The 69776-nt window shown below is 32.0% G+C and overlaps 10 protein-coding genes and 10 long non-coding RNA genes across 25 annotated transcripts; 10 read left to right on the top strand and 10 right to left on the bottom strand.

Annotated features, from left to right (window-relative positions):
* The first annotated feature begins 15457 nt into the window (after positions 1-15457).
* Positions 15458-16906, top strand: LOC115483063. Its single transcript, XM_030223873.1, has 3 exons — positions 15458-15559; positions 15638-15652; positions 16716-16906. The coding sequence occupies exons 1-3, from the start codon at positions 15458-15460 to the stop codon at positions 16899-16901; spliced, it is 303 nt and encodes a 100-aa protein (XP_030079733.1). The 3' UTR covers positions 16902-16906.
* A 134-nt stretch (positions 16907-17040) lies between these two features.
* Positions 17041-18422, bottom strand: LOC115483064. The gene is made up of 3 exons (XR_003944224.1): positions 18245-18422; positions 17621-17869; positions 17041-17257 (listed from the first exon to the last, which is right to left on the bottom strand). It is a non-coding gene; the product is annotated as an uncharacterized LOC115483064 (long non-coding RNA).
* Positions 18423-20259: 1837 nt separating this feature from the next.
* Positions 20260-21635, bottom strand: LOC115483053. Its single transcript, XR_003944222.1, has 3 exons — positions 21464-21635; positions 20840-21088; positions 20260-20476 (listed from the first exon to the last, which is right to left on the bottom strand). It is a non-coding gene; the product is annotated as an uncharacterized LOC115483053 (long non-coding RNA).
* Positions 21636-22495: 860 nt separating this feature from the next.
* LOC115483049 lies at positions 22496-23786 on the bottom strand. Its single transcript, XR_003944218.1, has 3 exons — positions 23437-23786; positions 22983-23375; positions 22496-22619 (listed from the first exon to the last, which is right to left on the bottom strand). It is a non-coding gene; the product is annotated as an uncharacterized LOC115483049 (long non-coding RNA).
* A 537-nt stretch (positions 23787-24323) lies between these two features.
* Positions 24324-24782, top strand: LOC115483059. The gene is made up of 3 exons (XM_030223868.1): positions 24324-24425; positions 24504-24518; positions 24592-24782. Exons 1-3 carry the CDS (start codon positions 24324-24326, stop codon positions 24775-24777), a joined length of 303 nt encoding a protein of 100 aa, XP_030079728.1. The 3' UTR covers positions 24778-24782.
* A 2055-nt stretch (positions 24783-26837) lies between these two features.
* On the top strand, positions 26838-27296 carry LOC115483058. Its single transcript, XM_030223867.1, has 3 exons — positions 26838-26939; positions 27018-27032; positions 27106-27296. Exons 1-3 carry the CDS (start codon positions 26838-26840, stop codon positions 27289-27291), a joined length of 303 nt encoding a protein of 100 aa, XP_030079727.1. The 3' UTR covers positions 27292-27296.
* Positions 27297-29351: 2055 nt separating this feature from the next.
* On the top strand, positions 29352-30813 carry LOC115483060. Its single transcript, XM_030223869.1, has 3 exons — positions 29352-29453; positions 29532-29546; positions 30627-30813. The coding sequence occupies exons 1-3, from the start codon at positions 29352-29354 to the stop codon at positions 30810-30812; spliced, it is 303 nt and encodes a 100-aa protein (XP_030079729.1). The 3' UTR covers position 30813.
* Positions 30814-31023: 210 nt separating this feature from the next.
* On the bottom strand, positions 31024-32314 carry LOC115483051. The gene is made up of 3 exons (XR_003944220.1): positions 32156-32314; positions 31532-31780; positions 31024-31168 (listed from the first exon to the last, which is right to left on the bottom strand). It is a non-coding gene; the product is annotated as an uncharacterized LOC115483051 (long non-coding RNA).
* Positions 32315-33464: 1150 nt separating this feature from the next.
* LOC115483061 lies at positions 33465-35358 on the top strand. Its single transcript, XM_030223870.1, has 3 exons — positions 33465-33588; positions 33667-33681; positions 35173-35358. Exons 1-3 carry the CDS (start codon positions 33487-33489, stop codon positions 35356-35358), a joined length of 303 nt encoding a protein of 100 aa, XP_030079730.1. The 5' UTR covers positions 33465-33486.
* A 139-nt stretch (positions 35359-35497) lies between these two features.
* LOC115483054 lies at positions 35498-36860 on the bottom strand. The gene is made up of 3 exons (XR_003944223.1): positions 36702-36860; positions 36078-36326; positions 35498-35714 (listed from the first exon to the last, which is right to left on the bottom strand). It is a non-coding gene; the product is annotated as an uncharacterized LOC115483054 (long non-coding RNA).
* A 1463-nt stretch (positions 36861-38323) lies between these two features.
* Positions 38324-40974, top strand: LOC115483056. Of its 2 annotated transcripts, none has more exons than XM_030223863.1 (3): positions 38324-38447; positions 38526-38540; positions 40788-40974. In XM_030223863.1, the coding sequence occupies exons 1-3, from the start codon at positions 38346-38348 to the stop codon at positions 40971-40973; spliced, it is 303 nt and encodes a 100-aa protein (XP_030079723.1). In that variant the 5' UTR covers positions 38324-38345; the 3' UTR covers position 40974. The 2 variants fall into 2 exon arrangements, with proteins under 2 accessions (XP_030079723.1, XP_030079724.1); XM_030223864.1 differs by having other exon boundaries at positions 38327-38464.
* Positions 40975-41112: 138 nt separating this feature from the next.
* On the bottom strand, positions 41113-42494 carry LOC115483052. The gene is made up of 3 exons (XR_003944221.1): positions 42147-42494; positions 41693-42085; positions 41113-41329 (listed from the first exon to the last, which is right to left on the bottom strand). It is a non-coding gene; the product is annotated as an uncharacterized LOC115483052 (long non-coding RNA).
* Positions 42495-43676: 1182 nt separating this feature from the next.
* On the top strand, positions 43677-45244 carry LOC115483062. 2 transcript variants are annotated; one of them, XM_030223871.1, is made up of 3 exons: positions 43677-43800; positions 43879-43893; positions 45054-45244. In XM_030223871.1, the coding sequence occupies exons 1-3, from the start codon at positions 43699-43701 to the stop codon at positions 45237-45239; spliced, it is 303 nt and encodes a 100-aa protein (XP_030079731.1). In that variant the 5' UTR covers positions 43677-43698; the 3' UTR covers positions 45240-45244. The 2 variants fall into 2 exon arrangements, with proteins under 2 accessions (XP_030079731.1, XP_030079732.1); XM_030223872.1 differs by having other exon boundaries at positions 43677-43817.
* A 134-nt stretch (positions 45245-45378) lies between these two features.
* LOC115483048 lies at positions 45379-46762 on the bottom strand. The gene is made up of 3 exons (XR_003944217.1): positions 46413-46762; positions 45959-46351; positions 45379-45595 (listed from the first exon to the last, which is right to left on the bottom strand). It is a non-coding gene; the product is annotated as an uncharacterized LOC115483048 (long non-coding RNA).
* Positions 46763-48131: 1369 nt separating this feature from the next.
* On the top strand, positions 48132-51116 carry LOC115483055. Of its 2 annotated transcripts, none has more exons than XM_030223861.1 (3): positions 48132-48255; positions 48336-48350; positions 50930-51116. In XM_030223861.1, exons 1-3 carry the CDS (start codon positions 48154-48156, stop codon positions 51113-51115), a joined length of 303 nt encoding a protein of 100 aa, XP_030079721.1. In that variant the 5' UTR covers positions 48132-48153; the 3' UTR covers position 51116. The 2 variants fall into 2 exon arrangements, with proteins under 2 accessions (XP_030079721.1, XP_030079722.1); XM_030223862.1 differs by having other exon boundaries at positions 48133-48272.
* A 138-nt stretch (positions 51117-51254) lies between these two features.
* Positions 51255-52607, bottom strand: LOC115483047. Its single transcript, XR_003944216.1, has 3 exons — positions 52289-52607; positions 51835-52227; positions 51255-51471 (listed from the first exon to the last, which is right to left on the bottom strand). It is a non-coding gene; the product is annotated as an uncharacterized LOC115483047 (long non-coding RNA).
* A 4165-nt stretch (positions 52608-56772) lies between these two features.
* On the bottom strand, positions 56773-58157 carry LOC115483050. Its single transcript, XR_003944219.1, has 3 exons — positions 57807-58157; positions 57353-57745; positions 56773-56989 (listed from the first exon to the last, which is right to left on the bottom strand). It is a non-coding gene; the product is annotated as an uncharacterized LOC115483050 (long non-coding RNA).
* Positions 58158-58765: 608 nt separating this feature from the next.
* LOC115483057 lies at positions 58766-59999 on the top strand. 2 transcript variants are annotated; one of them, XM_030223865.1, is made up of 3 exons: positions 58766-58889; positions 58968-58982; positions 59813-59999. In XM_030223865.1, exons 1-3 carry the CDS (start codon positions 58788-58790, stop codon positions 59996-59998), a joined length of 303 nt encoding a protein of 100 aa, XP_030079725.1. In that variant the 5' UTR covers positions 58766-58787; the 3' UTR covers position 59999. The 2 variants fall into 2 exon arrangements, with proteins under 2 accessions (XP_030079725.1, XP_030079726.1); XM_030223866.1 differs by having other exon boundaries at positions 58767-58906.
* A 138-nt stretch (positions 60000-60137) lies between these two features.
* On the bottom strand, positions 60138-61521 carry LOC115483046. The gene is made up of 3 exons (XR_003944215.1): positions 61172-61521; positions 60718-61110; positions 60138-60354 (listed from the first exon to the last, which is right to left on the bottom strand). It is a non-coding gene; the product is annotated as an uncharacterized LOC115483046 (long non-coding RNA).
* Positions 61522-62130: 609 nt separating this feature from the next.
* LOC115483045 lies at positions 62131-64124 on the top strand. Of its 2 annotated transcripts, none has more exons than XM_030223857.1 (3): positions 62131-62254; positions 62333-62347; positions 63934-64124. In XM_030223857.1, the coding sequence occupies exons 1-3, from the start codon at positions 62153-62155 to the stop codon at positions 64117-64119; spliced, it is 303 nt and encodes a 100-aa protein (XP_030079717.1). In that variant the 5' UTR covers positions 62131-62152; the 3' UTR covers positions 64120-64124. The 2 variants fall into 2 exon arrangements, with proteins under 2 accessions (XP_030079717.1, XP_030079718.1); XM_030223858.1 differs by having other exon boundaries at positions 62133-62271.
* Positions 64125-69776: the final 5652 nt, after the last annotated feature.

Here is a 69776-nt window from a genome sequence, read left to right as displayed (position 1 = left end):
ACATTTTCTTGGATTAGCTGGGATACCTCGTCGATACTCTGACTACCCAGATGCTTACACAACATGAAATGTAGTTTCAACAATTGGTTCATCTATTTCACTTTTAGGAATTTTATTTTTTTTCTATATTATTTGAGAAAGTCTTATATCACAACGACAAGTTATCTACCCTATTCAATTAAATTCTTCAATTGAATGATACCAAAATACCCCACCTGCTGAACACAGATATTCTGAGTTACCTTTATTAACTAATTAATCATTCTAATATGGCAGATTAGTGCAATGGATTTAAGCTCCATATATAAAGTATTTAACTTTTATTAGAAAATACTAATGTCAACATGAGCTAATTTAGGTCTTCAAGATAGTGCTTCTCCTTTAATAGAACAATTAATTTTTTTTCATGATCATGCCTTATTAATTTTAGTTATAATTACTGTATTAGTAGGATACCTTATATTTAAATTATTTTTTAATAAATATGTAAATCGATTTCTTTTACATGGTCAATTAATTGAAATAATTTGAACTATTCTTCCTGCAATTATTCTTTTATTTATTGCATTTCCTTCTTTACGACTTTTATACCTTTTAGATGAAATTAATGAGCCTTCTGTAACTTTAAAAAGAATTGGTCATCAATGGTACTGAAGTTATGAATATTCAGATTTCAATAATATTGAATTTGATTCTTACATAATTCCAACAAACGAATTAACAACAGATGGATTTCGTCTTTTAGATGTCGATAATCGAATCGTTTTACCTATAAATTCTCAAATTCGAATTTTAGTAACTGCCGCTGATGTAATTCATTCATGAACAATTCCTGCTTTAGGTGTAAAAGTTGATGGAACCCCAGGTCGCCTAAATCAAACAAATTTTTTTATTAACCGCCCAGGATTATTTTATGGACAATGTTCAGAAATTTGTGGGGCTAATCATAGTTTTATGCCAATTGTAATTGAAAGAGTTCCTGTAAACTATTTTATTAAATGAATTTCTAATAATTTAAATTCATCACAAGATGACTGAAAGTAAGTACTGGTCTCTTAAACCATTTCATAGTAAATTAACGATTACTTTTTGTGAAAAAATTAGTTAAACTTATAACATTAGTATGTCAAACTAAAATTATTAAATTTTTAATATTTTTTAATTCCTCAAATAGCTCCTATTAGATGACTTTTATTATTTTTTACTTTCTCAATTATTTTTATTTTATTTTGTTCATTAAATTATTATTCATACATACCTTCTTCTCCTAAATCAAATGAATTAAAAAGAATTAATTTAAATTCAATAAATTGAAAATGATAACAAATTTATTTTCTGTATTTGACCCATCAGCAATTTTCGGTTTATCATTAAATTGAATTAGAACATTTTTAGGACTTTTAATAATTCCTTCAGCTTATTGATTAATACCTTCTCGGTACAATATTTTTTGAAATTCAATTTTACTAACTTTACATAAAGAATTTAAAACACTATTAGGACCTTCAGGCCATAATGGTTCAACATTTATTTTTATTTCATTATTTTCTTTAATTTTATTTAATAATTTTATGGGCTTATTCCCATATATTTTCACAAGAACAAGTCATTTAACATTAACTCTATCTTTAGCTCTACCTTTATGATTATCTTTTATAATCTACGGATGAATTAATCATACCCAACATATATTTGCTCATTTAGTACCTCAAGGTACCCCAGCTATCCTTATACCTTTTATAGTATGTATTGAAACAATTAGAAATATTATCCGACCAGGAACTTTAGCTGTACGATTAACAGCTAATATAATTGCTGGACATTTATTATTAACTTTATTAGGTAACACAGGTCCTTCAATATCTTATATTTTAGTTATATTTTTACTAGTTGGACAAATTGCTTTATTAGTTTTAGAATCTGCTGTAGCTATAATTCAATCTTATGTGTTCGCTGTTTTAAGAACTTTATACTCTAGAGAAGTAAATTAATTTTATTTATTAAATGTCAACACATTCAAACCACCCATTTCATCTCGTTGATTACAGCCCATGACCTTTAACAGGTGCAATTGGAGCTATGACAACTGTTTCAGGAATAGTTAAATGATTCCACCAATATGATACTTCTTTATTTTTATTAGGAAATATTATTACAATTCTTACTGTTTACCAATGATGACGAGATGTATCTCGAGAAGGCACATACCAAGGACTACACACATACGCTGTAACTATTGGATTACGATGAGGAATAATTTTATTTATTTTATCTGAAGTCTTGTTTTTTGTAAGATTTTTCTGAGCTTTTTTCCATAGAAGTTTATCCCCAGCAATTGAACTAGGAGCTTCATGACCTCCAGCTGGTATTATTTCATTTAACCCATTTCAAATTCCTTTATTAAATACAGCAATCTTATTAACCTCAGGAGTCACAGTAACATGAGCTCACCATAGTTTAATAGAAAGAAACCACTCTCAAACAACTCAAGGTTTATTTTTTACAGTTCTATTAGGAATTTATTTTACTATATTACAAGCATACGAATATATTGAAGCCCCCTTCACAATTGCAGACTCAGTTTATGGCTCTACATTTTATATAGCTACAGGATTTCATGGTGTTCACGTTTTAATTGGAACAACCTTTTTATTAATTTGTTTATTACGACATTTAAACAATCATTTTTCAAAAAATCATCATTTTGGATTTGAAGCTGCAGCTTGATATTGACATTTTGTAGATGTAGTATGATTATTTTTATATATCACAATTTATTGATGAGGGGGTTAATCATCTCATAATTATCTATATAGTATAAAAGTATATTTGACTTCCAATCATAAGGTCTATTAATAATAGTATAGATAATTTTTTCAATTATTATAATTTCTTCAACTATTATAATAATCTCATTTATTGTAATAATTTTAGCTTCAATTTTATCAAAAAAAACTTTAGTTGATCGAGAAAAATGTTCACCTTTTGAATGTGGATTTGACCCAAAATCTTCTTCTCGCCTTCCATTTTCTCTTCGATTTTTTTTAATCACAATTATTTTTTTAATTTTTGATGTAGAAATTGCATTAATTTTACCTATAATTATTATTTTTAAATTTTCAAACTTACTTGTTTGAACAATAACATCAATTATTTTTATTCTAATTTTATTAATTGGACTTTATCATGAATGAAATCAAGGTATATTAAACTGATCAAATTAACATAAACTTAGGGTTGTAGTTAAGTATAACATTTGATTTGCATTCAAAAAGTATTGAATTTTCAATCTACCTTATATTTTAATGAATATGAAGCGATTAATTGCAATTAGTTTCGACCTAATCTTAGGTAAATTTACCCTTATTCTTTTTAATTGAAACCAAAATAGAGGTCTATCACTGTTAATGATAAAATTGAGAATTATCTCCAATTAAGGAAGTGTGGTGTTCAAGTAAAAGCTGCTAACTTTTTTCTTTTAATGGTTAAATTCCATTTACACTTCTATTTATATAGTTTAAATAAAACTTTACATTTTCATTGTAAAAATAAAATTCTTTTTTTTTTATAAATTACTATAATTAATTCACAATATTCAAAGGTTTAACAACCACCATAACATCTTCAATGTTATACTCTAAATATGAGCTATTTGAATTTACAAAATTATAAAAAATGCTGTTAAAATTAAAATTCAAAATACAAATAATATTAAATAAATTTTTAATCTATTATTATGTATTAAAAATAAAATTTGAGAAGAATCCACTAATTTTTTATATAAATGTTGCCCCCCAAAATATTCTGATCAGCCTTGATCAAAACTATTACAAACAATTTGCCCATAATTTAAAGGAAAATAAATTAACCCATAAGTTCTAATATAAGGCATAAATCATATGGAACCTATAAAATTTGTTAATGCATAAAATCTTAAAGATTTATTAATTCTATATAAATTTCTTAAAGAAATTAGATAACCTATTAATCCTCCTACAACACAAACAAATAAAATTAATAATTTTATATAAATAGGTAAACAAATTATATCCGGTGTAGGAAAAATTAATCAATTTAATATTCTTCCACCAATAATTCTTATAATTAATAAACCTAATATCCCTCGCAATATAACTCACACTTCATCATTTAATATATTTAAACTTCTACAATTTAAATCTCCTGTTATTGAATAATAAACTAAACGAAAAGAATAACAAACAGTTAATCCTGTAGAAAAAAAATAAAGAAAAAAAGAAAATATATTAATGTTTCTAATTATTACAACTTCTAAAATCAAATCCTTTGAATAAAATCCAGCTAAAAAAGGCATCCCACACAAAGCTAAATTAGAAACATTAAAACAAGCAGAAGTAAGAGGCATATGAATTCTCAATCCTCCTATTAATCGGATATCTTGTGAATTATTTATATTGTGAATAATTGCCCCAGCACATATAAATAATAAAGCTTTAAATAATGCGTGAGTTAATAAATGAAATATCGCTAATTTATAAAATCCTATAGATAAAATTCTTATTATTAATCCAAGCTGACTTAAAGTCGATAAAGCAATAATCTTTTTTAAATCAAATTCAAAATTAGCTCCTAATCCTGCTATAAATATTGTCAATCCAGATAATAATAATAAAAATTGACCTAACCATCTATTTGCTAATAAAATATTAAATCGAATTAATAAATATACACCCGCTGTTACTAAAGTTGAAGAATGAACTAAAGCAGAAACAGGAGTTGGAGCTGCTATAGCCGCCGGTAATCAAGAAGAAAATGGAATTTGAGCTCTTTTTGTTATAGCAGCTAATATAACCAAACTTCCAATTAATATTATTTCATATTCATTTTGCATAATTTCTAAATAAAATACATAATTTCACCCCCCATAATTTAATATTCAAGCAATTGCCAATAATAAAGCTACATCTCCGATACGATTTGATAAAGCAGTTAATATCCCAGCATTATATGATTTAATATTTTGAAAATAAATCACTAAACAATAGGAAACCAACCCCAAACCATCTCATCCAAGTAAAATTCTAATTAAATTTGGTCTAATAATTAATATTATTATTGATAAAACAAATATTAATACTAATATAATAAATCGATTAATATTCACATCTCTTCTTATATATTCTTTTCTATAATAAATTACTAAAGAAGCAATTATTAAAACAAAAGATATAAATAAAAGACTTATTCAATCAAATAAAAAAGTTATAACAATTGAAACTGAATTTAATGATACTAACTCTCACTCAATAAAATAAACTATATCATTTATTAAAAAATTTAATCTTAAAATAAAACATGATATTCTAATAAAAATTAAATTAATAAATCTAATTCTACAAATTGATATATATTTCACGATCTAAAATGAATACATCATATCACTAACACCACAAATTAGTATTTTTATTAAACTATTTAAATAAATTCATAATATACATGTCTCACTCTTTATAATTAATAAATTTAAAGGTAATCAGTGTAATAGTAATAATAAATATTCACGAATTTTACCTCCTCTAAAAGCATAAGCCCCAGAAAAAATCTTTCCATGTTGTCTAAAAGAATATAAATATAGGGTATAAGCAGCTCTAAAAAAAGATAACAAAGATAATATAATTATTGAAACCCATGATCAAGAAACAATTCTATTAATTAATGAAATTTCTCCTAATAAATTTAATGTAGGAGGAGCAGCTATATTAGCTGATCTTAACAAAAATCATCATAATGCTATAGCAGGTATAAAATGTAATATACCCTTATTAATTAATAAACTTCGTCTTCCTAACCGTTCATAAGAAATATTTGCCAAACAAAATAATCCAGATGAACAAAGCCCATGAGCAAGTATTAATCTATAAGAACCACATAAACCTCAATATCTTATCGTCAATAAACCCGCTAACACAATTCCTATATGAGCTACAGAAGAATATGCAATTAAAGCTTTTAAATCAGTTTGACGTAAACATACTAAACTAACTAAAACTCCACCTACTAAACTAATTCTAATTCAAACAAATCTATACTTTAAATTAATAAGTTGTATTATTCTAATAACCCGCAATATACCGTAACCCCCTAACTTTAGTATAATACCAGCTAAAATTATTGATCCTGATACAGGTGCTTCAGCATGAGCCTTTGGCAACCACAAATGAACTAAAAATATTGGTATTTTTACTAAAAACGCTCTTATTATACAAAAATATAATAAATCATAATTAAATATAAAATTATTTATTAAATAAAAATTTATTGTTCCTATTTTATTTATCATAAAAAAAATACCAATTAATATAGGTAAAGAAACTAATAATGTATAAAATAATAAATAAATTCCTGCTTGTAAACGTTCTGGTTGATACCCTCACCCTAAAATTAAAAATAAAGTAGGAATTAATCTTCTTTCAAAAAATAAATAAAATATAAATAATCTTATTCTTCTAAAAGTTAAAACTAAAAATAATACTAATACAACAATATTTAATAAAAATAAATTTTTATAGTTATTATATTTATTAACTCTTTCACTTGCCATAATTATTAATGAACAAATTCATAAACTTAATAAAATTAACCCATAAGATAATATATCCCCCCCTAAAAAATAGGAAATTCTTGTTCAATAATTTAAAAAATTATTTATTAACAATATAACAAATCTAATAAAAAATAGTATAACTTGCACCATTCAAAATATATTATTTATAAAACAAAGAGGGCTTAAAAAAATTAAAAAAAAAATTAATTTTAACATTATATAATTCTAAAAGATTGAAAATAATCATTTCCATGAGTTCGAATTATCGAAACTAAAATTGATAATCCCAAAGCTCCTTCACACACACTAAAAGTTAAAAATATTATTCTAAAATAATTTTCATAACTTAATATATTTAAGTATAAAAATAATAAAAAAAATAAAACAAGAACAATAAATTCTAAACTTAAAAGTATAGAAAGTAAATGCTTACGATTTGATACAAAACAAAATAACCCAAAAATAAATAAAATCACAGGTAAACTTCAATACAAAATTATAATCATTAGTTTTAATAGTTTAATAAAAACATTGGTCTTGTAAATCAAAAATAAGATTATTTCTTTTAAAACTTCAAGAGGAAAGAATTTCTTTTTCATTAATCCCCAAAATTAATATTTTATATAAACTACCTCTTGAAATTCTTCAATTAATTCTTTACGCAATAATTTTTTTCACTTCAATTATTTTTATTAATATAATTCACCCATTAGCTATAGGTTTAACCTTATTAATTCAAACAATTTTAATTTGTTTAATTACAGGTATAATAACAAAAACTTTTTGATTCTCATATATTTTATTTTTAATTTTTTTAGGGGGTATATTAGTTTTATTTATTTATGTTACTTCTTTAGCTTCTAATGAAATATTTAATTTATCTATCAAACTGACCCTAATTTGTTTTATTTTTATATTTTTAAGAATTTTTATATTTTTATTTATTGATAAAAATTATTTTAATTTTTTTTTTATGAATAATGAAATACAAAATATTTCTAACATCTACTCTTATTTTCCAGAAAATACACTCTCTCTTAACAAACTTTATAATTCCCCAACAAATTTTGTAACAATTTTATTAATAAATTATTTATTAATTACTTTAATTGTTGTTGTAAAAATTACAAAAATATTCAAGGGACCTTTACGTTTAATAAACTAATGAACAAACCTCTACGAACTTCACATCCCTTATTTAAAATTGCTAATAATGCATTAGTCGATTTACCCGCACCAATTAACATTTCTGCATGATGAAATTTTGGATCATTATTAGGATTATGTTTAATTATTCAAATTTTAACCGGTTTATTTTTAGCTATACATTACACAGCAGATGTTAATATAGCTTTTAATAGAGTAAATCATATCTGCCGAGATGTAAATTATGGTTGATTATTACGAACTATACACGCTAATGGAGCCTCTTTTTTTTTTATTTGTATTTACCTACATGTTGGACGAGGAATTTATTACGGCTCTTATTTATTCACCCCAACATGAATAATTGGAGTAATTATTTTATTCCTTGTTATAGGAACTGCTTTTATAGGATATGTTCTACCTTGAGGACAAATATCTTTTTGAGGAGCAACAGTCATTACAAATTTATTATCAGCAGTACCTTATTTAGGACTTGATTTAGTACAATGAATTTGAGGGGGATTCGCAGTTGATAACGCAACTTTAACACGATTCTTCACTTTTCATTTCATTTTACCTTTTATTGTTTTAGCGATAACAATAATTCATTTATTATTTCTACACCAAACTGGATCAAATAACCCTATTGGATTAAATTCAAATACAGATAAAATTCCTTTCCATCCTTACTTTACTTACAAGGATATTGTTGGTTTTATTGTTATAATTTTTTTATTAATTTCTTTAATTTTAATTAACCCGAATTTACTTGGAGACCCGGATAATTTTATCCCTGCTAACCCTCTTGTTACTCCTGCTCATATCCAACCTGAATGATATTTTTTATTTGCTTACGCCATTCTCCGTTCTATCCCCAATAAATTAGGGGGAGTTATTGCTCTAGTTCTTTCAATTGCTATTTTAATAATTCTCCCCTTTTACAATTTAAGAAAATTCCGAGGAATTCAATTTTACCCAATTAATCAAATTCTATTTTGAATTATAGTTGTTACTGTAATTTTATTAACTTGAATTGGAGCTCGCCCCGTTGAAGAACCTTATGTATTAATTGGACAAATTTTAACTGTAATCTATTTTTTATACTATTTAATTAACCCAATCGTTAATAAATGATGAGATAATTTATTAAATTAGTTAATGAGCTTGAATAAGCGTATGTTTTGAAAACATAAGATAGAAATTTTATTTTCTATTAACTTTACTAAATTTAATTCATAATAATAAAGAAAATAATAAAATTTTAAAACCAATAAAAAATAATAAATAATTTAAAGAAAATGACAAAAAACATTTTCAAGCTAAATATATTAACTTATCATAACGAAATCGAGGTAAAGTTCCTCGAACCCAAATAAAAACAAATGAAATTAATATTAGTTTAAAATAAAATAATAAATTAAATACATCACATCCTAAAAAAATTACACAAAACAATATTCTTATAAATAAAATTCTTGCATATTCTGCCAAAAAAATTAATGCAAATCCCCCTCTTCTGTATTCTACATTAAACCCAGAAACTAACTCAGATTCTCCTTCAGCAAAATCAAAAGGAGTCCGATTAGTTTCAGCTAAAGAAATAGTAATTCAAACTAATGCTATAGGAAAAAGAATAATTAAAAACCAAACATAAGACTGATAATAATAAAAATATATAAAATTATACCCACCAATTAAAAATACAAAAGAAAGTAAAATTAAAGCTAATCTAACTTCATAAGAAATTGTCTGAGCAACAGCTCGTAAACCCCCTAATAACGCATAATTTGAATTAGAAGATCAACCAGCTACTATAACAGTATAAACTCCTAATCTTGTACAACATAAAAAAAATAATCCTCTTAAATTAAAAGAATATAATTTAATAAAAAAAGGTATACATATCCACACAACTAAAGATAAAAATAAAGATAAAATTGGAGAAATATAATATGTTAAATAATTTGACAATAAAGGATAAGTTTGTTCTTTTGTAAATAACTTAATCGCATCACAAAAAGGTTGAGGAATTCCTATTAACCCAACTTTATTAGGACCTTTACGAATCTGGATATATCCTAAAACTTTCCGCTCTAACAAAGTTAAAAAAGCCACTCTTACAAGTACACAAATAATTAATAATAAACTCCCAATTAAAGACATAATTAATTCTATATAAAACAAGTACTATTTGTAAATAAAATTACATAAATAAATTCTAAATTTATTGCACTAATCTGCCAAAATAGCTTTTCAATTAATAATATTCATATTAAAAATATAATTATTTTAATATTTGGTCCTTTCGTACTAAAATATTATAATTTTTTAAAGATAGAAACCAACCTGGCTTACGCCGGTTTGAACTCAGATCATGTAAGAATTTAAAAGTCGAACAGACTTAAAATTTGAACGGCTACACCCAAAATTATATCTTAATCCAACATCGAGGTCGCAATCTTTTTTATCGATATGAACTCTCCAAAAAAATTACGCTGTTATCCCTAAAGTAACTTAAATTTTTAATCATTATTAATGGATCAATTATTCATAAATTAATGAATTATTATAATTAAAAGTTTTTTAAATTTTAATATCACCCCAATAAAATATTTTATTTTATTATAATAAAATTAATCTTTACAATTAAAATAAATAAAATATAAAGATTTATAGGGTCTTCTCGTCTTTTAAGTAAATTTTAGCTTTTTGACTAAAAAATAAAATTCTAAAAAAAAATTAAATGAAACAGTTAATATTTCGTCCAACCATTCATTCCAGCCTTCAATTAAAAGACTAATGATTATGCTACCTTTGCACAGTTAGAATACTGCGGCCATTTAAAATTTCAGTGGGCAGGTCAGACTTTAAATTTACTTCAAAAAGACATGTTTTTGTTAAACAGGCGAACATTATTTTTGCCGAATTCTTTATATAATCTTTTCATTTAAATTTATACTTACAATAAAATATACTAATTTTATCATTATTATTTAATTTTAAAAATTAAAATTAATATTTCAATAAATAATTAAAATATAATAAATAATTTATTTTATAAAATAAATTATAACATAATTTTAAACAATTGCTAATTCTAAGCATATATTTATTAAATTTATTTATTATTTATAAAACTTTATTTTATAGCTTATCCCATAAAATATTAAATTTATAAATCATTTAATTAAAAAAATTATTAAATAAATCTATAAATTCTGAATTAAATTCATTTCTTGAAAAACTAGATACCTTTAAAAACGAATAACATTTCATTTCTAATATAATATTATAAATAATTTTACTACATTAACTTACATACTATATTAACTCTTTTAAAATCGAGAAAAATATTTTCAATATTTTTTATTTAATAAACACTGATACACAAGGTACAATAAATTAAATTTTCTTTTAAAATAAAAATTTTTCAAATTATTTCAATTTTCTTTTACAATACTATTAAACTATTATTAAATTTATTTTTTCTTTAAACAATACTAAAACTTTTTATTATAAAATTATTTTTAATATTTTCAATTAAAATAAATAAAATTAATAAATAAAATCTAATCAATTTATATTGATTTGCACAAAAATCTTTTCAATGTAAATGAAATGCTTTACTAAATAAGCTTTAAATTGTCATTCTAGATACACTTTCCAGTACATCTACTATGTTACGACTTATCTTACCTTAATAATAAGAGCGACGGGCGATGTGTACATATTTTAGAGCTAAAATCAAATTATTAATCTTTATAATTTTACAACCAAATCCACCTTCAAAAATTTTTTCATAATTTTATCCGTTTAAATTAATTTATTGTAACCCATTATTACATAAATATAAGCTACACCTTGATCTGATATAAATTTTAATAAAAATTATTGAATATTATTATTCTTATAAAATATTCTGATAACGACGGTATATAAACTGATTACAAATTTAAGTAAGGTCCATCGTGGATTATCGATTACAAAACAGGTTCCTCTGGATAGACTAAAATACCGCCAAATTTTTTAAGTTTCAAGAACATAACTACTACTACTTAAGTATTTATATTTACATTTTAAATAATAGGGTATCTAATCCTAGTTTTTTATTAAAATTTTTAAGTTTCAATTATATATTTTATAAAAAATTTAAATTTAAAATTTCACTTAATAAATTTAATTATATTTAACAAAATTTAATTTAACTTTTACTGAAAAAATTCATTTGTACAATTAGTGTAACCGCGATTGCTGGCACCAATTTTATCTGTACTCTTTAATATTACTATATCTAAATTTCTTTAATCTATAAAATTAATTACTGCGGCTATAAATAATTTATTAATTTTTAAAATTAATAAAATTTCACACAAAAATTTACATATAAATCAAATTAATAACAAATTTTTAAGCCAAAATAAAACTTTAATATATTAATTTAATAAGTATTTATAAAAATTTTACAAATTTTAATTAATTTAATAACTTATAATAATAATTTATTCCTAAAAAATTTTATTTTATTTTAATAATTAATTTTAATCACTAAATCTGATAATATAAATGACCCCTTTATAAATTATTATAATTTTTTAAAAAAATTATTAATTTAATCATTATTAACTATTTTAATAAAAAAAAATCTCAAAAAAATTTTTAAAGCAATTTTATTATAAATATTACATTTTAGTAAATTTTAATTTAAATTAAAATTAATATACAATAATTTGTAAAAATCATAAATTTTTATAAATTAACAAATTTATTTTTATTTTGTTTATATGTTGCCGACTACGGTGGAGTGGACATTTCCTTAACTTCATGGGTGGATAACAAAATTGTTACTTTGGCATCCAATTACGCTGGAATAAGTCCCAAAGACACAGTCCGACGTTACAATAAAGTCCAAAAGGATTATATTCATATTGACCGTCCATTTGCAATAGCACAATATAATAGATATATGGGTGGCGTTGATCTCATAGATAGCATAATAGGAAGGTATAAAATTTGGATAAGAAGCAGACGTTGGCAAGTTCGGGTTTTTTATCACCTGCTGGACTTGACAGTCAGCAACGCTTGGTTGTTGTATAAACGAGTGCAAAAAGAAAATGCATCGACAAAAAAACTTTTAAGCCCATCAGAGTTTCGGCTAGACATCGCTGAAGTTTTGAGAAAAGTAGACATAAAATGTAAAACTGGAAAGCGAAGTTATTCTGTTGAAAATGAATTGCAGAAAAAAAGCAGAGAGGTCCAACTCAACATGTACCAAATCAAATGGTGCGTCAAGATCAGGTTGGGCATTGGCCAACGTGGACTGACAACAGAACCAGATGCAAATATCCAAACTGCACTGGCTTTTCACAGACAAAGTGCGAAAAATGTGGCGTAGCACTCTGCTTTAACAAAAGAAATAATTGTTTCAAAAATTTTCATTTACATTAAAATAACTCCACTTTTTTACTTAAATGTGTTATATAATTAATTAATAATATTATCTAACTAACTTTGAAAAATATTTTGTTTTACCTCTTACAATACACTATGAAATACTTCAATTATTTTCACCACAACCCTATCTGTTGCATATATGCAACAATCCTTTTATCCTTAAATAAATGACTAAAAAAGTAAAATTTCAAAAAAAAGAAAGAAGTTGAATTATTTATTTTTATTTTTCTTTCTAATGAAATAAGCTACATCAAAATCCGACAAGGTGCCATATAAAGGGTTAACTTGAAAATATTTTCGATAGTACTATCGATACTATTGAATAATTGTTCTAAAACCAATGTTGAATGTTGCAACCATCGATAGTTTGACAGCTCTACTTCATTGGCTAAAAGCCATACATTTAATTTTAATTATATTTAATATTTTTTTGTTTTGTTATAGTCCATGAAGGATCTCATTATTGTAAACATCTGAATTGTTTATTAAAATTTTTATTTTTGTTTTTAAATATGCATTTATTTAGTTTGTTTTTTAGTACTATCGATACTATTGAATAATATATGCAAAACCATCGAAACTAGTGAATATTGCAACCATCGATAGTTTTACAGCTCTACTTCATTGGCTAAAAGCCATACATTTAATTTTAATAATATTTAATATTTTTTTGTTTTGTTATAGTCCATGAAGGATCTCATTATTGTAAATATCTGAATTGTTTATTAAAATTTTTATTTTTATTTTTAAATATGCATTTATTTAGTTTGTTTTTTAACTTGAAAATATTTTCGATAGTACTATCGATACTATTGAATAATTGTTGCAAAACCATCGAAACTATTGAATGTTGCAACCATCGATAGTTTTACAGCTCTACTTCATTGGCTAAAAGCCATACATTAATAATTGTTTCAAAAATTTTCATTTACATTAAAATAACTCCACTTTTTTACTTAAATGTGTTACATAATTAATTAATAATATTATCTAACTAACTTTGAAAAATATTTTGTTTTACCTCTTACAATACACTATGAAATACTTCAATTATTTTCACCACAACCCTGTCTGTTGCATATATGCAACAATCCTTTTATCCTTAAATAAATGACTAAAAAAGTAAAATTTCAAAAAAAAGAAAGAAGTTGAATTATTTTTATTTTTCTTTCTAATGAAATAAGCTACATCAAAATCCGACAAGGTGCCATATAAAGGGTTAACTTGAAAATATTTTCGATAGTACTATCGATACTATTTAATAATTGTTGTAAAACCATCGAAACTATTGAATGTTGCAACCATCGATAGTTTGACAGCTCTACTTCATTGGCTAAAAGCCATACATTTAATTTTAATTATATTTAATATTTTTTTGTTTTGTTATAGTCCATGAAGGATCTCATTATTGTAAACATCTGAATTGTTTATTAAAATTTTTATTTTTGTTTTTAAATATGCATTTATTTAGTTTGTTTTTTAGTACTATCGATACTATTGAATAATTGTTGCAAAACCATCGAAACTATTGAATGTTGCAACCATCGATAGTTTTACAGCTCTACTTCATTGGCTAAAAGCCATACATTTATCTTTAATTATATTTAATATATTTTTGTTTTATTATAGTCCATGAAGGATCTCATTTGACAGCTCTACTTCATTGGCTAACAGCCATACATTTAATTTTAATTATATTTAATATTTTTTTGTTTTGTTATAGTCCATGAAGGATCTCATTATTGTAAACATCTGAATTGTTTATTAAAATTTTTATTTTTATTTTTAAATATGCATTTATTTAGTTTGTTTTTTAACTTGAAAATATTTTCGATAGTACTATCGATACTATTGAATAATTGTTGCAAAACCATCGAAACTATTGAATGTTGCAACCATCGATAGTTTTACAGCTCTACTTCATTGGCTAAAAGCCATACATTTATCTTTAATTATATTTAATATATTTTTGTTTTATTATAGTCCATGAAGGATCTCATTTGACAGCTCTACTTCATTGGCTAACAGCCATACATTTAATTTTAATTATATTTAATATTTTTTTGTTTTGTTATAGTCCATGAAGGATCTCATTATTGTAAACATCTGAATTGTTTATTAAAATTTTTATTTTTATTTTTAAATATGCATTTATTTAGTTTGTTTTTTAACTTGAAAATATTTTCGATAGTACTATCGATACTATTGAATAATTGTTGCAAAACCATCGAAACTATTGAGTGTTGCAACCATGGATAGTTTTTCAGCTCTACTTCAATGGCCGACATACCTTGGGATCTTTTAGCACTAATGGAACCTGTGCCTTTTGGCACAGCGTGGAGCAGAGTTTACGCAGCAAGCACAACCATACATGACAATGTATGTATATGTATAGTGTATGTATGTGTGTTTGTGTGAGGATTTATCTAAGTGCGTTTTTTGTAATTTTTATTTCAGGAAGCCATGCAAGAGGTTTGGGTTGCATATAAAGAGTGGATACGGGCGGCTGCCAGAACTGAAACCACCAAAAATTCATTTGTTTCTTGCTTACTCTCTCGCGCTTTCTACTAAGTTATGGCAGGTGCACCAGTCACTTTGCAGTCAGCAGTGGAGCTTACTCATCCAGGCGGCGCAATGCTAATACATGTACAATGGAGCAGAGTTTACGCAGCAGGCGCAACCATACATGTACAGCTGGACAATGACAATGTATGTATATGTATAGTGTATGTATGTGTGTTTGTGTGAGGATTTATCTAAGTGCGTTTTTTGTAATTTTTATTTCAGGAAGCCATGCAAGAGGTTTGGGTTGCATGTAAAGAGTGGATACGGGCGGCTGCCAGAACTGAAACCACCAAAAATTCATTTGTTTCTTGCTTACTCTCTCGCGCTTTCTACTAAGTTATGGCAGGTGCACCAGTCACTATGCAGTCAGCAGTGGAGCTTACACATCCAGGCGGCACAATGCTAATACATGTACAATGTAGCAGAGTTTACGCAGCAGGCGCAACCATACATGTACAGTTGGACAATGAAAATGTATGTATATGTATAGTGTATGTATGTGTGTTTGTGTGAGGATTTATCTAAGTGCGTTTTTTGTAATTTTTATTTCAGGAAGCCATGCAAGAGGTTTGGGTTGCATATAAAGAGTGGATACGGGCGGCTGCCAGAACTGAAACCACCAAAAATTCATTTGTTTCTTGCTTACTCTCTCGCGCTTTCTACTAAATTATGGCAGGTGCACCAGTCACTTTGCAGTCAGCAGTGGAGCTTACTCATCCAGGCGGCGCAATGCTAATACATGTACAATGGAGCAGAGTTTACGCAGCAGTCGCAACCATACATGTACAGCTGGACAATGACAATGTATGTATATGTATAGTGTATGTATGTGTGTTTGTGTGAGGATTTATCTAAGTGCGTTTTTTGTAATTTTTATTTCAGGAAGCCATGCAAGAGGTTTGGGTTGCATATAAAGAGTGGATACGGGCGGCTGCCAGAACTGAAACCACCAAAAATTCATTTGTTTCAGTTGAACCAGTCACTATGCAGTCAGCAGTTGTGTCGAATCGAGTGCGGCACCCACTCATCCACTGAGTCAGAGCGATTGTTCAGCAAAGCTGGACAGATTATCACGGAACGACGAGCCTTAAAAGCTAAGCATGTGGACATGCTTCTTTTTCTTCATCATAACTCTTGGATCTTGGCAGAAGACTAAAAGCCATACATTTAATTTTAATTATATTTAATATTTTTTTGTTTTGTTATAGTCCATGAAGGATCTCATTATTGTAAACATTTGAATTGTTTATTAAAATTTTTATTTTTATTTTTAAATATGCATTTATTTAGTTTGTTTTTTAACCCTTTATATGGCAGTGTTGCATATCTGCAACATACCCTTTAAAAGATATTTTTTCGCAATGCAAATCGAAAAAATCGAATGTGGCTATATGTTGTACATCTGAAACAAACGTATTTTATAAATGATTTGCTTTGGGCACATTTCTAGATGTTTTGTAAAACATATGTTCACTTTCCCGCCAATTTTGTGAGAAGCACATGTTGAGTGCGCTGAAAAAATTGTGTTGCAAAATTTTATTAAAAATATAGATATTTCTTTACGAAAAACTTAAGAAAAACAAAGGTAAATATGTTTCAAATGCATGTGCTATCAAGTTTTCACGTTTCTTGTTGTGTATTGTGTGTAGATTCGAAAAATCGGTATGTTGCAGATATACATCAAACAAGTATTCGAAGTTATATTGTGCAGAATTTATTTTGTTGTATTTATGCAACATAGAGTGTTTGTGTTTATATTATATGTTGTTATGTGTTTATACATATGGTTATATGTTGTTGTTATGTGTCATAGAACTTGTCTTGGGTTTGTTGTATGTGTTTTATGAGACTACATATATAAATAGTACTTCTTACGCAGGAAATATGTCAGGAAAAGGTTTAACACCTTCACAGGTTGAAAATTATTTCAACAGTTTAGATAGCGAGGATGAACTTGACTTTTCTGCTGATGAAGAAAGCGATTTTTATCCAGATGAGAAAGATGCAGGTAGTACGGATGAAGATGACATCGATGACCAAAATCCACCGAGTAATGCCTTAGACGTTTCAAACTCAAATCTCGTAGATGATTCTGAGCCAAATGTTAAAAGTAATAACCCTGATCTGAAAAGAAACTTGCTATGGAGAAAACGCAGTTTAATTTTGAACGAAAATCAACTGCAGTTTCTCGGGAGTACTATGTTGCATCCGGAACTAATGGATCTATCAGAGCCAATACAATTCTTTTGGTATCTTTTTCCAAAAAACCTGTTTGATGAAATTACAATCGAAACAAATCTTTCTATTCGCCAAAAAGACCCTAACGCACATGTCAATTTTACGTCCTTAGATATTCGACAGTTTGTTGGAATAATATTATACATGTCAATTTCGCGTCTTCCAAGAATTACTCAATATTGGTCAACAATAATTGGAGTACCAGCGATACAGAATATTATGTCGCAAAAAACATTTGAGATGATGAGGCGTCACATTCACTTTAACAACAATGATAATGCTCTGCCTTTGTCACACTCCTGTCACGATCGGCTATTCAAAATCAGGCCAATAATAGATGAACTAAACAAAAATTTTAAAAAAGTTCCTATGGAACAATTTTTGTGTGTTGATGAACTGATATGTTCAACAAAGGCTAAGAACCACATGAAAAGGTACAATCCCAACAATCCATCGATAGTTTGACAGCTCTACTTCATTGGCTAAAAGCCATACATTTAATTTTAATTATATTTAATATTTTTTTGTTTTGTTATAGTCCATGAAGGATCTCATTATTGTAAACATCTGAATTGTTTATTAAAATTTTTATTTTTGTTTTTAAATATGCATTTATTTAGTTTGTTTTTTAGTACTATCGATACTATTGAATAATATATGCAAAACCATCGAAACTATTGAATGTTGCAACCATCGATAGTTTGACAGCTCTACTTCATTGGCCATACATGTACAGCTGGACAATGACAATGTATGTATATGTATAGTGTATGTATGTGTGTTTGTGTGAGCATTTATCTAAGTGCGTTTTTTGTAATTTTTATTTCAGGAAGCCATGCAAGAGGTTTGGGTTGCATATAAAGAGTGGATACGGGCGGCTGCCAGAACTGAAACCACCAAAAATTCATTTGTTTCAGTTGAACCAGTCACTATACAGTCAGCAGTTGTGTCGAATCGAGTGCGGCACCCACTCATCCACTGAGTCAGAGCGATTGTTCAGCAAAGCTGGACAGATTATCACGGAACGACGAGCCTTAAAAGCTAAGCATGTGGACATGCTTCTTTTTCTTCATCATAACTCTTGGATCTTGGCAGAAGACTAAAAGCCATACATTTAATTTTAATTATATTTAATATTTTTTTGTTTTGTTATAGTCCATGAAGGATCTCATTATTGTAAACATTTGAATTGTTTTTTAAAAATTTTAATTTTTATTTTTAAATATGCATTTATTTAGTTTGTTTTTTAACCCTTTATATGGCAGTGTTGCAAATCGAAAAAATCGAATGTGGCTATATGTTGTACATCTGAAACAAACGTATTTTATAAATGATTTGCTTTGGGCACATTTCTAGATGTTTTGTAAAACATATGTTCACTTTCCCGCCAATTTTGTGAGAAGCACATGTTGAGTGCGCTGAAAAAATTGTGTTGCAAAATTTTATTAAAAATATAGATATTTCTTTACGAAAAACTTAAGAAAAACAAAGGTAAATATGTTTCAAATGCATGTGCTATCAAGTTTTCACGTTTCTTGTTGTGTATTGTGTGTAGATTCGAAAAATCGGTATGTTGCAGATATACATCAAACAAGTATTCGAAGTTATATTGTGCAGAATTTATTTTGTTGTATTTATGCAACATAGAGTGTTTGTGTTTATATTATATGTTGTTATGTGTTTATACATATGGTTATATGTTGTTGTTATGTGTCATAGAACTTGTCTTGGGTTTGTTGTATGTGTTTTATGAGACTACATATATAAATAGTACTTCTTACGCAGGAAATATGTCAGGAAAAGGTTTAACACCTTCACAGGTTGAAAATTATTTCAACAGTTTAGATAGCGAGGATGAACTTGACTTTTCTGCTGATGAAGAAAGCGATTTTTATCCAGATGAGAAAGATGCAGGTAGTACGGATGAAGATGACATCGATGACCAAAATCCACCGAGTAATGCCTTAGACGTTTCAAACTCAAATCTCGTAGATGATTCTGAGCCAAATGTTAAAAGTAATAACCCTGATCTGAAAAGAAACTTGCTATGGAGAAAACGCAGTTTAATTTTGAACGAAAATCAACTGCAGTTTCTCGGGAGTACTATGTTGCATCCGGAACTAATGGATCTATCAGAGCCAATACAATTCTTTTGGTATCTTTTTCCAAAAAACCTGTTTGATGAAATTACAATCGAAACAAATCTTTCTATTCGCCAAAAAGACCCTAACGCACATGTCAATTTTTATTTTTAAATATGCATTTATTTAGTTTGTTTTTTAACCCTTTATATGGCAGTGTTGCATATCTGCAACATACCCTTTAAAAGATATTTTTTCGCAATGCAAATCGAAAAAATCGAATGTGGCTATATGTTGTACATCTGAAACAAACGTATTTTATAAATGATTTGCTTTGGGCACATTTCTAGATGTTTTGTAAAACATATGTTCACTTTCCCGCCAATTTTGTGAGAAGCACATGTTGAGTGCGCTGAAAAAATTGTGTTGCAAAATTTTATTAAAAATATAGATATTTCTTTACGAAAAACTTAAGAAAAACAAAGGTAAATATGTTTCAAATGCATGTGCTATCAAGTTTTCACGTTTCTTGTTGTGTATTGTGTGTAGATTCGAAAAATCGGTATGTTGCAGATATACATCAAACAAGTATTCGAAGTTATATTGTGCAGAATTTATTTTGTTGTATTTATGCAACTTAGAGTGTTTGTGTTTATATTATATGTTGTTATGTGTTTATACATATGGTTATATGTTGTTGTTATGTGTCATAGAACTTGTCTTGGGTTTGTTGTATGTGTTTTATGAGACTACATATATAAATAGTACTTCTTACGCAGGAAATATGTCAGGAAAAGGTTTAACACCTTCACAGGTTGAAAATTATTTCAACAGTTTAGATAGCGAGGATGAACTTGACTTTTCTGCTGATGAAGAAAGCGATTTTTATCCAGATGAGAAAGATGCAGGTAGTACGGATGAAGATGACATCGATGACCAAAATCCACCGAGTAATGCCTTAGACGTTTCAAACTCAAATCTCGTAGATGATTCTGAGCCAAATGTTAAAAGTAATAACCCTGATCTGAAAAGAAACTTGCTATGGAGAAAACGCAGTTTAATTTTGAACGAAAATCAACTGCAGTTTCTCGGGAGTACTATGTTGCATCCGGAACTAATGGATCTATCAGAGCCAATACAATTCTTTTGGTATCTTTTTCCAAAAAACCTGTTTGATGAAATTACAATCGAAACAAATCTTTCTATTCGCCAAAAAGACCCTAACGCACATGTCAATTTTACGTCCTTAGATATTCGACAGTTTGTTGGAATAATATTATACATGTCAATTTCGCGTCTTCCAAGAATTACTCAATATTGGTCAACAATAATTGGAGTACCAGCGATACAGAATATTATGTCGCAAAAAACATTTGAGATGATGAGGCGTCACATTCACTTTAACAACAATGATAATGCTCTGCCTTTGTCACACTCCTGTCACGATCGGCTATTCAAAATCAGGCCAATAATAGATGAACTAAACAAAAATTTTAAAAAAGTTCCTATGGAACAATTTTTGTGTGTTGATGAACTGATATGTTCAACAAAGGCTAAGAACCACATGAAAAGGTACAATCCCAACAATCCATCGATAGTTTGACAGCTCTACTTCATTGGCTAAAAGCCATACATTTAATTTTAATTATATTTAATATTTTTTTGTTTTGTTATAGTCCATGAAGGATCTCATTATTGTAAACATCTGAATTGTTTATTAAAATTTTTATTTTTGTTTTTAAATATGCATTTATTTAGTTTGTTTTTTAGTACTATCGATACTATTGAATAATATATGCAAAACCATCGAAACTATTGAATGTTGCAACCATCGATAGTTTGACAGCTCTACTTCATTGGCCATACATGTACAGCTGGACAATGACAATGTATGTATATGTATAGTGTATGTATGTGTGTTTGTGTGAGCATTTATCTAAGTGCGTTTTTTGTAATTTTTATTTCAGGAAGCCATGCAAGAGGTTTGGGTTGCATATAAAGAGTGGATACGGGCGGCTGCCAGAACTGAAACCACCAAAAATTCATTTGTTTCAGTTGAACCAGTCACTATACAGTCAGCAGTTGTGTCGAATCGAGTGCGGCACCCACTCATCCACTGAGTCAGAGCGATTGTTCAGCAAAGCTGGACAGATTATCACGGAACGACGAGCCTTAAAAGCTAAGCATGTGGACATGCTTCTTTTTCTTCATCATAACTCTTGGATCTTGGCAGAAGACTAAAAGCCATACATTTAATTTTAATTATATTTAATATTTTTTTGTTTTGTTATAGTCCATGAAGGATCTCATTATTGTAAACATTTGAATTGTTTATTAAAATTTTTATTTTTATTTTTAAATATGCATTTATTTAGTTTGTTTTTTAACCCTTTATATGGCAGTGTTGCAAATCGAAAAAATCGAATGTGGCTATATGTTGTACATCTGAAACAAACGTATTTTATAAATGATTTGCTTTGGGCACATTTCTAGATGTTTTGTAAAACATATGTTCACTTTCCCGCCAATTTTGTGAGAAGCACATGTTGAGTGCGCTGAAAAAATTGTGTTGCAAAATTTTATTAAAAATATAGATATTTCTTTACGAAAAACTTAAGAAAAACAAAGGTAAATATGTTTCAAATGCATGTGCTATCAAGTTTTCACGTTTCTTGTTGTGTATTGTGTGTAGATTCGAAAAATCGGTATGTTGCAGATATACATCAAACAAGTATTCGAAGTTATATTGTGCAGAATTTATTTTGTTGTATTTATGCAACATAGAGTGTTTGTGTTTATATTATATGTTGTTATGTGTTTATACATATGGTTATATGTTGTTGTTATGTGTCATAGAACTTGTCTTGGGTTTGTTGTATGTGTTTTATGAGACTACATATATAAATAGTACTTCTTACGCAGGAAATATGTCAGGAAAAGGTTTAACACCTTCACAGGTTGAAAATTATTTCAACAGTTTAGATAGCGAGGATGAACTTGACTTTTCTGCTGATGAAGAAAGCGATTTTTATCCAGATGAGAAAGATGCAGGTAGTACGGATGAAGATGACATCGATGACCAAAATCCACCGAGTAATGCCTTAGACGTTTCAAACTCAAATCTCGTAGATGATTCTGAGCCAAATGTTAAAAGTAATAACCCTGATCTGAAAAGAAACTTGCTATGGAGAAAACGCAGTTTAATTTTGAACGAAAATCAACTGCAGTTTCTCGGGAGTACTATGTTGCATCCGGAACTAATGGAACTATCAGAGCCAATACAATTCTTTTGGTATCTTTTTCCAAAAAACCTGTTTGATGAAATTACAATCGATACAAATCTTTATATTCGCCAAAAAGACCCTAACGCACATGTCAATTTTACGTCCTTAGATATTCGACAGTTTGTTGGAATAATATTATACATGTCAATTTCGCGTCTTCCAAGAATTACTCAATATTGGTCAACAATAATTGGAGTACCAGCGATACAGAATATTATGTCGCAAAAAACATTTGAGATGATGAGGCGTCACATTCACTTTAACAACAATGATAATGCTCTGCCTTTGTCACACTCCTGTCACGATCGGCTATTCAAAATCAGGCCAATAATAGATGAACTAAACAAAAATTTTAAAAAAGTTCCTATGGAACAATTTTTGTGTGTTGATGAACTGATATGTTCAACAAAGGCTAAGAACCACATGAAAAGGTACAATCCCAACAATCCATCGATAGTTTGACAGCTCTACTTCATTGGCTAAAAGCCATACATTTAATTTTAATTATATTTAATATTTTTTTGTTTTGTTATAGTCCATGAAGGATCTCATTATTGTAAACATCTGAATTGTTTATTAAAATTTTTATTTTTGTTTTTAAATATGCATTTATTTAGTTTGTTTTTTAGTACTATCGATACTATTGAATAATATATGCAAAACCATCGAAACTATTGAATGTTGCAACCATCGATAGTTTGACAGCTCTACTTCATTGGCTAAAAGCCATACATTTAATTTTAATTATATTTAATATTTTTTAGTTTTGTTATAGTCCATGAAGGATCTCATTATTGTAAACATCTGAATTGTTTATAAAAATTTTTATTTTTGTTTTTAAATATGCATTTATTTAGTTTGTTTTTTAACTTGAAAATATTTTCGATAGTACTATCGATACTATTGAATAATTGTTGCAAAACCATCGAAACTATTGAATGTTGCAACCATGGGTAATTTTTCAGCTCTACTTCAATGGCCGACATACCTTGGGATCTTTTAGCACTAATGGAACCTGTGCCTTTTGGCACAGCGTGGAGCAGAGTTTACGCAGCAAGCACAACCATACATGACAATGTATGTATATGTATAGTGTATGTATGTGTGTTTGTGTGAGGATTTATCTAAGTGCGTTTTTTGTAATTTTTATTTCAGGAAGCCATGCAAGAGGTTTAGGTTGCATATAAAGAGTGGATACGGGCGGCTGCCAGAACTGAAACCACCAAAAATTCATTTGTTTCAGTTGAACCAGTCACTATGCAGTCAGCAGTTGTGTCGAATCGAGTGCGGCACCCACTCATCCACTGAGTCAGAGCGATTGTTCAGCAAAGCTGGACAGATTATCACGGAACGACGAGCCTTAAAAGCTAAGCATGTGGACATGCTTCTTTTTCTTCATCATAACTCTTGGATCTTGGCAGAAGACTAAAAGCCATACATTTAATTTTAATTATATTTAATATTTTTTTGTTTTGTTATAGTCCATGAAGGATCTCATTATTGTAAACATTTGAATTGTTTATTAAAATTTTTATTTTTATTTTTAAATATGCATTTATTTAGTTTGTTTTTTAACCCTTTATATGGCAGTGTTGCATATCTGCAACATACCCTTTAAAAGATATTTTTTCGCAATGCAAATCGAAAAAATCGAATGTGGCTATATGTTGTACATCTGAAACAAACGTATTTTATAAATGATTTGCTTTGGGCACATTTCTAGATGTTTTGTAAAACATATGTTCACTTTCCCGCCAATTTTGTGAGAAGCACATGTTGAGTGCGCTGAAAAAATTGTGTTGCAAAATTTTATTAAAAATATAGATATTTCTTTACGAAAAACTTAAGAAAAACAAAGGTAAATATGTTTCAAATGCATGTGCTATCAAGTTTTCACGTTTCTTGTTGTGTATTGTGTGTAGATTCGAAAAATCGGTATGTTGCAGATATACATCAAACAAGTATTCGAAGTTATATTGTGCAGAATTTATTTTGTTGTATTTATGCAACATAGAGTGTTTGTGTTTATATTATATGTTGTTATGTGTTTATACATATGGTTATATGTTGTTGTTATGTGTCATAGAACTTGTCTTGGGTTTGTTGTATGTGTTTTATGAGACTACATATATAAATAGTACTTCTTACGCAGGAAATATGTCAGGAAAAGGTTTAACACCTTCACAGGTTGAAAATTATTTCAACAGTTTAGATAGCGAGGATGAACTTGACTTTTCTGCTGATGAAGAAAGCGATTTTTATCCAGATGAGAAAGATGCAGGTAGTACGGATGAAGATGACATCGATGACCAAAATCCACCGAGTAATGCCTTAGACGTTTCAAACTCAAATCTCGTAGATGATTCTGAGCCAAATGTTAAAAGTAATAACCCTGATCTGAAAAGAAACTTGCTATGGAGAAAACGCAGTTTAATTTTGAACGAAAATCAACTGCAGTTTCTCGGGAGTACTATGTTGCATCCGGAACTAATGGAACTATCAGAGCCAATACAATTCTTTTGGTATCTTTTTCCAAAAAACCTGTTTGATGAAATTACAATCGAAACAAATCTTTATATTCGCCAAAAAGACCCTAACGCACATGTCAATTTTACGTCCTTAGATATTCGACAGTTTGTTGGAATAATATTATACATGTCAATTTCGCGTCTTCCAAGAATTACTCAATATTGGTCAACAATAATTGGAGTACCAGCGATACAGAATATTATGTCGCAAAAAACATTTGAGATGATGAGGCGTCACATTCACTTTAACAACAATGATAATGCTCTGCCTTTGTCACACTCCTGTCACGATCGGCTATTCAAAATCAGGCCAATAATAGATGAACTAAACAAAAATTTTAAAAAAGTTCCTATGGAACAATTTTTGTGTGTTGATGAACTGATATGTTCAACAAAGGCTAAGAACCACATGAAAAGGTACAATCCCAACAATCCATCGATAGTTTGACAGCTCTACTTCATTGGCTAAAAGCCATACATTTAATTTTAATTATATTTAATATTTTTTTGTTTTGTTATAGTCCATGAAGAATCTCATTATTGTAAACATACGAATTGTTTATTAAAATTTTTATTTTTGTTTTTAAATATGCATTTATTTAGTTTGTTTTTTAGTACTATCGATACTATTGAATAATATATGCAAAACCATCGAAACTATTGAATGTTGCAACCATCGATAGTTTGACAGCTCTACTTCATTGGCTAAAAGCCATACATTTAATTTTAATTATATTTAATATTTTTTAGTTTTGTTATAGTCCATGAAGGATCTCATTATTGTAAACATCTGAATTGTTTATAAAAATTTTTATTTTTGTTTTTAAATATGCATTTATTTAGTTTGTTTTTTAACTTGAAAATATTTTCGATAGTACTATCGATACTATTGAATAATTGTTGCAAAACCATCGAAACTATTGAATGTTGCAACCATGGGTAATTTTTCAGCTCTACTTCAATGGCCGACATACCTTGGGATCTTTTAGCACTAATGGAACCTGTGCCTTTTGGCACAGCGTGGAGCAGAGTTTACGCAGCAAGCACAACCATACATGACAATGTATGTATATGTATAGTGTATGTATGTGTGTTTGTGTGAGGATTTATCTAAGTGCGTTTTTTGTAATTTTTATTTCAGGAAGCCATGCAAGAGGTTTGGGTTGCATATAAAGAGTGGATACGGGCGGCTGCCAGAACTGAAACCACCAAAAATTCATTTGTTTCAGTTGAACCAGTCACTATGCAGTCAGCAGTTGTGTCGAATCGAGTGCGGCACCCACTCATCCACTGAGTCAGAGCGATTGTTCAGCAAAGCTGGACAGATTATCACGGAACGACGAGCCTTAAAAGCTAAGCATGTGGACATGCTTCTTTTTCTTCATCATAACTCTTGGATCTTGGCAGAAGACTAAAAGCCATACATTTAATTTTAATTATATTTAATATTTTTTTGTTTTGTTATAGTCCATGAAGGATCTCATTATTGTAAACATTTGAATTGTTTATTAAAATTTTTATTTTTATTTTTAAATATGCATTTATTTAGTTTGTTTTTTAACCCTTTATATGGCAGTGTTGCATATCTGCAACATACCCTTTAAAAGATATTTTTTCGCAATGCAAATCGAAAAAATCGAATGTGGCTATATGTTGTACATCTGAAACAAACGTATTTTATAAATGATTTGCTTTGGGCACATTTCTAGATGTTTTGTAAAACATATGTTCACTTTCCCGCCAATTTTGTGAGAAGCACATGTTGAGTGCGCTGAAAAAATTGTGTTGCAAAATTTTATTAAAAATATAGATATTTCTTTACGAAAAACTTAAGAAAAACAAAGGTAAATATGTTTCAAATGCATGTGCTATCAAGTTTTCACGTTTCTTGTTGTGTATTGTGTGTAGATTCGAAAAATCAGTATGTTGCAGATATACATCAAACAAGTATTCGAAGTTATATTGTGCAGAATTTATTTTGTTGTATTTATGCAACATAGAGTGTTTGTGTTTATATTATATGTTGTTATGTGTTTATACATATGGTTATATGTTGTTGTTATGTGTCATAGAACTTGTCTTGGGTTTGTTGTATGTGTTTTATGAGACTACATATATAAATAGTACTTCTTACGCAGGAAATATGTCAGGAAAAGGCTTAACACCTTCACAGGTTGAAAATTATTTCAACAGTTTAGATAGCGAGGATGAACTTGACTTTTCTGCTGATGAAGAAAGCGATTTTTATCCAGATGAGAAAGATGCAGGTAGTACGGATGAAGATGACATCGATGACCAAAATCCACCGAGTAATGCCTTAGACGTTTCAAACTCAAATCTCGTAGATGATTCTGAGCCAAATGTTAAAAGTAATAACCCTGATCTGAAAAGAAACTTGCTATGGAGAAAACGCAGTTTAATTTTGAACGAAAATCAACTGCAGTTTCTCGGGAGTACTATGTTGCATCCGGAACTAATGGAACTATCAGAGCCAATACAATTCTTTTGGTATCTTTTTCCAAAAAACCTGTTTGATGAAATTACAATCGAAACAAATCTTTATATTCGCCAAAAAGACCCTAACGCACATGTCAATTTTACGTCCTTAGATATTCGACAGTTTGTTGGAATAATATTATACATGTCAATTTCGCGTCTTCCAAGAATTACTCAATATTGGTCAACAATAATTGGAGTACCAGCGATACAGAATATTATGTCGCAAAAAACATTTGAGATGATGAGGCGTCACATTTACTTTAACAACAATGATAATGCTCTGCCTTTGTCACACTCCTGTCACGATCGGCTATTCAAAATCAGGCCAATAATAGATGAACTAAACAAAAATTTTAAAAAAGTTCCTATGGAACAATTTTTGTGTGTTGATGAACTGATATGTTCAACAAAGGCTAAGAACCACATGAAAAGGTACAATCCCAACAATCCATCGATAGTTTGACAGCTCTACTTCATTGGCTAAAAGCCATACATTTAATTTTAATTATATTTAATATTTTTTTGTTTTGTTATAGTCCATGAAGGATCTCATTATTGTAAACATCTGAATTGTTTATTAAAATTTTTATTTTTGTTTTTAAATATGCATTTATTTAGTTTGTTTTTTAGTACTATCGATACTATTGAATAATATATGCAAAACCATCGAAACTATTGAATGTTGCAACCATCGATAGTTTGACAGCTCTACTTCATTGGCTAAAAGCCATACATTTAATTTTAATTATATTTAATATTTTTTAGTTTTGTTATAGTCCATGAAGGATCTCATTATTGTAAACATCTGAATTGTTTATAAAAATTTTTATTTTTGTTTTTAAATATGCATTTATTTAGTTTGTTTTTTAACTTGAAAATATTTTCGATAGTACTATCGATACTATTGAATAATTGTTGCAAAACCATCGAAACTATTGAATGTTGCAACCATGGGTAATTTTTCAGCTCTACTTCAATGGCCGACATACCTTGGGATCTTTTAGCACTAATGGAACCTGTGCCTTTTGGCACAGCGTGGAGCAGAGTTTACGCAGCAAGCACAACCATACATGACAATGTATGTATATGTATAGTGTATGTATGTGTGTTTGTGTGAGGATTTATCTAAGTGCGTTTTTTGTAATTTTTATTTCAGGAAGCCATGCAAGAGGTTTGGGTTGCATATAAAGAGTGGATACGGGCGGCTGCCAGAACTGAAACCACCAAAAATTCATTTGTTTCTTGCTTACTCTCTCGCGCTCTCTACTAAGTTATGGCAGTTGCACCAGTCACTATGCAGTCAGCAGTGGACATCCACATCCAGGCAGCACAATGCTAATACATGTACAATGTAGCAGAGTTTACGCAGCAGGCGCAACCATACATGTACAGCTGGACAATGACAGTGTATGTTTATGTATAGTGTATGTATGTGTGTTTGTGTGAGGATTTATCTAAGTGCGTTTTTTTTGTAATTTTTATTTCAGGAAGCCATGCAAGAGGTTTGGGTTGAACTGAAACTACCAAAAATTCATTTGTTTCTTGCTTACTCTCTCGCGCTTTCTACTAAGTTATGGCATGTAAAGAGTGGATACGGGCGGCTGCCAGAACTGAAACCACCAAAAATTCATTTGTTTCTTGCTTACTCTCTCGCGCTCTCTACTAAGTTATGGCAGTTGCACCAGTCACTATGCAGTCAGCAGTGGAGTTTACAGATCCAGGCAGCACAATGCTAATACATGTACAATGTAGCAGAGTTTACGCAGCAGGCGCAACCATACATGTACAGCTGGACAATGACAGTGTATGTATATGTATAGTGTATGTATGTGTGTTTGAGTGAGGATTTATCTAAGTGCGTTTTTTTGTAATTTTTATTTCAGGAAGCCATGCAAGAGGTTTGGGTTGCATGTAAAGAGTGGATACGGGCGGCTGCCAGAACTGAAACTACCAAAAATTCATTTGTTTCTTGCTTACTCTCTCGCGCTTTCTACTAAGTTATGGCAGGTGCACCAGTCACTATGCAGTCAGCAGTGGAGCTTACACATCCAGGCGCAACCATACATGTACAGCTGGACAATGACAGTGTATGTATATGTATAGTGTATGTATGTGTGTTTGTGTGAGGATTTATCTAAGTGCGTTTTTTGTAATTTTTATTTCAGGAAGCCATGCAAGAGGTTTGGGTTGCATATAAAGAGTGGATACGGGCGGCTGCCAGAACTAAATCACCAAAAATTCATTGTTTCAGTTGAACCAGTCACTATGCAGTCAGCAGTTGTGTCGAATCGAGTGCGGCACCCACTCATCCACTGAGTCAGAGCGATTGTTCAGCAAAGCTGGACAGATTATCACGGAACGACGAGCCTTAAAAGCTAAGCATGTGGACATGCTTCTTTTTCTTCATCATAACTCTTGGATCTTGGCAGAAGACTAAAAGCCATACATTTAATTTTAATTATATTTAATATTTTTTTGTTTTGTTATAGTCCTTGAAGGATCTCATTATTGTAAGCATTTGAATTGTTTATTAAAATTTTTATTTTTATTTTTAAATATGCATTTATTTAGTTTGTTTTTTAACCATTTATATGGCAGTGTTGCATATCTGCAACATACCCTTTAAAAGATATTTTTTCGCAATGCAAATCGAAAAAATCGAATGTGGCTATATGTTGTACATCTGAAACAAACGTTTTTTATAAATGATTTGCTTTGGGCACATTTCTAGATGTTTTGTAAAACATATGTCCACTTTCCCGCCAATTTTGTGAGAAGCACATGTTGAGTGCGCTGAAAAAATTGTGTTGCAAAATTTTATTAAAAATATAGATATTTCTTTACGAAAAACTTAAGAAAAACAAAGGTAAATATGTTTCAAATGCATGTGCTATCAAGTTTTCACGTTTCTTGTTGTGTATTGTGTGTAGATTCGAAAAATCGGTATGTTGCAGATATACATCAAACAAGTATTCGAAGTTATACTGTGCAGAATTTATTTTGTTGTATTTATGCAACATAGAGTGTTTGTGTTTATATTATATGTTGTTATGTGTTTATACATATGGTTATATGTTGTTGTTATGTGTCATAGAACTTGTCTTGGGTTTGTTGTATGTGTTTTATGAGACTACATATATAAATAGTACTTCTTACGCAGGAAATATGTCAGGAAAAGGTTTAACACCTTCACAGGTTGAAAATTATTTCAACAGTTTAGATAGCGAGGATGAACTTGACTTTTCTGCTGATGAAGAAAGCGATTTTTATCCAGATGAGAAAGATGCAGGTAGTACGGATGAAGATGACATCGATGACCAAAATCCACCGAGTAATGCCTTAGACGTTTCAAACTCAAATCTCGTAGATGATTCTGAGCCAAATGTTAAAAGTAATAACCCTGATCTGAAAAGAAACTTGCTATGAAGAAAACGCAGTTTAATTTTGAACGAAAATCAACTGCAGTTTCTCGGGAGTACTATGTTGCATCCGGAACTAATGGAACTATCAGAGCCAATACAATTCTTTTGGTATCTTTTTCCAAAAAACCTGTTTGATGAAATTACAATCGAAACAAATCTTTATATTCGCCAAAAAGACCCTAACGCACATGTCAATTTTACGTCCTTAGATATTCGACAGTTTGTTGGAATAATATTATACATGTCAATTTCGCGTCTTCCAAGAATTACTCAATATTGGTCAACAATAATTGGAGTACCAGCGATACAGAATATTATGTCGCAAAAAACATTTGAGATGATGAGGCGTCACATTTACTTTAACAACAATGATAATGCTCTGCCTTTGTCACACTCCTGTCACGATCGGCTATTCAAAATCAGGCCAATAATAGATGAACTAAACAAAAATTTTAAAAAAGTTCCTATGGAACAATTTTTGTGTGTTGATGAACTGATATGTTCAACAAAGGCTAAGAACCACATGAAAAGGTACAATCCCAAAAATCCATCGATAGTTTGACAGCTCTACTTCATTGGCTAAAAGCCATACATTTAATTTTAATTATATTTAATATTTTTTTTGTTTTGTTATAGTCCATGAAGGATCTCATTATTGTAAACATCTGAATTGTTTATTAAAATTTTTATTTTTGTTTTTAAATATGCATTTATTTAGTTTGTTTTTTAGTACTATCGATACTATTGAATAATATATGCAAAACCATCGAAACTATTGAATGTTGCAACCATCGATAGTTTGACAGCTCTACTTCATTGGCTAAAAGCCATACATTTAATTTTAATTATATTTAATATTTTTTTGTTTTGTTATAGTCCATGAAGGATCTCATTATTGTAAACATCTGAATTGTTTATTAAAATTTTTATTTTTATTTTTAAATATGCATTTATTTAGTTTGTTTATTACCTTGAAATTATTTTCGATAGTACTATCGATACTATTGAATAATTAATGCAAAACCATCGAAACTATTGAATGTTGCAACCATCGATAGTTTTACAGCTCTACTTCATTGGCTAAAAGCCATACATTTAATTTTAATAATATTTAATATTTTTTGTTTTGTTATAGTCCATGAAGGATCTCATTATTGTAAACATCTGAATTGTTTATTAAAATTTTTATTTTTATTTTTAAATATGCATTTATGTAGTTTGTTTTTTAACTTGAAAATATTTTCGATAGTACTACCGATACTATTGAATAATTGTTGCAAAACCATCGAAACTATTGAATGTTGCAACCATCGATAGTTTTACAGCTCTACTTCATTGGCTAAAAGCCATACATTTATCTTTAATTATATTTAATATATTTTTGTTTTATTATAGTCCATGAAGGATCTCATTTGACAGCTCTACTTCATTGGCTAACAGCCATACATTTAATTTTAATTATATTTAATATTTTTTTGTTTTGTTATAGTCCATGAAAGATCTCATTATTGTATACATCTGAATTGTTTATTAAAATTTTTATTTTTATTTTTAAATATGCATTTATTTAGTTTGTTTTTTAACTTGAAAATATTTTCGATAGTACTATCGATACTATTGAATAATTGTTGCAAAACCATCGAAACTATTGAATGTTGCAACCATGGATAGTTTTTCAGCTCTACTTCAATGGCCGACATACCTTGGGATCTTTTAGCACTAATGGAACCTGTGCCTTTTGGCACAGCGTGGAGCAGAGTTTACGCAGCAAGCACAACCATACATGACAATGTATGTATATGTATAGTGTATGTATGTGTGTTTGTGTGAGGATTTATCTAAGTGCGTATTTTGTAATTTTTATTTCAGGAAGCCATGCAAGAGGTTTGGGTTGCATATAAAGAGTGGATACGGGCGGCTGCCAGAACTGAAACCACCAAAAATTCATTTGTTTCTTGCTTACTCTCTCGCGCTCTCTACTAAGTTATGGCAGTTGCACCAGTCACTATGCAGTCAGCAGTGGAGCTTACACATCCAGGCAGCACAATGCTAATACATGTACAATGTAGCAGAGTTTACGCAGCAGGCGCAACCATACATGTACAGCTGGACAATGACAGTGTATGTTTATGTATAGTGTATGTATGTGTGTTTGTGTGAGGATTTATCTAAGTGCGTTTTTTTTGTAATTTTTATTTCAGGAAGCCATGCAAGAGGTTTGGGTTGCATGTAAAGAGTGGATACGGGCGGCTGCCAGAACTGAAACTACCAAAAATTCATTTGTTTCTTGCTTACTCTCTCGCGCTTTCTACTAAGTTATGGCATGTAAAGAGTGGATACGGGCGGCTGCCAGAACTGAAACCACCAAAAATTAATTTGTTTCTTGCTTACTCTCTCGCGCTTTCTACTAAGTTATGGCAGGTGCACCAGTCACTATGCAGTCAGCAGTGGAGCTTACACATCCAGGCGGCCCAATGCTAATACATGTACAATGTAGCAGAGTTTACGCAGCAGGCGCAACCATACATGTACAGCTGGACAATGACAGTGTATGTATATGTATAGTGTATGTATGTGTGTTTGTGTGAGGATTTATCTAAGTGCGTTTTTTGTAATTTTTATTTCAGGAAGCCATGCAAGAGGTTTGGGTTGCATATAAAGAGTGGATACGGGCGACTGCCAGAACTGAAACCACCAAAAATTCATTTGTTTCTTGCTTACTCTCTCGCGCTCTCTACTAAGTTATGGCAGTTGCACCAGTCACTATGCAGTCAGCAGTGGAGCTTACAGATCCAGGCAGCACAATGCTAATACATGTACAATGTAGCAGAGTTTACGCAGCAGGCGCAACCATACATGTACAGCTGGACAATGACAGTGTATGTATATGTATAGTGTATGTATGTGTGTTTGAGTGAGGATTTATCTAAGTGCGTTTTTTTGTAATTTTTATTTCAGGAAGCCATACAAGAGGTTTGGGTTGCATGTAAAGAGTGGATACGGGCGGCTGCCAGAACTGAAACTAGCAAAAATTCATTTGTTTCTTGCTTACTCTCTCGCGCTTTCTACTAAGTTATGGCAGGTGCACCAGTCACTATGCAGTCAGCAGTGGAGCTTACACATCCAGGCGGCACAATGCTAATACATGTACAATGTAGCAGAGTTTACGCAGCAGGCGCAACCATACATGTACAGCTGGACAATGACAGTGTATGTATATGTATAGTGTATGTATGTGTGTTTGTGTGAGGATTTATCTAAGTGCGTTTTTTGTAATTTTTATTTCAGGAAGCCATGCAAGAGGTTTGGGTTGCATATAAAGAGTGGATACGGGCGGCTGCCAGAACTAAATCACCAAAAATTCATTTGTTTCAGTTGAACCAGTCACTATGCAGTCAGCAGTTGTGTCGAATCGAGTGCGGCACCCACTCATCCACTGAGTCAGAGCGATTGTTCAGCAAAGCTGGACAGATTATCACGGAACGACGAGTCTTAAAAGCTAAGCATGTGGACATGCTTCTTTTTCTTCATCATAACTCTTGGATCTTGGCAGAAGACTAAAAGCCATACATTTAATTTTAATTATATTTAATATTTTTTTGTTTTGTTATAGTCCTTGAAGGATCTCATTATTGTAAGCATTTGAATTGTTTATTAAAATTTGTATTTTTATTTTTAAATATGCATTTATTTAGTTTGTTTTTTAACCCTTTATATGGCAGTGTTGCATATCTGCAACATACCCTTTAAAAGATATTTTTTCGCAATGCAAATCGAAAAAATCGAATGTGGCTATATGTTGTACATCTGAAACAAACGTATTTTATAAATGATTTGCTTTGGGCACATTTCTAGATGTTTTGTAAAACATATGTTCACTTTCCCGCCAATTTTGTGAGAAGCACATGTTGAGTGCGCTGAAAAAATTGTGTTGCAAAATTTTATTAAAAATATAGATATTTCTTTACGAAAAACTTAAGAAAAACAAAGGTAAATATGTTTCAAATGCATGTGCTATCAAGTTTTCACGTTTCTTGTTGTGTATTGTGTGTAGATTCGAAAAATCGGTATGTTGCAGATATACATCAAACAAGTATTCGAAGTTATATTGTGCAGAATTTATTTTGTTGTATTTATGCAACATAGAGTGTTTGTGTTTATATTATATGTTGTTATGTGTTTATACATATGGTTATATGTTGTTGTTATGTGTCATAGAACTTGTCTTGGGTTTGTTGTATGTGTTTTATGAGACTACATATATAAATAGTACTTCTTACGCAGGAAATATGTCAGGAAAAGGTTTAACACCTTCACAGGTTGAAAATTATTTCAACAGTTTAGATAGCGAGGATGAACTTGACTTTTCTGCTGATGAAGAAAGCGATTTTTATCCAGATGAGAAAGATGCAGGTAGTACGGATGAAGATGACATCGATGACCAAAATCCACCGAGTAATGCCTTAGACGTTTCAAACTCAAATCTCGTAGATGATTCTGAGCCAAATGTTAAAAGTAATAACCCTGATCTGAAAAGAAACTTGCTATGAAGAAAACGCAGTTTAATTTTGAACGAAAATCAACTGCAGTTTCTCGGGAGTACTATGTTGCATCCGGAACTAATGGAACTATCAGAGCCAATACAATTTTTTTGGTATCTTTTTCCAAAAAACCTGTTTGATGAAATTACAATCGAAACAAATCTTTATATTCGCCAAAAAGACCCTAACGCACATGTCAATTTTACGTCCTTAGATATTCGACAGTTTGTTGGAATAATATTATACATGTCAATTTCGCGTCTTCCAAGAATTACTCAATATTGGTCAACAATAATTGGAGTACCAGCGATACAGAATATTATGTCGCAAAAAACATTTGAGATGATGAGGCGTCACATTTACTTTAACAACAATGATAATGCTCTGCCTTTGTCACACTCCTGTCACGATCGGCTATTCAAAATCAGGCCAATAATAGATGAACTAAACAAAAATTTTAAAAAAGTTCCTATGGAACAATTTTTGTGTGTTGATGAACTGATATGTTCAACAAAGGCTAAGAACCACATGAAAAGGTACAATCCCAAAAATCCATCGATAGTTTGACAGCTCTACTTCATTGGCTAAAAGCCATACATTTAATTTTAATTATATTTAATATTTTTTTTGTTTTGTTATAGTCCATGAAGGATCTCATTATTGTAAACATCTGAATTGTTTATTAAAATTTTTATTTTTGTTTTTAAATATGCATTTATTTAGTTTGTTTTTTAGTACTATCGATACTATTGAATAATATATGCAAAACCATCGAAACTATTGAATGTTGCAACCATCGATAGTTTGACAGCTCTACTTCATTGGCTAAAAGCCATACATTTAATTTTAATTATATTTAATATTTTTTTGTTTTGTTATAGTCCATGAAGGATCTCATTATTGTAAACATCTGAATTGTTTATTAAAATTTTTATTTTTATTTTTAAATATGCATTTATTTAGTTTGTTTATTACCTTGAAATTATTTTCGATAGTACTATCGATACTATTGAATAATTAATGCAAAACCATCGAAACTATTGAATGTTGCAACCATCGATAGTTTTACAGCTCTACTTCATTGGCTAAAAGCCATACATTTAATTTTAATAATATTTAATATTTTTTGTTTTGTTATAGTCCATGAAGGATCTCATTATTGTAAACATCTGAATTGTTTATTAAAATTTTTATTTTTGTTTTTAAATATGCATTTATTTAGTTTGTTTTTTAGTACTATCGATACTATTGAATAATATATGCAAAACCATCGAAACTATTGAATGTTGCAACCATCGATAGTTTGACAGCTCTACTTCATTGGCTAAAAGCCATACATTTAAATTTAAATACATTAGTTGCAACCATCGATAGTTTTACAGCTCTACTTCATTGGCTAAAAGCCATACATTTAATTTTAATAATATTTAATATTTTTTTGTTTTGTTATAGTCCATGAAGGATCTCATTATTGTAAACATCTGAATTGTTTATTAAAATTTTTATTTTTATTTTTAAATATGCATTTATTTAGTTTGTTTTTTAACTTGAAAATATTTTCGATAGTACTACCGATACTATTGAATAATTGTTGCAAAACCATCGAAACTATTGAATGTTGCAACCATCGATAGTTTTACAGCTCTACTTCATTGGCTAAAAGCCATACATTTATCTTTAATTATATTTAATATATTTTTGTTTTATTATAGTCCATGAAGGATCTCATTTGACAGCTCTACTTCATTGGCTAACAGCCATACATTTAATTTTAATTATATTTAATATTTTTTTGTTTTGTTATAGTCCATGAAGGATCTCATTATTGTAAACATCTGAATTGTTTATTAAAATTTTTATTTTTATTTTTAAATATGCATTTATTCAGTTTGTTTTTTTAACTTGAAAATATTTTCGATAGTACTATCGATACTATTGAATAATTGTTGCAAAACCATCGAAACTATTGAATGTTGCAACCATGGATAGTTTTTCAGCTCTACTTCAATGGCCGACATACCTTGGGATCTTTTAGCACTAATGGAACCTGTGCCTTTTGGCACAGCGTGGAGCAGAGTTTACGCAGCAAGCACAACCATACATGACAATGTATGTATATGTATAGTGTATGTATGTGTGTTTGTGTGAGGATTTATCTAAGTGCGTTTTTTGTAATTTTTATTTCAGGAAGCCATGCAAGAGGTTTGGGTTGCATATAAAGAGTGGATACGGGCGGCTGCCAGAACTGAAACCACCAAAAATTCATTTGTTTCTTGCTTACTCTCTCGCGCTCTCTACTAAGTTATGGCAGTTGCACCAGTCACTATGCAGTCAGCAGTGGAGCTTACACATCCAGGCAGCACAATGCTAATACATGTACAATGTAGCAGAGTTTACGCAGCAGGCGCAACCATACATGTACAGCTGGACAATGACAGTGTATGTTTATGTATAGTGTATGTATGTGTGTTTGTGTGAGGATTTATCTAAGTGCGTTTTTTTTGTAATTTTTATTTCAGGAAGCCATGCAAGAGGTTTGGGTTGCATGTAAAGAGTGGATACGGGCGGCTGCCAGAACTGAAACTACCAAAAATTCATTTGTTTCTTGCTTACTCTCTCGCGCTTTCTACTAAGTTATGGCATGTAAAGAGTGGATACGGGCGGCTGCCAGAACTGAAACCACCAAAAATTCATTTGTTTCTTGCTTACTCTCTCGCGCTTTCTACTAAGTTATGGCAGGTGCACCAGTCACTATGCAGTCAGCAGTGGAGCTTACACATCCAGGCGGCACAATGCTAATACATGTACAATGTAGCAGAGTTTACGCAGCAGGCGCAACCATACATGTACAGCTGGACAATGACAGTGTATGTATATGTATAGTGTATGTATGTGTGTTTGTGTGAGGATTTATCTAAGTGCGTTTTTTGTAATTTTTATTTCAGGAAGCCATGCAAGAGGTTTGGGTTGCATATAAAGAGTGGATACGGGCGGCTGCCAGAACTGAAACCACCAAAAATTCATTTGTTTCTTGCTTACTCTCTCGCGCTCTCTACTAAGTTATGGCAGTTGCACCAGTCACTATGCAGTCAGCAGTGGAGCTTACACATCCAGGCAGCACAATGCTAATACATGTACAATGTAGCAGAGTTTACGCAGCAGGCGCAACCATACATGTACAGCTGGACAATGACAGTGTATGTATATGTATAGTGTATGTATGTGTGTTTGTGTGAGGATTTATCTAAGTGCGTTTTTTGTAATTTTTATTTCAGGAAGCCATGCAAGAGGTTTGGGTTGCATATAAAGAGTGGATACGGGCGACTGCCAGAACTGAAACCACCAAAAATTCATTTGTTTCTTGCTTACTCTCTCGCGCTTTCTACTAAGTTATGGCATGTAAAGAGTGGATACGGGCGGCTGCCAGAACTGAAACCACCAAAAATTAATTTGTTTCTTGCTTACTCTCTCGCGCTTTCTACTAAGTTATGGCAGGTGCACCAGTCACTATGCAGTCAGCAGTGGAGCTTACACATCCAGGCGGCCCAATGCTAATACATGTACAATGTAGCAGAGTTTACGCAGCAGGCGCAACCATACATGTACAGCTGGACAATGACAGTGTATGTATATGTATAGTGTATGTATGTGTGTTTGTGTGAGGATTTATCTAAGTGCGTTTTTTGTAATTTTTATTTCAGGAAGCCATGCAAGAGGTTTGGGTTGCATATAAAGAGTGGATACGGGCGACTGCCAGAACTGAAACCACCAAAAATTCATTTGTTTCTTGCTTACTCTCTCGCGCTCTCTACTAAGTTATGGCAGTTGCACCAGTCACTATGCAGTCAGCAGTGGAGCTTACAGATCCAGGCAGCACAATGCTAATACATGTACAATGTAGCAGAGTTTACGCAGCAGGCGCAACCATACATGTACAGCTGGACAATGACAGTGTATGTATATGTATAGTGTATGTATGTGTGTTTGAGTGAGGATTTATCTAAGTGCGTTTTTTTGTAATTTTTATTTCAGGAAGCCATACAAGAGGTTTGGGTTGCATGTAAAGAGTGGATACGGGCGGCTGCCAGAACTGAAACTAGCAAAAATTCATTTGTTTCTTGCTTACTCTCTCGCGCTTTCTACTAAGTTATGGCAGGTGCACCAGTCACTATGCAGTCAGCAGTGGAGCTTACACATCCAGGCGGCACAATGCTAATACATGTACAATGTAGCAGAGTTTACGCAGCAGGCGCAACCATACATGTACAGCTGGACAATGACAGTGTATGTATATGTATAGTGTATGTATGTGTGTTTGTGTGAGGATTTATCTAAGTGCGTTTTTTGTAATTTTTATTTCAGGAAGCCATGCAAGAGGTTTGGGTTGCATATAAAGAGTGGATACGGGCGGCTGCCAGAACTAAATCACCAAAAATTCATTTGTTTCAGTTGAACCAGTCACTATGCAGTCAGCAGTTGTGTCGAATCGAGTGCGGCACCCACTCATCCACTGAGTCAGAGCGATTGTTCAGCAAAGCTGGACAGATTATCACGGAACGACGAGCCTTAAAAGCTAAGCATGTGGACATGCTTCTTTTTCTTCATCATAACTCTTGGATCTTGGCAGAAGACTAAAAGCCATACATTTAATTTTAATTATATTTAATATTTTTTTGTTTTGTTATAGTCCTTGAAGGATCTCATTATTGTAAGCATTTGAATTGTTTATTAAAATTTTTATTTTTATTTTTAAATATGCATTTATTTAGTTTGTTTTTTAACCCTTTATATGGCAGTGTTGCATATCTGCAACATACCCTTTAAAAGATATTTTTTCGCAATGCAAATCGAAAAAATCGAATGTGGCTATATGTTGTACATCTGAAACAAACGTATTTTATAAATGATTTGCTTTGGGCACATTTCTAGATGTTTTGTAAAACATATGTTCACTTTCCCGCCAATTTTGTGAGAAGCACATGTTGAGTGCGCTGAAAAAATTGTGTTGCAAAATTTTATTAAAAATATAGATATTTCTTTACGAAAAACTTAAGAAAAACAAAGGTAAATATGTTTCAAATGCATGTGCTATCAAGTTTTCACGTTTCTTGTTGTGTATTGTGTGTAGATTCGAAAAATCGGTATGTTGCAGATATACATCAAACAAGTATTTGAAGTTATATTGTGCAGAATTTATTTTGTTGTATTTATGCAACATAGAGTGTTTGTGTTTATATTATATGTTGTTATGTGTTTATACATATGGTTATATGTTGTTGTTATGTGTCATAGAACTTGTCTTGGGTTTGTTGTATGTGTTTTATGAGACTACATATATAAATAGTACTTCTTACGCAGGAAATATGTCAGGAAAAGGTTTAACACCTTCACAGGTTGAAAATTATTTCAACAGTTTAGATAGCGAGGATGAACTTGACTTTTCTGCTGATGAAGAAAGCGATTTTTATCCAGATGAGAAAGATGCAGGTAGTACGGATGAAGATGACATCGATGACCAAAATCCACCGAGTAATGCCTTAGACGTTTCAAACTCAAATCTCGTAGATGATTCTGAGCCAAATGTTAAAAGTAATAACCCTGATCTGAAAAGAAACTTGCTATGGAGAAAACGCAGTTTAATTTTGAACGAAAATCAACTGCAGTTTCTCGGGAGTACTATGTTGCATCCGGAACTAATGGAACTATCAGAGCCAATACAATTTTTTTGGTATCTTTTTCCAAAAAACCTGTTTGATGAAATTACAATCGAAACAAATCTTTATATTCGCCAAAAAGACCCTAACGCACATGTCAATTTTACGTCCTTAGATATTCGACAGTTTGTTGGAATAATATTATACATGTCAATTTCGCGTCTTCCAAGAATTACTCAATATTGGTCAACAATAATTGGAGTACCAGCGATACAGAATATTATGTCGCAAAAAACATTTGATGAGGAGGCGTCACATTTACTTTAACAACAATGATAATGCTCTGCCTTTGTCACACTCCTGTCACGATCGGCTATTCAAAATCAGGCCAATAATAGATGAACTAAACAAAAATTTTAAAAAAGTTCCTATGGAACAATTTTTGTGTGTTGATGAACTGATATGTTCAACAAAGGCTAAGAACCACATGAAAAGGTACAATCCCAACAATCCATCGATAGTTTGACAGCTCTACTTCATTGGCTAAAAGCCATACATTTAATTTTAATTATATTTAATATTTTTTTGTTTTGTTATAGTCCATGAAGGATCTCATTATTGTAAACATCTGAATTGTTTATTAAAATTTTTATTTTTGTTTTTAAATATGCATTTATTTAGTTTGTTTTTTAGTACTATCGATACTATTGAATAATATATGCAAAACCATCGAAACTATTGAATGTTGCAACCATCGATAGTTTGACAGCTCTACTTCATTGGCTAAAAGCCATACATTTAATTTTAATTATATTTAATATTTTTTTGTTTTGTTATAGTCCATGAAGGATCTCATTATTGTAAACATCTGAATTGTTTATTAAAATTTTTATTTTTGTTTTTAAATATGCATTTATTTAGTTTGTTTTTTAGTACTATCGATACTATTGAATAATATATGCAAAACCATCGAAACTATTGAATGTTGCAACCATCGATAGTTTGACAGCTCTACTTCATTGGCTAAAAGCCATACATTTAAATTTAAATACATTAGTTGCAACCATCGATAGTTTTACAGCTCTACTTCATTGGCTAAAAGCCATACATTTAATTTTAATAATATTTAATATTTTTTTGTTTTGTTATAGTCCATGAAGGATCTCATTATTGTAAACATCTGAATTGTTTATTAAAATTTTTATTTTTATTTTTAAATATGCATTTATTTAGTTTGTTTTTTAACTTGAAAATATTTTCGATAGTACTACCGATACTATTGAATAATTGTTGCAAAACCATCGAAACTATTGAATGTTGCAACCATCGATAGTTTTACAGCTCTACTTCATTGGCTAAAAGCCATACATTTATCTTTAATTATATTTAATATATTTTTGTTTTATTATAGTCCATGAAGGATCTCATTTGACAGCTCTACTTCATTGGCTAACAGCCATACATTTAATTTTAATTATATTTAATATTTTTTTGTTTTGTTATAGTCCATGAAGGATCTCATTATTGTAAACATCTGAATTGTTTATTAAAATTTTTATTTTTATTTTTAAATATGCATTTATTCAGTTTGTTTTTTTAACTTGAAAATATTTTCGATAGTACTATCGATACTATTGAATAATTGTTGCAAAACCATCGAAACTATTGAATGTTGCAACCATGGATAGTTTTTCAGCTCTACTTCAATGGCCGACATACCTTGGGATCTTTTAGCACTAATGGAACCTGTGCCTTTTGGCACAGCGTGGAGCAGAGTTTACGCAGCAAGCACAACCATACATGACAATGTATGTATATGTATAGTGTATGTATGTGTGTTTGTGTGAGGATTTATCTAAGTGCGTTTTTTGTAATTTTTATTTCAGGAAGCCATGCAAGAGGTTTGGGTTGCATATAAAGAGTGGATACGGGCGGCTGCCAGAACTGAAACCACCAAAAATTCATTTGTTTCTTGCTTACTCTCTCGCGCTCTCTACTAAGTTATGGCAGTTGCACCAGTCACTATGCAGTCAGCAGTGGAGCTTACACATCCAGGCAGCACAATGCTAATACATGTACAATGTAGCAGAGTTTACGCAGCAGGCGCAACCATACATGTACAGCTGGACAATGACAGTGTATGTTTATGTATAGTGTATGTATGTGTGTTTGTGTGAGGATTTATCTAAGTGCGTTTTTTTTGTAATTTTTATTTCAGGAAGCCATGCAAGAGGTTTGGGTTGCATGTAAAGAGTGGATACGGGCGGCTGCCAGAACTGAAACTACCAAAAATTCATTTGTTTCTTGCTTACTCTCTCGCGCTTTCTACTAAGTTATGGCATGTAAAGAGTGGATACGGGCGGCTGCCAGAACTGAAACCACCAAAAATTCATTTGTTTCTTGCTTACTCTCTCGCGCTTTCTACTAAGTTATGGCAGGTGCACCAGTCACTATGCAGTCAGCAGTGGAGCTTACACATCCAGGCGGCACAATGCTAATACATGTACAATGTAGCAGAGTTTACGCAGCAGGCGCAACCATACATGTACAGCTGGACAATGACAGTGTATGTATATGTATAGTGTATGTATGTGTGTTTGTGTGAGGATTTATCTAAGTGCGTTTTTTGTAATTTTTATTTCAGGAAGCCATGCAAGAGGTTTGGGTTGCATATAAAGAGTGGATACGGGCGGCTGCCAGAACTGAAACCACCAAAAATTCATTTGTTTCTTGCTTACTCTCTCGCGCTCTCTACTAAGTTATGGCAGTTGCACCAGTCACTATGCAGTCAGCAGTGGAGCTTACACATCCAGGCAGCACAATGCTAATACATGTACAATGTAGCAGAGTTTACGCAGCAGGCGCAACCATACATGTACAGCTGGACAATGACAGTGTATGTATATGTATAGTGTATGTATGTGTGTTTGTGTGAGGATTTATCTAAGTGCGTTTTTTGTAATTTTTATTTCAGGAAGCCATGCAAGAGGTTTGGGTTGCATATAAAGAGTGGATACGGGCGGCTGCCAGAACTAAATCACCAAAAATTCATTTGTTTCAGTTGAACCAGTCACTATGCAGTCACCAGTTGTGTCGAATCGAGTGCGGCACCCACTCATCCACTGAGTCAGAGCGATTGTTCAGCAAAGCTGGACAGATTATCACGGAACGACGAGCCTTAAAAGCTAAGCATGTGGACATGCTTCTTTTTCTTCATCATAACTCTTGGATCTTGGCAGAAGACTAAAAGCCATACATTTAATTTTAATTATATTTAATATTTTTTTGTTTTGTTATAGTCCATGAAGGATCTCATTATTGTAAGCATTTGAATTGTTTATTAAAATTTTTATTTTTATTTTTAAATATGCATTTATTTAGTTTGTTTTTTAACCCTTTATATGGCAGTGTTGCATATCTGCAACATACCCTTTAAAAGATATTTTTTCGCAATGCAAATCGAAAAAATCGAATGTGGCTATATGTTGTACATCTGAAACAAACGTATTTTATAAATGATTTGCTTTGGGCACATTTCTAGATGTTTTGTAAAACATATGTTCACTTTCCCGCCAATTTTGTGAGAAGCACATGTTGAGTGCGCTGAAAAAATTGTGTTGCAAAATTTTATTAAAAATATAGATATTTCTTTACGAAAAACTTAAGAAAAACAAAGGTAAATATGTTTCAAATGCATGTGCTATCAAGTTTTCACGTTTCTTATTGTGTATTGTGTGTAGATTCGAAAAATCGGTATGTTGCAGATATACATCAAACAAGTATTCGAAGTTATATTGTGCAGAATTTATTTTGTTGTATTTATGCAACATAGAGTGTTTGTGTTTATATTATATGTTGTTATGTGTTTATACATATGGTTATATGTTGTTGTTATGTGTCATAGAACTTGTCTTGGGTTTGTTGTATGTGTTTTATGAGACTACATATATAAATAGTACTTCTTACGCAGGAAATATGTCAGGAAAAGGTTTAACACCTTCACAGGTTGAAAATTATTTCAACAGTTTAGATAGCGAGGATGAACTTGACTTTTCTGCTGATGAAGAAAGCGATTTTTATCCAGATGAGAAAGATGCAGGTAGTACGGATGAAGATGACATCGATGACCAAAATCCACCGAGTAATGCCTTAGACGTTTCAAACTCAAATCTCGTAGATGATTCTGAGCCAAATGTTAAAAGTAATAACCCTGATCTGAAAAGAAACTTGCTATGGAGAAAACGCAGTTTAATTTTGAACGAAAATCAACTGCAGTTTCTCGGGAGTACTATGTTGCATCCGGAACTAATGGAACTATCAGAGCCAATACAATTTTTTTGGTATCTTTTTCCAAAAAACCTGTTTGATGAAATTACAATCGAAACAAATCTTTATATTCGCCAAAAAGACCCTAACGCACATGTCAATTTTACGTCCTTAGATATTCGACAGTTTGTTGGAATAATATTATACATGTCAATTTCGCGTCTTCCAAGAATTACTCAATATTGGTCAACAATAATTGGAGTACCAGCGATACAGAATATTATGTCGCAAAAAACATTTGAGATGATGAGGCGTCACATTTACTTTAACAACAATGATAATGCTCTGCCTTTGTCACACTCCTGTCACGATCGGCTATTCAAAATCAGGCCAATAATAGATGAACTAAACAAAAATTTTAAAAAAGTTCCTATGGAACAATTTTTGTGTGTTGATGAACTGATATGTTCAACAAAGGCTAAGAACCACATGAAAAGGTACAATCCCAACAATCCATCGATAGTTTGACAGCTCTACTTCATTGGCTAAAAGCCATACATTTAATTTTAATTATATTTAATATTTTTTTGTTTTGTTATAGTCCATGAAGGATCTCATTATTGTAAACATCTGAATTGTTTATTAAAATTTTTATTTTTGTTTTTAAATATGCATTTATTTAGTTTGTTTTTTAGTACTATCGATACTATTGAATAATATATGCAAAACCATCGAAACTATTGAATGTTGCAACCATCGATAGTTTGACAGCTCTACTTCATTGGCTAAAAGCCATACATTTAATTTTAATTATATTTAATATTTTTTTGTTTTGTTATAGTCCATGAAGGATCTCATTATTGTAAACATCTGCATTGTTTATTAAAATTTTTATTTTTGTTTTTAAATATGCATTTATTTAGTTTGTTTTTTAGTACTATCTATACTATTGAATAATATATGCAAAACCATCGAAACTATTGAATGTTGCAACCATCGATAGTTTGACAGCTCTACTTCATTGGCTAAAAGCCATACATTTAATTTTAATTATATTTAATATTTTTTTGTTTTGTTATAGTCCATGAAGGATCTCATTATTGTAAACATCTGAATTGTTTATTAAATTTTTTATTTTTATTTTTAAATATGCATTTATTTAGTTTGTTTATTAACTTGAAAATATTTTCGATAGTACTATCGATACTATTGAATAATTAATGCAAAACCATCGAAACTATTGAATGTTGCAACCATCGATAGTTTTACAGCTCTACTTCATTGGCTTAAAGCCATACATTTAATTTTAATAATATTTAATATTTTTTTGTTTTGTTATAGTCCATGAAGGATCTCATTATTGTAAACATCTGAATTGTTTATTAAAATTTTTATTTTTATTTTTAAATATGCATTTATTTAGTTTGTTTTTTAACTTGAAAATATTTTCGATAGTACTACCGATACTATTGAATAATTGTTGCAAAACCATCGAAACTATTGAATGTTGCAACCATCGATAGTTTTACAGCTCTACTTCATTGGCTAAAAGCCATACATTTATCTATAATTATATTTAATATATTTTTGTTTTATTATAGTCCATGAAGGATCTCATTTGACAGCTCTACTTCATTGGCTAACAGCCATACATTTAATTTTAATTATATTTAATATTTTTTTGTTTTGTTATAGTCCATGAAGGATCTCATTATTGTAAACATCTGAATTGTTTATTAAAATTTTTATTTTTATTTTTAAATATGCATTTATTTAGTTTGTTTTTTAACTTGAAAATATTTTCGATAGTACTATCGATACTATTGAATAATTGTTGCAAAACCATCGAAACTATTGAATGTTGCAACCATGGATAGTTTTTCAGCTCTACTTCAATGGCCGACATACCTTGGGATCTTTTAGCACTAATGGAACCTGTGCCTTTTGGCACAGCGTGGAGCAGAGTTTACGCAGCAAGCACAACCATACATGACAATGTATGTATATGTATAGTGTATGTATGTGTGTTTGTGTGAGGATTTATCTAAGTGCGTTTTTTTTGTAATTTTTATTTCAGGAAGCCATGCAAGAGGTTTGGGTTGCATGTAAAGAGTGGATACGGGCGGCTGCCAGAACTGAAACTACCAAAAATTCATTTGTTTCTTGCTTACTCTCTCGCGCTTTCTACTAAGTTATGGCATGTAAAGAGTGGATACGGGCGGCTGCCAGAACTGAAACCACCAAAAATTCATTTGTTTCTTGCTTACTCTCTCGCGCTTTCTACTAAGTTATGGCAGGTGCACCAGTCACTATGCAGTCAGCAGTGGAGCTTACACATCCAGGCGGCACAATGCTAATACATGTACAATGTAGCAGAGTTTACGCAGCAGACACAACCATACATGTACAGCTGGACAATGACAGTGTATGTTTATGTATAGTGTATATATGTGTGTTTGTGTGAGGATTTATCTAAGTGCGTTTTTTTGTAATTTTTATTTCAGGAAGCCATGCAAGAGGTTTGGGTTGCATGTAAAGAGTGGATACGGGCGGCTGCCAGAACTGAAACTACCAAAAATTCATTTATTTCTTGCTTACTCTCTCGCGCTTTCTACTAAGTTATGGCATGTAAAGAGTGGATACGGGCGGCTGCCAGAACTGAAACCACCAAAAATTCATTTGTTTCTTGCTTACTCTCTCGCGCTTTCTACTAAGTTATGGCAGGTGCACCAGTCACTATGCAGTCAGCAGTGGAGCTTACACATCCAGGCGGCACAATGCTAATACATGTACAATGTAGCAGAGTTTACGCAGCAGGCACAACCATAAATGTACAGCTGGACAATGACAGTGTATGTATATGTATAGTGTATGTATGTGTGTTTGTGTGAGGATTTATCTAAGTGCGTTTTTTTTGTAATTTTTATTTCAGGAAGCCATGCAAGAGGTTTGGGTTGCATGTAAAGAGTGGATACGGGCGGCTGCCAGAACTGAAACTACCAAAAATTCATTTATTTCTTGCTTACTCTCTCGCGCTTTCTACTAAGTTATGGCAGGTGCACCAGTCACTATGCAGTCAGCAGTGGAGCTTACTCATCCAGGCGGCGCAATGCTAATACATGTACAATGTAGCAGAGTTTACGCAGCAGGCGCAACCATACATGTACAGCTGGACAATGACAGTGTATGTATATGTATAGTGTATGTATGTGTGTTTGTGTGAGGATTTATCTAAGTGCGTTTTTTGTAATTTTTATTTCAGGAAGCCATGCAAGAGGTTTGGGTTGCATATAAAGAGTGGATACGGGCGGCTGCCAGAACTGAAACCACCAAAAATTCATTTGTTTCTTGTTTACTCTCTCGCGCTCTCTACTAAGTTATGGCAGTTGCACCAGTCACTATGCAGTCAGCAGTGGAGCTTACGCATCCAGGCAGCACAATGCTAATACATGTACAATGTAGCAGAGTTTACGCAGCAGGCGCAACCATACATGTACAGCTGGACAATGACAGTGTATGTATATGTATAGTGTATGTATGTGTGTTTGTGTGAAGATTTATCTAAGTGCGTTTTTTTGTAATTTTTATTTCAGGAAGCCATGCAAGAGGTTTGGGTTGCATGTAAAGAGTGGATATGGGCGGCTGCCAGAACTGAAACCACCAAAAATTCATTTGTTTGTTGCTTACTCTCTCGCGCTTTCTACTAAGTTATGGCAGGTGCACCAGTCACTTTGCAGTCAGCAGTCGAGCTTACTCATCCAGGCGGCGCAATGCTAATACATGTACAATGTAGCAGAGTTTACGCAGCAGGCGCAACCATACATGTACAGCTGGACAATGACAGTGTATGTATATGTATAGTGTATGTATGTGTGTTTGTGTGAGGATTTATCTAAGTGCGTTTTTTGTAATTTTTATTTCAGGAAGCCATGCAAGAGGTTTGGGTTGCATATAAAGAGTGGATACGGGCGGCTGCCAGAACTGAAACCACCAAAAATTCATTTGTTTCTTGCTTACTCTCTCGTGCTTTCTACTAAGTTATGGCAGGTGCACCAGTCACTATGCAGTCAGCAGTGGAGCTTACACATCCAGGCGGCACAATGCTAATACATGTACAATGTAGCAGAGTTTACGCAGCAGGCGCAACCATACATGTACAGCTGGACAATGAAAATGTATGTTTATGTATAGTGTATGTATGTGTGTTTGTGTGAGGATTTATCTAAGTGCGTTTTTTGTAATTTTTATTTCAGGAAGCCATGCAAGAGGTTTGGGTTGCATATAAAGAGTGGATACGGGCGGCTGCCAGAACTGAAACCACCAAAAATTCATTTGTTTCTTGCTTACTCTCTCGCGCTTTCTACTAAGTTATGGCAGGTGCACCAGTCACTATGCAGTCAGCAGTGGAGCTTACACATCCAGGCGGCACAATGCTAATACATGTACAATGTAGCAGAGTTTACGCAGCAGGCGCAACCATACATGTACAGCTGGACAATGACAGTGTATGTATATGTATAGTGTATGTATGTGTGTTTGTGTGAGGATTTATCTAAGTGCGTTTTTTGTAATTTTTATTTCAGGAAGCCATGCAAGAGGTTTGGGTTGCATATAAAGAGTGGATACGGGCGGCTGCCAGAACTGAAACCACCAAAAATTCATTTGTTTCAGTTGAACCAGTCACTATGCAGTCAGCAGTTGTGTCGAATCGAGTGCGGCACCCACTCATCCACTGAGTCAGAGCGATTGTTCAGCAAAGTTGGACAGATTATCACGGAACGACGAGCCTTAAAAGCTAAGCATGTGGACATGCTTCTTTTTCTTCATCATAACTCTTGGATCTTGGCAGAAGACTAAAAGCCATACATTTAATTTTAATTATATTTAATATTTTTTTGGTTTGTTATAGTCCATGAAGGATCTCATTATTGTAAGCATTTGAATTGTTTATTAAAATTTTTATTTTTATTTTTAAATATGCATTTATTTAGTTTGTTTTTTAACCCTTTATATGGCAGTGTTGCATATCTGCAACATACCCTTTAAAAGATATTTTTTCGCAATGCAAATCGAAAAAATCGAATGTGGCTATATGTTGTACATCTGAAACAAACGTATTTTATAAATGATTTGCTTTGGGCACATTTCTAGATGTTTTGTAAAACATATGTTCACTTTCCCGCCAATTTTGTGAGAAGCACATGTTGAGTGCGCTGAAAAAATTGTGTTGCAAAATTTTATTAAAAATATAGATATTTCTTTACGAAAAACTTAAGAAAAACAAAGGTAAATATGTTTCAAATGCATGTGCTATCAAGTTTTCACGTTTCTTGTTGTGTATTGTGTGTAGATTCGAAAAATCGGTATGTTGCAGATATACATCAAACAAGTATTCGAAGTTATACTGTGCAGAATTTATTTTGTTGTATTTATGCAACATAGAGTGTTTGTGTTTATATTATATGTTGTTATGTGTTTATACATATGGTTATATGTTGTTGTTATGTGTCATAGAACTTGTCTTGGGTTTGTTGTATGTGTTTTATGAGACTACATATATAAATAGTACTTCTTACGCAGGAAATATGTCAGGAAAAGGTTTAACACCTTCACAGGTTGAAAATTATTTCAACAGTTTAGATAGCGAGGATGAACTTGACTTTTCTGCTGATGAAGAAAGCGATTTTTATCCAGATGAGAAAGATGCAGGTAGTACGGATGAAGATGACATCGATGACCAAAATCCACCGAGTAATGCCTTAGACGTTTCAAACTCAAATCTCGTAGATGATTCTGAGCCAAATGTTAAAAGTAATAACCCTGATCTGAAAAGAAACTTGCTATGGAGAAAACGCAGTTTAATTTTGAACGAAAATCAACTGCAGTTTCTCGGGAGTACTATGTTGCATCCGGAACTAATGGAACTATCAGAGCCAATACAATTTTTTTGGTATCTTTTTCCAAAAAACCTGTTTGATGAAATTACAATCGAAACAAATCTTTATATTCGCCAAAAAGACCCTAACGCACATGTCAATTTTACGTCCTTAGATATTCGACAGTTTGTTGGAATAATATTATACATGTCAATTTCGCGTCTTCCAAGAATTACTCAATATTGGTCAACAATAATTGGAGTACCAGCGATACAGAATATTATGTCGCAAAAAACATTTGAGATGATGAGGCGTCACATTTACTTTAACAACAATGATAATGCTCTGCCTTTGTCACACTCCTGTCACGATCGGCTATTCAAAATCAGGCCAATAATAGATGAACTAAACAAAAATTTTAAAAAAGTTCCTATGGAACAATTTTTGTGTGTTGATGAACTGATATGTTCAACAAAGGCTAAGAACAACATGAAAAGGTACAATCCCAACAATCCATCGATAGTTTGACAGCTCTACTTCATTGGCTAAAAGCCATACATTTAATTTTAATTATATTTAATATTTTTTTGTTTTGTTATAGTCCATGAAGGATCTCATTATTGTAAACATCTGAATTGTTTATTAAAATTTTTATTTTTGTTTTTAAATATGCATTTATTTAGTTTGTTTTTTAGTACTATCGATACTATTGAATAATATATGCAAAACCATCGAAACTATTGAATGTTGCAACCATCGATAGTTTGACAGCTCTACTTCATTGGCTAAAAGCCATACATTTAATTTTAATTATATTTAATATTTTTTTGTTTTGTTATAGTCCATGAAGGATCTCATTATTGTAAACATCTGAATTGCTTATTAAAATTTTTATTTTTGTTTTTAAATATGCATTTATTTAGTTTGTTTTTTAGTACTATCGATACTATTGAATAATATATGCAAAACCATCGAAACTATTGAATGTTGCAACCATCGATAGTTTGACAGCTCTACTTCATTGGCTAAAAGCCATACATTTAATTTTAATTATATTTAATATTTTTTTGTTTTGTTATAGTCCATGAAGGATCTCATTATTGTAAACATCTGAATTGTTTATTAAAATTTTTATTTTTATTTTTAAATATGCATTTATTTAGTTTGTTTATTAACTTGAAAATATTTTCGATAGTACTACCGATACTATTGAATAATTGTTGCAAAACCATCGAAACTATTGAATGTTGCAACCATCGATAGTTTTACAGCTCTACTTCATTGGCTAAAAGCAATACATTTATCTATAATTATATTTAATATATTTTTGTTTTATTATAGTCCATGAAGGATCTCATTTGACAGCTCTACTTCATTGGCTAACAGCCATACATTTAATTTTAATTATATTTAATATTTTTTTGTTTTGTTATAGTCCATGAAGGATCTCATTATTGTAAACATCTGAATTGTTTATTAAAATTTTTATTTCTATTTTTAAATATGCATTTATTTAGTTTGTTTTTAACTTGAAAATATTTTCGATAGTACTATCGATACTATTGAATAATTGTTGCAAAACCATCGAAACTATTGAATGTTGCAACCATGGATAGTTTTTCAGCTCTACTTCAATGGCCGACATACCTTGGGATCTTTTAGGACTAATGGAACCTGTGCCTTTTGGCACAGCGTGGAGCAGAGTTTACGCAGCAAGCACAACCATACATGACAATGTATGTATATGTATAGTGTATGTATGTGTGTTTGTGTGAGGATTTATCTAAGTGCGTTTTTTGTAATTTTTATTTCAGGAAGCCATGCAAGAGGTTTGGGTTGCATATAAAGAGTGGATACGGGCGGCTGCCAGAACTGAAACCACCAAAAATTCATTTGTTTCTTGCTTACTCTCTCGCGCTCTCTACTAAGTTATGGCAGTTGCACCAGTCACTATGCAGTCAGCAGTGGAGCTTACACATCCAGGCAGCACAATGCTAATACATGTACAATGTAGCAGAGTTTACGCAGCAGGCGCAACCATACATGTACAGCTGGACAATGACAGTGTATGTTTATGTATAGTGTATGTATGTGTGTTTGTGTGAGGATTTATCTAAGTGCGTTTTTTTTGTAAATTTTATTTCAGGAAGCCATGCAAGAGGTTTGGGTTTCATGTAAAGAGTGGATACGGGCGGCTGCCAGAACTGAAACTACCAAAAATTCATTTGTTTCTTGCTTACTCTCTCGCGCTTTCTACTAAGTTATGGCATGTAAAGAGTGGATACGGGCGGCTGCCAGAACTGAAACCACCAAAAATTCATTTGTTTCTTGCTTACTCTCTCGCGTTCTCTACTAAGTTATGGCAGTTGCACCAGTCACTATGCAGTCAGCAGTGGAGCTTACACATCCAGGCAGCACAATGCTAATACATGTACAATGTAGCAGAGTTTACGCAGCAATCGCAACCATACATGTACAGCTGGACAATGACAGTGTATGTATATGTATAGTGTATGTATGTGTGTTTGAGTGAGGATTTATCTAAGTGCGTTTTTTTGTAATTTTTATTTCAGGAAGCCATGCAAGAGGTTTGGGTTGCATGTAAAGAGTGGATACGGGCGGCTGCCAGAACTGAAACTACCAAAAATTCATTTGTTTCTTGCTTACTCTCTCGCGCTTTCTACTAAGTTATGGCAGGTGCACCAGTCACTTTGCAGTCAGCAGTGGAGCTTACTCATCCAGGCGGCGCAATGCTAATACATGTACAATGTAGCAGAGTTTACGCAGCAGGCGCAACCATACATGTACAGCTGGACAATGACAGTGTATGTATATGTATAGTGTATGTATGTGTGTTTGTGTGAGGATTTATCTAAGTGCGTTTTTTGTAATTTTTATTTCAGGAAGCCATGCAAGAGGTTTGGGTTGCATATAAAGAGTGGATACGGGCGGCTGCCAGAACTGAAACCACCAAAAATTCATTTGTTTCTTGTTTACTCTCTCGCGCTCTCTACTAAGTTATGGCAGTTGCACCAGTCACTATGCAGTCAGCAGTGGAGCTTACGCATCCAGGCAGCACAATGCTAATACATGTACAATGTAGCAGAGTTTACGCAGCAGGCGCAACCATACATGTACAGCTGGACAATGACAGTGTATGTATATGTATAGTGTATGTATGTGTGTTTGTGTGAGGATTTATCTAAGTGCGTTTTTTTGTAATTTTTATTTCAGGAAGCCATGCAAGAGGTTTGGGTTGCATGTAAAGAGTGGATACGGGCGGCTGCCAGAACTGAAACCACCAAAAATTCATTTGTTTGTTGCTTACTCTCTCGCGCTTTCTACTAAGTTATGGCAGGTGCACCAGTCACTTTGCAGTCAGCAGTGGAGCTTACTCATCCAGGCGGCGCAATGCTAATACATGTACAATGTAGCAGAGTTTACGCAGCAGGCGCAACCATACATGTACAGCTGGACAATGACAGTGTATGTATATGTATAGTGTATGTATGTGTGTTTGTGTGAGGATTTATCTAAGTGCGTTTTTTGTAATTTTTATTTCAGGAAGCCATGCAAGAGGTTTGGGTTGCATATAAAGAGTGGATACGGGCGGCTGCCAGAACTGAAACCACCAAAAATTCATTTGTTTCTTGCTTACTCTCTCGCGCTCTCTACTAAGTTATGGCAGTTGCACCAGTCACTATGCAGTCAGCAGTGGAGCTTACACATCCAGGCAGCACAATGCTAATACATGTACAATGTAGCAGAGTTTACGCAGCAGGCGCAACCATACATGTACAGCTGGACAATGACAGTGTATGTATATGTATAGTGTATGTATGTGTGTTTGAGTGAGGATTTATCTAAGTGCGTTTTTTTGTAATTTTTATTTCAGGAAGCCATGCAAGAGGTTTGGGTTGCATGTAAAGAGTGGATACGGGCGGCTGCCAGAACTGAAACTACCAAAAATTCATTTGTTTCTTGCTTACTCTCTCGCGCTTTCTACTAAGTTATGGCAGGTGCACCAGTCACTATGCAGTCAGCAGTGGAGCTTACACATCCAGGCGGCACAATGCTAATACAAGTACAATGTAGCAGAGTTTACGCAGCAGGCGCAACCATACATGTACAGCTGGACAATGACAGTGTATGTATATGTATAGTGTATGTATGTGTGTTTGTGTGAGGATTTATCTAAGTGCGTTTTTTGTAATTTTTATTTCAGGAAGCCATGCAAGAGGTTTGGGCTGCATATAAAGAGTGGATACGGGCGGCTGCCAGAACTGAAACCACCAAAAATTCATTTGCTTCAGTTGAACCAGTCACTATGCAGTCAGCAGTTGTGTTGAATCGAGTGCGGCACCCACTCATCCACTGAGTCAGAGCGATTGTTCAGCAAAGTTGGACAGATTATCACGGAACGACGAGCCTTAAAAGCTAAGCATGTGGACATGCTTCTTTTTCTTCATCATAACTCTTGGATCTTGGCAGAAGACTAAAAGCCATACATTTAATTTTAATTATATTTAATATTTTTTTGGTTTGTTATAGTCCATGAAGGATCTCATTATTGTAAGCATTTGAATTGTTTATTAAAATTTTTATTTTTATTTTTAAATATGCATTTATTTAGTTTGTTTTTTAACCCTTTATATGGCAGTGTTGCATATCTGCAACATACCCTTTAAAAGATATTTTTTCGCAATGCAAATCGAAAAAATCGAATGTGGCTATATGTTGTACATCTGAAACAAACGTATTTTATAAATGATTTGCTTTGGGCACATTTCTAGATGTTTTGTAAAACATATGTTCACTTTCCCGCCAATTTTGTGAGAAGCACATGTTGAGTGCGCTGAAAAAATTGTGTTGCAAAATTTTATTAAAAATATAGATATTTCTTTACGAAAAACTTAAGAAAAACAAAGGTAAATATGTTTCAAATGCATGTGCTATCAAGTTTTCACGTTTCTTGTTGTGTATTGTGTGTAGATTCGAAAAATCGGTATGTTGCAGATATACATCAAACAAGTATTCGAAGTTATACTGTGCAGAATTTATTTTGTTGTATTTATGCAACATAGAGTGTTTGTGTTTATATTATATGTTGTTATGTGTTTATACATATGGTTATATGTTGTTGTTATGTGTCATAGAACTTGTCTTGGGTTTGTTGTATGTGTTTTATGAGACTACATATATAAATAGTACTTCTTACGCAGGAAATATGTCAGGAAAAGGTTTAACACCTTCACAGGTTGAAAATTATTTCAACAGTTTAGATAGCGAGGATGAACTTGACTTTTCTGCTGATGAAGAAAGCGATTTTTATCTAGATGAGAAAGATGCAGGTAGTACGGATGAAGATGACATCGATGACCAAAATCCACCGAGTAATGCCTTAGACGTTTCAAACTCAAATCTCGTAGATGATTCTGAGCCAAATGTTAAAAGTAATAACCCTGATCTGAAAAGAAACTTGCTATGGAGAAAACGCAGTTTAATTTTGAACGAAAATCAACTGCAGTTTCTCGGGAGTACTATGTTGCATCCGGAACTAATGGAACTATCAGAGCCAATACAATTTTTTTGGTATCTTTTTCCAAAAAACCTGTTTGATGAAATTACAATCGAAACAAATCTTTATATTCGCCAAAAAGACCCTAACGCACATGTCAATTTTACGTCCTTAGATATTCGACAGTTTGTTGGAATAATATTATACATGTCAATTTCGCGTCTTCCAAGAATTACTCAATATTGGTCAACAATAATTGGAGTACCAGCGATACAGAATATTATGTCGCAAAAAACATTTGAGATGATGAGGCGTCACATTTACTTTAACAACAATGATAATGCTCTGCCTTTGTCACACTCCTGTCACGATCGGCTATTCAAAATCAGGCCAATAATAGATGAACTAAACAAAAATTTTAAAAAAGTTCCTATGGAACAATTTTTGTGTGTTGATGAACTGATATGTTCAACAAAGGCTAAGAACCACATGAAAAGGTACAATCCCAACAATCCATCGATAGTTTGACAGCTCTACTTCATTGGCTAAAAGCCATACATTTAATTTTAATTATATTTAATATTTTTTTGTTTTGTTATAGTCCATGAAGGTTCTCATTATTGTAAACATCTGAATTGTTTATTAAAATTTTTATTTTTGTTTTTAAATATGCATTTATTTAGTTTGTTTTTTAGTACTATCGATACTATTGAATAATATATGCAAAACCATCGAAACTATTGAATGTTGCAACCATCGATAGTTTGACAGCTCTACTTCATTGGCTAAAAGCCATACATTTATCTTTAATTATATTTAATATATTTTTGTTTTATTATAGTCCAAGAAGGATCTCATTTGACAGCTCTACTTCATTGGCTAACAGCCATACATTTAATTTTAATTATATTTAATATTTTTTTGTTTTGTTATAGTCCATGAAGGATCTCATTATTGTAAACATCTGAATTGTTTATTAAAATTTTTATTTTTATTTTTAAATATGCATTTATTTAGTTTGTTTTTTAACTTGAAAATATTTTCGATAGTACTATCGATACTATTGAATAATTGTTGCAAAACCATCGAAACTATTGAATGTTGCAACCATGGATAGTTTTTCAGCTCTACTTCAATGGCCGACATACCTTGGGATCTTTTAGCACTAATGGAACCTGTGCCTTTTGGCACAGCGTGGAGCAGAGTTTACGCAGCAAGCACAACCATACATGACAATGTATGTATATGTATAGTGTATGTATGTGTGTTTGTGTGAGGATTTATCTAAGTGCGTATTTTGTAATTTTTATTTCAGGAAGCCATGCAAGAGGTTTGGGTTGCATATAAAGAGTGGATACGGGCGGCTGCCAGAACTGAAACCACCAAAAATTCATTTGTTTCTTGCTTACTCTCTCGCGCTCTCTACTAAGTTATGGCATGTAAAGAGTGGATACGGGCGGCTGCCAGAACTGAAACCACCAAAAATTCATTTGTTTCTTGCTTACTCTCTCGCGCTCTCTACTAAGTTATGGCAGTTGCACCAGTCACTATGCAGTCAGCAGTGGAGCTTACACATCCAGGCAGAACAATGCTAATACATGTACAATGTAGCAGAGTTTACGCAGCAGGCGCAACCATACATGTACAGCTGGACAATGACAGTGTATGTATATGTATAGTGTATGTATGTGTGTTTGAGTGAGGATTTATCTAAGTGCGTTTTTTTGTAATTTTTATTTCAGGAAGCCATGCAAGAGGTTTGGGTTGCATGTAAAGAGTGGATACGGGCGGCTGCCAGAACTGAAACTACCAAAAATTCATTTGTTTCTTGCTTACTCTCTCGCGCTTTCTACTAAGTTATGGCAGGTGCACCAGTCACTATGCAGTCAGCAGTGGAGCTTACACATCCAGGCGGCACAATGCTAATACAAGTACAATGTAGCAGAGTTTACGCAGCAGGCGCAACCATACATGTACAGCTGGACAATGACAGTGTATGTATATGTATAGTGTATGTATGTGTGTTTGTGTGAGGATTTATCTAAGTGCGTTTTTTGTAATTTTTATTTCAGGAAGCCATGCAAGAGGTTTGAGTTGCATATAAAGAGTGGATACGGGCGGCTGCCAGAACTGAAACCACCAAAAATTCATTTGCTTCAGTTGAACCAGTCACTATGCAGTCAGCAGTTGTGTCGAATCGAGTGCGGCACCCACTCATCCACTGAGTCAGAGCGATTGTTCAGCAAAGTTGGACAGATTATCACGGAACGACGAGCCTTAAAAGCTAAGCATGTGGACATGCTTCTTTTTCTTCATCATAACTCTTGGATCTTGGCAGAAGACTAAAAGCCATACATTTAATTTTAATTATATTTAATATTTTTTTGGTTTGTTATAGTCCATGAAGGATCTCATTATTGTAAGCATTTGAATTGTTTATTAAAATTTTTATTTTTATTTTTAAATATGCATTTATTTAGTTTGTTTTTTAACCCTTTATATGGCAGTGTTGCATATCTGCAACATACCCTTTAAAAGATATTTTTTCGCAATGCAAATCGAAAAAATCGAATGTGGCTATATGTTGTACATCTGAAACAAACGTATTTTATAAATGATTTGCTTTGGGCACATTTCTAGATGTTTTGTAAAACATATGTTCACTTTCCCGCCAATTTTGTGAGAAGCACATGTTGAGTGCGCTGAAAAAATTGTGTTGCAAAATTTTATTAAAAATATAGATATTTCTTTACGAAAAACTTAAGAAAAACAAAGGTAAATATGTTTCAAATGCATGTGCTATCAAGTTTTCACGTTTCTTGTTGTGTATTGTGTGTAGATTCGAAAAATCGGTATGTTGCAGATATACATCAAACAAGTATTCGAAGTTATACTGTGCAGAATTTATTTTGTTGTATTTATGCAACATAGAGTGTTTGTGTTTATATTATATGTTGTTATGTGTTTATACATATGGTTATATGTTGTTGTTATGTGTCATAGAACTTGTCTTGGGTTTGTTGTATGTGTTTTATGAGACTACATATATAAATAGTACTTCTTACGCAGGAAATATGTCAGGAAAAGGTTTAACACCTTCACAGGTTGAAAATTATTTCAACAGTTTAGATAGCGAGGATGAACTTGACTTTTCTGCTGATGAAGAAAGCGATTTTTATCCAGATGAGAAAGATGCAGGTAGTACGGATGAAGATGACATCGATGACCAAAATCCACCGAGTAATGCCTTAGACGTTTCAAACTCAAATCTCGTAGATGATTCTGAGCCAAATGTTAAAAGTAATAACCCTGATCTGAAAAGAAACTTGCTATGGAGAAAACGCAGTTTAATTTTGAACGAAAATCAACTGCAGTTTCTCGGGAGTACTATGTTGCATCCGGAACTAATGGAACTATCAGAGCCAATACAATTTTTTTGGTATCTTTTTCCAAAAAACCTGTTTGATGAAATTACAATCGAAACAAATCTTTATATTCGCCAAAAAGACCCTAACGCACATGTCAATTTTACGTCCTTAGATATTCGACAGTTTGTTGGAATAATATTATACATGTCAATTTCGCGTCTTCCAAGAATTACTCAATATTGGTCAACAATAATTGGAGTACCAGCGATACAGAATATTATGTCGCAAAAAACATTTGAGATGATGAGGCGTCACATTTACTTTAACAACAATGATAATGCTCTGCCTTTGTCACACTCCTGTCACGATCGGCTATTCAAAATCAGGCCAATAATAGATGAACTAAACAAAAATTTTAAAAAAGTTCCTATGGAACAATTTTTGTGTGTTGATGAACTGATATGTTCAACAAAGGCTAAGAACCACATGAAAAGGTACAATCCCAACAATCCATCGATAGTTTGACAGCTCTACTTCATTGGCTAAAAGCCATACATTTAATTTTAATTATATTTAATATTTTTTTGTTTTGTTATAGTCCATGAAGGTTCTCATTATTGTAAACATCTGAATTGTTTATTAAAATTTTTATTTTTGTTTTTAAATATGCATTTATTTAGTTTGTTTTTTAGTACTATCGATACTATTGAATAATATATGCAAAACCATCGAAACTATTGAATGTTGCAACCACCGATAGTTTGACAGCTCTACTTCATTGGCTAAAAGCCATACATTTATCTTTAATTATATTTAATATATTTTTGTTTTATTATAGTCCAAGAAGGATCTCATTTGACAGCTCTACTTCATTGGCTAACAGCCATACATTTAATTTTAATTATATTTAATATTTTTTTGTTTTGTTATAGTCCATGAAGGATCTCATTATTGTAAACATCTGAATTGTTTATTAAAATTTTTATTTTTATTTTTAAATATGCATTTATTTAGTTTGTTTTTTAACTTGAAAATATTTTCGATAGTACTATCGATACTATTGAATAATTGTTGCAAAACCATCGAAACTATTGAATGTTGCAACCATGGATAGTTTTTCAGCTCTACTTCAATGGCCGACATACCTTGGGATCTTTTAGCACTAATGGAACCTGTGCCTTTTGGCACAGCGTGGAGCAGAGTTTACGCAGCAAGCACAACCATACATGACAATGTATGTATATGTATAGTGTATGTATGTGTGTTTGTGTGAGGATTTATCTAAGTGCGTATTTTGTAATTTTTATTTCAGGAAGCCATGCAAGAGGTTTGGGTTGCATATAAAGAGTGGATACGGGCGGCTGCCAGAACTGAAACCACCAAAAATTCATTTGTTTCTTGCTTACTCTCTCGCGCTCTCTACTAAGTTATGGCATGTAAAGAGTGGATACGGGCGGCTGCCAGAACTGAAACCACCAAAAATTCATTTGTTTCTTGCTTACTCTCTCGCGCTCTCTACTAAGTTATGGCAGTTGCACCAGTCACTATGCAGTCAGCAGTGGAGCTTACACATCCAGGCAGAACAATGCTAATACATGTACAATGTAGCAGAGTTTACGCAGCAGGCGCAACCATACATGTACAGCTGGACAATGACAGTGTATGCATATGTATAGTGTATGTATGTGTGTTTGAGTGAGGATTTATCTAAGTGCGTTTTTTTGTAATTTTTATTTCAGGAAGCCATGCAAGAGGTTTGGGTTGCATGTAAAGAGTGGATACGGGCGGCTGCCAGAACTGAAACTACCAAAAATTCATTTGTTTCTTGCTTACTCTCTCGCGCTTTCTACTAAGTTATGGCATGTAAAGAGTGGATACGGGCGGCTGCCAGAACTGAAACTACCAAAAATTCATTTGTTTGTTGCTTACTCTCTCGCGCTTTCTACTAAGTTATGGCAGGTGCACCAGTCACTTTGCAGTCAGCAGTGGAGCTTACTCATCCAGGCGGCGCAATGCTAATACATGTACAATGTAGCAGAGTTTACGCAGCAGGCGCAACCATACATGTACAGCTGGACAATGACAGTGTATGTATATGTATAGTGTATGTATGTGTGTTTGTGTGAGGATTTATCTAAGTGCGTTTTTTGTAATTTTTATTTCAGGAAGCCATGCAAGAAGTTTGGGTTGCATATAAAGAGTGGATACGGGCGGCTGCCAGAACTGAAACCACCAAAAATTCATTTGTTTCTTGCTTACTCTCTCGCGCTCTCTACTAAGTTATGGCAGGTGCACCAGTCACTTTGCAGTCAGCAGTGGAGCTTACTCATCCAGGCGGCGCAATGCTAATACATGTACAATGGAGCAGAGTTTACGCAGCAGTCGCAACCATACATGTACAGCTGGACAATGACAATGTATGTATATGTATAGTGTATGTATGTGTGTTTGTGTGAGGATTTATCTAAGTGCGTTTTTTGTAATTTTTATTTCAGGAAGCCATGCAAGAGGTTTGGGTTGCATGTAAAGAGTGGATACGGGCGGCTGCCAGAACTGAAACCACCAAAAATTCATTTGTTTCTTGCTTACTCTCTCGCGCTTTCTACTAAGTTATGGCAGGTGCACCAGTCACTATGCAGTCAGCAGTGGAGCTTACACATCCAGGCGGCACAATGCTAATACAAGTACAATGTAGCAGAGTTTACGCAGCAGGCGCAACCATACATGTACAGCTGGACAATGACAGTGTATGTATATGTATAGTGTATGTATGTGTGTTTGTGTGAGGATTTATCTAAGTGCGTTTTTTGTAATTTTTATTTCAGGAAGCCATGCAAGAGGTTTGGGTTGCATATAAAGAGTGGATACGGGCGGCTGCCAGAACTGAAACCACCAAAAATTCATTTGTTTCAGTTGAACCAGTCACTATGCAGTCAGCAGTTGTGTCGAATCGAGTGCGGCACCCACTCATCCACTGAGTCAGAGCGATTGTTCAGCAAAGCTGGACAGATTATCACGGAACGACGAGCCTTAAAAGCTAAGCATGTGGACATGCTTCTTTTTCTTCATCATAACTCTTGGATCTTGGCAGAAGACTAAAAGCCATACATTTAATTTTAATTATATTTAATATTTTTTTGTTTTGTTATAGTCCATGAAGGATCTCATTATTGTAAACATCTGAATTGTTTATTAAAATTTTTATTTTTGTTTTTAAATATGCATTTATTTAGTTTGTTTTTTAGTACTATCGATACTATTGAATAATATATGCAAAACCATCGAAACTATTGAATGTTGCAACCATCGATAGTTTAACAGCTCTACTTCATTGGCTAAAAGCCATACATTAATAATTGTTTCAAAAATTTTCATTTACATTAAAATAACTCCACTTTTTTACTTAAATGTGTTATATAATTAATTAATCATATTATCTATCTAACTTTGAAAAATATTTTGTTTTACCTCTTATAATACACTAAGAAATACTTCAATTATTTTCACCACAACCCTATCTGTTGCATATATGCAACAATCCTTTTATCCTTAAATAAATGACTAAAAAAGTAAAATTTAAAAAAAAAGAAAGAAGTTGAATTATTTATTTTTATTTTTCTTTCTAATGAAATAAGCTACATCAAAATCCGATAAGGTGCCATATAAAGGGTTAACTTGAAAATATTTTCGATAGTACTATCGATACTATTGAACTTGCAGAAGACAAACAAGCAGAAGTGATCGAATCAAATAAAAAAAAATTTTATTTTTCGGGCGGTGCTAAAATCTAAAAAAAAATAAAATAAAAAGACATTCAAACAAATAAAATAAAAAAAGTGAAATCAACAAAAAATCATTTGTTTCTTGCTAGCTGAGCTCAGCGCACGCTAAATTAATTCTAACCGCTAGCCGAACTAAACGAAAAACGCAACATTTAAAAGGAATTATGCAGCACACTTGCAGAAGACAAACAAGCAGAAGTGATCGAATCAAATAAAAAAAAAAATTTTTTTTTCGGGCGTAGCAAAAATCTAAAAAAAAAAAATAAAAAGAAATTCAAACAAATAAAACAAAAAAGTGAAATCAACAAAAAATCATTTGTTTCTTGCTAGCTGAGCTCAGCGCACGCTAAATTAATGCTAACCGCTAGCCGAACAAAACGAAAAACGCAACATTTAAAAGGGATTATGCAGCACACTTGCAGAAGACAAACAAGCAGAAGTGATCGAATCAAATAAAAAAAAAAATTTTTTTTTCGGGCGTAGCAAAAATCTAAAAAAAAAAAATAAAAAGAAATTCAAACAAATAAAACAAAAAAAGTGAAATCAACAAAAAATCATTTGTTTCTTGCTAGCTGAGCTCAGCGCACGCTAAATTAATTCTAACCGCTAGCCGAACAAAACGAAAAACGCAACATTTAAAAGGGATTATGCAGCACACTTGCAGAAGACAAACAAGCAGAAGTGATCGAATCAAATAAAAAAAAAATTTTATTTTTCGGGCGGTGCAAAAATCTAAAAAAAAAAAAATAAAAAGAAATTCAAACAAATAAAACAAATAAGAAGTTTGAGTAGCGAGTAAAGAGTGGCTACGGACGGCGGCCAGAAGTGAAACCAACAAAAAATCATTTGTTTCTTGCTAGCTAAGCTCAGCGCACGCAAAATTAATTCTAACCGCTAGCCGAACAAAACGAAAAACGCAACATTTAAAAGGGATTATGCAGCACACTTGCAGAAGACAAACAAGCAGAAGTGATCAAATCAAATTAAAAAAAAAAAATTTTTTTTTCGGGCGGAGCAAAAATCTAAAAAAAAAAAATAAAAAGAAATTCAAACAAATAAAACAAAAAAAGTGAAATCAACAAAAAATCATTTGTTTCTTGCTAGCTGAGCTCAGCGCACGCTAAATTAATTCTAACCGCTAGCCGAACAAAACGAAAAACGCAACATTTAAAAGGGATTATGCAGCACACTTGCAGAAGACAAACAAGCAGAAGTGATCGAATCAAATAAAAAAAAAAATTTTATTTTTCGGGCGGTGCAAAAATCTAAAAAAAAAAAATAAAAAGAAACTCAAACAAATAAAACAAAAAAAAAGTGAAACCAACAAAAAATCATTTGTTTCTTGCTAGCTGAGCTCAGCGCACGCTAAATTAATTCTAACCGCTAGCCGAACAAAACGAAAAACGCAACATTTAAAAGGGATTGTGCAGCACACTTGGAGAAGACGAAAAAGCAGAAGTGCTGAAGAGCTTAAGCATGGTGGCGGAACAGCATGCATAAGGGAGCAGAAGAGAGAGACAGAGAGGAAAAACGCTAATAGGTGTACAAGAAAGCAGAAGCAGGAGAGCAGATGAGCAAACGCATACAGGCTTAACAATGCAGTGAATAGAAAATCAGAAGAGTTTACGCAACCGGCGCTACAATACATGCACAGCTGGACAATGACAATGTATGTATATGTATATGTGTATGTATGTGTGCTTGTGTGTGCGCGCCATGCCCGAAGTTTGAGTAGTGAGTAAAGAGTGGATACGGACGGCGGCCAGAAGTGAAACCAACAAAAAAGCATTTGTTTCTTGCTAGCTGAGCTCAGCGCACGCAAAATTAATTCTAACCGCTAGCCGAACAAAACGAAAAACGCAACATTTAAAAGGGATTATGCAGCACACTTGCAGAAGACAAACAAGCAGAAGTGATCGAATCAAATAAAAAAAAAAAATTTTTTTTCGGGCGGAGCAAAAATCTAAAAAAAAAAAATAAAAAGAAATTCAAACAAATAAAACAAAAAAAGTGAAATCAACAAAAAATCATTTGTTTCTTGCTAGCTGAGCTCAGCGCACGCTAAATTAATTCTAACCGCTAGCCGAACAAAACGAAAAACGCAACATTTAAAAGGGATTATGCAGCACACTTGCAGAAGACAAACAAGCAGAAGTGATCGAATCAAATAAAAAAAAAATTTTATTTTTCGGGCGGTGCAAAAATCTAAAAAAAAAAAAAATAAAAAGAAATTCAAACAAATAAAACAAATAAGAAGTTTGAGTAGCGAGTAAAGAGTGGCTACGGACGGCGGCCAGAAGTGAAACCAACAAAAAATCATTTGTTTCTTGCTAGCTGAGCTCAGCGCACGCAAAATTAATTCTAACCGCTAGCCGAACAAAACGAAAAACGCAACATTTAAAAGGGATTATGCAGCACACTTGCAGAAGACAAACAAGCAGAAGTGATCGAATCAAATAAAAAAAAAAAATTTTTTTTTTCGGGCGGAGCAAAAATCTAAAAAAAAAAAATAAAAAGAAATTCAAACAAATAAAACAAAAAAACTGAAATCAACAAAAAATCATTTGTTTCTTGCTAGCTGAGCTCAGCGCACGCTAAATTAATTCTAACCGCTAGCCGAACAAAACGAAAAATGCAACATTTAAAAGGGATTATGCAGCACACTTGCAGAAGACAAACAAGCAGAAGTGATCGAATCAAATAAAAAAAAAAATTTTTATTTTTCGGGCGGTGCAAAAATCTAAAAAAAAAAATAAAAAGAAACTCAAACAAATAAAACAAAAAAAAAGTGAAACCAACAAAAAATCATTTGTTTCTTGCTAGCTGAGCTCAGCGCACGCTAAATTAATTCTAACCGCTAGCCGAACAAAACGAAAAACGCAACATTTAAAAGGAATTATGCAGCACACTTGCAGAAGACAAACAAGCAGAAGTAATCGAATCAAATAAAAAAAAAATTTTATTTTTCGGGCGGTGCAAAAATCTAAAAAAAAAAAAAAAAATAAAAAGAAATTCAAACAAATAAAACAAATAAGAAGTTTGAGTAGCGAGTAAAGAGTGGCTACCGACGGCGGCCAGAAGTGAAACAAACAAAAAATCATTTGTTTCTTGCTAGCTGTGCTCAGCGCACGCTAAATAAATTCTAACCGCTAGCCGAACAAAACGAAAAACGCAACATTTAAAAGGGATTATGCAGCACACTTGCAGAAGACAAACAAGCAGAAGTGATCGAATCAAATAAAAAAAAAAAATTTTTTTTTCGGGCGGAGCGAAAATCTAAAAAAAAAAATAAAAAGAAATTCAAACAAATAAAACAAAAAATAGTGAAACCAACAAAAAATCATTTGTTTCTTGCTAGCTGAGCTCAGCGCACGCTAAATTAATTCTAACCGCTAGCCGAACAAAACGAAAATCGCAACATTTAAAAGGGATTATGCAGCACACTTGCAGAAGACAAACAAGCAGAAGTGATCGAATCAAATAAAAAAAAAAAATTTTTTTTCGGGCGGAGCAAAAATCTAAAAAAAAAAAATAAAAAGAAACTCAAGCAAATAAAACAAAAAAAAAGTGAAACCAACAAAAAATCATTTGTTTCTTGCTAGCTGAGCTCAGCGCACGCTAAATTAATTCTAACCGCTAGCCGAACAAAACGAAAAACGCAACATTTAAAAGGGATTGTGCAGCACACTTGGAGAAGACGAAAAAGCAGAAGTGCTGAAGAGCTTAAGCATGGTGGCGGAACAGCATGCATAAGGGAGCAGAAGAGAGAGACAGAGAGGAAAAACGCTAATAGATGTACAAGGAAGCAGAAGCAGGAGAGCAGATGAGCAAACGCATACAGGCTTAACAATGCAGTGAATAGAAAATCAGAAGAGTTTACGCAACCGACGCCACAATACATGTACAGCTGGACAATGACAATGTATGTATATGTATATGTGTATGTATGTGTGCTTGTGTGTGCGCGCCATGCCCGAAGTTTGAGTAGTGAGTAAAGAGTGGATACGGACGGCGGCCAGAAGTGAAACCAACAAAAAATCATTTGTTTCTTGCTAGCTGAGCTCAGCGCACGCAAAATTAATTCTAACCGCTAGCCGAACAAAACGAAAAACGCAACATTTAAAAGGGATTATGCAGCACACTTGCAGAAGACAAACAAGCAGAAGTGATCGAATCAAATAAAAAAAAAAAAATTTTTTTTTCGGGCGGAGCAAAAATCTAAAAAAAAAAAATAAAAAGAAATTCAAACAAATAAAACAAAAAAAGTGAAATCAACAAAAAATCATTTGTTTCTTGCTAGCTGAGCTCAGCGCACGCTAAATTAATTCTAACCGCTAGCCGAACAAAACGAAAAACGCAACATTTAAAAGGGATTATGCAGCACACTTGCAGAAGACAAACAAGCAGAAGTGATCGAATCAAATAAAAAAAAAAATTTTTATTTTTCGGGCGGTGCAAAAATCTAAAAAAAAAAATAAAAAGAAACTCAAACAAATAAAACAAAAAAAAAGTGAAACCAACAAAAAATCATTTGTTTCTTGCTAGCTGAGCTCAGCGCACGCTAAATTAATTCTAACCGCTAGCCGAACAAAACGAAAAACGCAACATTTAAAAGGAATTATGCAGCACACTTGCAGAAGACAAACAAGCAGAAGTAATCGAATCAAATAAAAAAAAAATTTTATTTTTCGGGCGGTGCAAAAATCTAAAAAAAAAAAAAAAAATAAAAAGAAATTCAAACAAATAAAACAAATAAGAAGTTTGAGTAGCGAGTAAAGAGTGGCTACGGACGGCGGCCAGAAGTGAAACAAACAAAAAATCATTTGTTTCTTGCTAGCTGTGCTCAGCGCACGCTAAATAAATTCTAACCGCTAGCCGAACAAAACGAAAAACGCAACATTTAAAAGGGATTATGCAGCACACTTGCAGAAGACAAACAAGCAGAAGTGATCGAATCAAATAAAAAAAAAAATT

Source organism: Drosophila hydei, unplaced genomic scaffold (genome assembly GCF_003285905.1).
Source record: "Drosophila hydei strain 15085-1641.00,03,60 unplaced genomic scaffold, DhydRS2 tig00000315-arrow-arrow-pilon, whole genome shotgun sequence".
Taxonomy (NCBI): domain Eukaryota; kingdom Metazoa; phylum Arthropoda; class Insecta; order Diptera; family Drosophilidae; genus Drosophila; species Drosophila hydei.
Note: the sequence above shows the minus strand (reverse complement) of the source record. Positions and strands in the feature narration are given on the sequence as shown.

Coding starts and splice junctions, on each gene's coding strand:
- LOC115483060 (XM_030223869.1), top strand. CDS start 29,352: ATGGCCGACATACCTTGGGATCTTTTAGCACTAATGGAACCTGTGCCT.
- LOC115483057 (XM_030223865.1), top strand. CDS start 58,788: ATGGCCGACATACCTTGGGATCTTTTAGCACTAATGGAACCTGTGCCT.
- LOC115483063 (XM_030223873.1), top strand. CDS start 15,458: ATGGCCGACATACCTTGGGATCTTTTAGCACTAATGGAACCTGTGCCT.
- LOC115483059 (XM_030223868.1), top strand. CDS start 24,324: ATGGCCGACATACCTTGGGATCTTTTAGCACTAATGGAACCTGTGCCT.
- LOC115483061 (XM_030223870.1), top strand. CDS start 33,487: ATGGCCGACATACCTTGGGATCTTTTAGCACTAATGGAACCTGTGCCT.
- LOC115483045 (XM_030223857.1), top strand. CDS start 62,153: ATGGCCGACATACCTTGGGATCTTTTAGCACTAATGGAACCTGTGCCT.
- LOC115483056 (XM_030223863.1), top strand. CDS start 38,346: ATGGCCGACATACCTTGGGATCTTTTAGCACTAATGGAACCTGTGCCT.
- LOC115483055 (XM_030223861.1), top strand. CDS start 48,154: ATGGCCGACATACCTTGGGATCTTTTAGCACTAATGGAACCTGTGCCT.
- LOC115483062 (XM_030223871.1), top strand. CDS start 43,699: ATGGCCGACATACCTTGGGATCTTTTAGCACTAATGGAACCTGTGCCT.
- LOC115483058 (XM_030223867.1), top strand. CDS start 26,838: ATGGCCGACATACCTTGGGATCTTTTAGCACTAATGGAACCTGTGCCT.